This window comes from Magnolia sinica, chromosome 13 (genome assembly GCF_029962835.1).
Source record: "Magnolia sinica isolate HGM2019 chromosome 13, MsV1, whole genome shotgun sequence".
Classification (NCBI taxonomy): Eukaryota; Viridiplantae; Streptophyta; class Magnoliopsida; order Magnoliales; family Magnoliaceae; genus Magnolia; species Magnolia sinica.
The window spans coordinates 77,987,261-78,059,349 of NC_080585.1; positions in this window are offsets into that span (position 1 = coordinate 77,987,261).

Consider the following 72,089-nt stretch of genomic DNA (forward strand, 5'->3'; position numbering starts at 1 on the left):
ATGCTCTTATTTATAATTGAAGAGGGGCGGTAGCGTAGAGGACAATTTCCATGTTTAATAGGGGCATATTGTAGAAGGATTCGTATCCTGAGGATGTCGCAGGTATCTCCCAAGATCCTCGGCTGAGATCTCAGGTAGATTTGTATCGCAATTATCTTCTGGGATCTTTGGCTGAGATCCCGGACAAATCTTTCTGATAAGACCTGAATAGTTGGATTTATAGGAGATATGTAGTAGAACTTGAGAGTCCGACATGACCTATATGGTCGTTCCGAACAGTAGCCTGCTGACCTGGATTCTCTAATGAGCCGTGGTCGAGTTTCCCTTGACGTTGAGCAAATTACCGACCCGCTGACCTAGACCCACCAACCTGCCCTCGGGGGTCTTAAAGGATTGAGATTGAGCTCCTTCCATTAGTAGAATATAGGTGAGATAACGGGGATGACCATCCTCTTCCTTTTATCGCATGGTGCGGGGCTTCCTTGAGTATGGTAGCTCAGAGTTTAACCTCGCGCAGGGTCATACCTCAGAGGTCCTTAACAAGAAATGTTCCGAGCAGCAACTCAGAAATATATGGATCGTGGAGGAGCTCGGGGTCCTACAACGAAGTATAACATAAAGCTCTATCTTGCCATTAAGGATGTAATGTCCCAGATTTTTGCCAACCTTGGAGTTAGACGTCCTTGGGCAATGGGTCGATCATAACCCCTTATTAACTTCTCAGAACTCAATCCCAAAGCCTCAAATCCCCTTTTAACCCATTTCCTTTAAAAATCTCACTTTTCACCACCTTATTCTTAAATTTTTCTAAGTACTTTCATATTAGACATTAATCCTAAAGTTTAAATGATGAAGAACAATACTTAAACTAAAATTTACTATAAATAGTAAATATATAAATAAAATTAGTTTTTGACCTTTAACCTTATATAATATGACAAAATAAATAGGTTATTGGGCTAGAACAGCTTCTCCTACTCCAAAATCATATATTGCACATCGAATAACTCATTCCAGTTTGTAAAATACACCCATTTAAAATATCAGGTGGCAAAATACCACCAGTCACCACAGCGGGCGGGCGGCACCACGCCGGAGCACTAAGTTTTGGTGGACCCTCACTGCAGATTTTTTGTACTTTTCGATCGACTTCAAAAAGTCATATCTCCCTCAATATAACTCTGATTTAGGTGATTCAAAAGCCAGATTGAAACTTAATAAGTCTGGTTTCATATAAAAATAAGAGAAACATACAATAAAAATTTTAATATAATTGAATCTAGGTTAATGTGACAACTATCCAAAAATTATTAGTTTGGATAGCTGCCGCTTCTAGAATTTTTAGAATTTTTTTACAACACGAAATCTAATGAAATTTGGTAGAGATAAAGTGAACTTGATGAAAAATTATTAAAAAAATAATTAAAATAATATACTAACTAAAAGTGCCAAAAAGGGGCATAGAACTACCTTAGGACCTTATTCTGTTGTAATTAAGGAATAATTTAGTTAAGTACCAAACTAAACAATCGATGGCTTTGGCTTGAACCACTTTCTATATGAACTGCAAAACCCAAAACCATTAGGATCACCGACTCAACATTACCTTAAGACCTAGGATCAATCTCAGAACCCAGTTACTCTCGGGAGCATAGTGAAACTCCGTATCGGACCTGCACCGCTCGTCGAAAGTCCGATTACCGCAAAACTATGCAATTATGACTGCTTTACTGGGCTTGACAACCATCTCAGAAATCAAGTCCAAATAGTATCCCGAAACACACAACTTGAGCCCGGAGCGAAGTGTGTGAGAAACACGAATATCTTTAGGAAATGAACTTAAACTTAAGTGATTTGAGCCGTTCGCTTGCGGGCCAAATTTAAGGTTTCAGACTATCAGATTCTGACCTAATTACACCCTTAGATCAGGAAAAATTTCTCTATACATGTCAGTGTACTTGTGGCCCTGATCGAGTGACGATGACTGTTGAACCGAAACTGGTCCTCCACGATCGATTCATAAATCCGATCGGACCGAAATCTTAACCTGCCCTAGATCCAATGTCAGGAAACTTTCCCCTGACAGTATGTAGGAAATGGGCCTCCAGATGTGCTGCATTGGACCGAAACAACCTCTCTGTGGCTATAACTAAGTATACCATGGCCCTGGGGCCATTTTCATTAGTTATGGGCCTATATAAGGACCTAAACCCACCCCTCTCTCATTCCATACGAAATTCCAAACCCTAGGAGAGAGAAGAGAGAAAAAGAGAAAGAAATAGTGAGGAGAAGAGAGAGTGTGAGAGATCGTTGCTGGGGTTCGATCCCGTCACTCCACATGCTGAATCACCTCTTCCGTGTTGCTATACCGGCGATTTTGACTCCATTTTTTGCTAAGAAATCCTAACCTTAATATGTTTTAGGTATCCAAATAGGTAGATTGGCGAAATAACTAACCTATTTTGTGATTTGGGTAGTCATTGTACCGTAGACAAAGACGTAGTGTTCAAACTGAACTCGGTACAGGTTTGCCGGTGAAAAGTGCGGACTATAAAAGTTTAGATGATGGTTTTCAAGGCTTTCAATGCCACTTAATGATTTTTGATTGACTTGATTGCTATCACATACGCTTAGATACGATGTTTTATGTGTATTACACATATATATATATATATATATATATATATATATATATATATATATATATATATATATATATATATATATATATATATGAACTATGTTGAATATAGTGCATTCCAAGTGTTTGTTGAAATGTCTGAATGAATATGGAATTATGATTTGTACTTGCCATTATTATTGATTGTAAATACATGATTGTTGTATGCGTAACAAATCCTTTGTGAAAGGATTTGCTATAATATATGTTATAACTAATATATTACATGTATGTTGGTATGTGTAGTCTAAGTATTTGATAAAATGCCTGAATGAGAAAATGCTTGTTGAACTGTATTTAATGAGGGTGTTGAGATAGGATTTGCAATTCCCTTATCTATAGTTACAGTTTTCTTTATGTAACCTATCTTACTACTATGTGATTTACGGATGAAATGCCTATGTATGATAACATGTGCAGTATGTGTTGTTGAAATGCTCAAATAAGATTTATATTTAGATTTGGTTATCACATGCTGTCTTTGGCTATCACCTATGAATGCTATTGTTTGGAGTGTGATTGGGTCTACGATATAGTCCAGGCAATCAGTAATGGTTTACGATCGGTGGCCGAACTGTTTTAGCCACGGCGGATACGTTTGAGGAATCCGAGTTGTACGATGATTATCGACAGTAGTTAGGCCACGAGGAGTGCGTTTATGCTCCATGTCAATTAATTCAACGTACGCTCGTACTAGTCGAGCTTATCAAGTAACCCGATTGGCCCAATGTATGTTTACCATGTATGGACGCTACTACTTGAATCTAAGGTACTAACTTACCAGTGAAAAGCCCATTTAACCTTGGTATCACGATCCGCTAAGACTTGTGAGCCGGGCATGGTGGTATGGGACACCATGGTCGAGTTGTCGGCCTACGTTGGGGTGACAAACCTCTCCGTAGTAACCAGTGAACAACCTAAACTTGTGAGCCGAATATGGTGGTATGAGACACTGTATTCTAGCTATTAGCCTACACTAAGGTGAAGAGCCTTTCTCGTAGTGACCTCGAATACAAAATAGGCCTACCCTGGTGCAGCTTGGCTGTGGTCCCCAGTTGGGTTGGTGATGAGCATTCGAAAATAAACTACCAGTTGGTAGGGCGTTAGTGGTGTGACCTCAAATACAAAATAGGCCTACGCTGAAGGTGACGAGCCTCTTCGTAGTGACCTGAACTTACTTGTCCATTGCTTTTAAATTAGGGGTAACGTTGCCCTATAACTTGCCTATCGTATGTGATTAACTAGGATTGATGACCCTAGACGGATCATTGTTTGAGCAAATGATATAAAGGGAGGTACCTTAGCTTCCCAAAGCTGCTATATGAATAAGTCTAATTAAGAACTTGGCTAATTACGTACATGTACTGCATTTGCATGTGCCTTTGGCGTTGGAGTTGAGCACAGAGGAAGGGGTGCATGCCGCGATCGTGAGATGATGTCGCAGAGGGAGTGCAGGCGAGGGCATGCATCATTAACATATATCATTCTTGCATTAACCAGAGCACCTAGGAATGATTGTTGTACTGCTTTATCATTACTGCTTGACTGAATTGATAACATGTTAACCTTTGCTTTATAGTTCCACTGAATTAGCTACTCATTCCCACATAGGAAGTGTTTTAAAACATCACCTAGACTCTGGTTTAGATGCAGGTGATGGCGAGGTCTATACAGCAGAGTTGGACTTCGTAGGCGGGGAGGAAGGATTCTCCTATGTTCAACTATCGGGCAGATCTATGTAGATCTCATACCAATGTGCAGGGACTACTGGGATACTTGTTTAGTTGAACACATTTACTTCTTGTATTTTATATGATTAGAAATAACACAGGTATATATTTAGCTCGGTTTCATACTCATACTCTAAAATTTGTGAAACGTTTTCATAATTAAATACATATATTTCAGTCTTCCGCTTGCCAAATTACATTAACTCTAGAGTATGATATGTTGTTTTAGTATAATCTCACTCATGTTTAAGGGCACTAATATGGACAACATTTAATCATTATTATCTGTTTTGCATAAGTGATGCGTCGGAACTCGAGAGTTGAGCTTTGCTCGACCTCCGATTTTCGGGGCGTTACAAAGGAGCTCCTTAATCATGACGGGCGTTGGCTAATCACATGATGAGCACAATTGTCCAAGATGACCTCTTCTCCTAAGCCAATCTAGTTTTACCCATAACAGTAAGCCCCCTACTTTCGAGCTCGCATAGCTGGCTTGGTAAGTAAGTTGGTTTTGGTGAAGTCGGACAATCTTGCACATGGAATGTTGAGCTTGCTCATCATTAATGCAGAATATGATGGCAGTGCGGGAATCGGAGCATATCTGTAATCATGATACAATACGCTCAATGTAACATGCACCGACTCGAGGCTACGTGCACTGGTAGGACGTCTGTTCAGCTCTCAGCTTATGGGGCGCTTACACATGACATCTTCTAGGGAGTCGAGTTGTTCAGCGAATAGGAGAGCTCCACGTAGCCAAGCGCAGGCGTTGAGGAGCCATTTTGACTGTCACTTTAAAGGTGGGCATTTAATGTTGTATGGGCGGGTTTCCTATAAAAAGGGGAAACCCTAACCGTGTAAGGGTTGTTTGCCCTGCGCCTCCCAGCTTCTCTCTGCCCCAATCAGACTTAGTGATTCCCAACGAGCAAGAGCCCATCTTCTCCAGTGAGCTTCGTCTCTCTCCGCCTCCTCTCTTTTTTTACTTTTCTTTTGGGTCCTTGACTTTCAACCATTATTCCATCCCAAATATGTCAAGTCCATCGAAATGGTGGGAGGAATCAGTGGCGTTCTAGCATGATAGGGAGCTGAAGGACCGGGACCTGCTCGAGAATCCGCCATCTCCACTTGTGATGATGAGTGATCGGGATTTCCATGCATCTCACAGGTCGAGGATGGCTGCTCAGTCCTCGACTGAGCGGACCATGAATGTTGACGGTTCATGCCCAAGTTTGGGAAGAGGTCATCCACTCTCCCGCTAAGTCGGAAGAAACCAGCCCGATCGGGTCAACCCTAACGGAATCCGACCTGGTGCGGATCAAGTTGAAGTACCACATTCTAGAATCGGTGTTGCTCTGAGCTCCTGCACTTGGCGAAATTCTAAGTAACCCCCATAATGGTGAGGTAGCCATAATCCTGGTCGCCCTATAGTGTGGCTTGAGACTTCCTTTCCATCGCATAATCAGGGAGGTCCTCTTGCGACTGGAGTTGGCTCCTGGGTAGATAATTCTGAATGCCCTAAGAGCCTTGGTGGGGTCGTTCATTTTATGGTTCCAGCTCGGACAACCCAAGTTGACCATGAATGAATATCTCCACCTATACCAGGTGAAGTCCAACCCTTACCATGAGGTTTGGTTTTATTTTTTAACTTGTCCACACATGGACAGGGCCATTATTATGGACGTTAAACCTCGAATAAGAACTAGAAGAGTAAGTGGTTATGGGCATCAGGAGACTAGGAGGCTCCAACGGCTTCCGAGTTACGTCCTCGGGTTCCGACCCGTTTTCTCATCCAGGTTAAGTATATTCGAATTGGCATTTCCCTTAACTTATTTTTTGTTATCTCATTTCGATGTCATCGAACATTCTCTGAACGCATCGACTTCTTTCACCAAGATATCTAGTTAGGTGCATGACAGATTCTGTCTGATCTCATCAAACAACCTTCGATGTCATCAATGTGCACTTCGTGCCATTGAGGGATAGTTCGATGACATCGGGATTTCCTTGAAGAATACACTTTGGTTGTTGGACTAATTAAGGCTATTTTTGAAGCCATCGACCAGTGTTTTGATGCCATCAAAGATGTCATCGATTACGGTTTGATGCCATTAAGAGAAAACTGGTTTACATATAAAAACTCTCTGGATAGTTTCTCCCATATTTAGATGCCATCGATCAGAACTTGATGCCATCAAAATTTGAATTTTGATGCCATCGAACGGTCGTCAATTTAATCAAAGATATATAATTTTCCTTGAAAGCTTACTGGACAAACTGGTCCATATTTCGATGTTATCGAACTGTCTTCGATCCCTCGATAGCTTACTTCGATGGGATCGACAAAAGTTCAATTGCATCAAAGAACACTTAGAGTATTTCAAGTATAGAGGAGGGAAGAGGCCAAGGTCGATACTATCGAAGTGGATTCGATGTCATCAAAACTTATGTTTTGATGCCATTGAACATCACTCGATGCAATCATCAATTCCTAGTATATATTCAATTTGTTGCTGGACTATATGGCCTTGGTTTCGATACATTCGAACTAGATTCGATGCCATCAAAACTGTCCTCGATTGCATATCGATGCAATCGTCAGGACATGAAGTTTACCTGTATAGTTCACATTTCCTCCAGTACTTAAAATATTCTGAACTAAGCTTACTAAGGGTTTTTTAAAAGCATTTATAGGTAAGATTAGGTTTTTATGGATGGGGTCATATACCTAAAGGGTTTGGTTAGGAAAGTGAGGCTTTGTTTACCTATGCGGAGCATTTGAACTTCTTCAATTGATGAGTCCTTGATCTTGTAGTCTTCAATTTGGGGTTCACTTGACAGACTGACTCAACACTCACGTATACTGACAAATCGGGGCACTTTCAAAGACTTCAATTCCACTTGAGTTATTTAATTGAATAATGTGAATTAAATATTAAGAATGGCTATAAGTGGATCCTTGGTGCTTTGCTCTATTGATTTTCCTTTAAATTATCTTAATTTCAATCACACTTGTTCTTAAAATCCAACTTTATAGTTAGTTTTAGTTCTAATTCTATAGTATTCTAGAAAATGCACAAATATAAGTCCTCGTGGGTTCGACTTTGGTCTCACCGAGTAAAACTACATAACAATCCTGCACATGGGGTTTGCTCAATAAGTTTTGGTACCGTTGCCATGGACTTCAGCTGTATTCTTTTGAAATACCTTACGGTTAAAATTGGTGTAGGATTATGATTAGTTTTCTCTATGTTTCTAGGTTTTTTTTTAAAAAGATTTATAGATACTAACATTGTTCATTTGTTTTATAAAATCATCAATCGAGTACTATCTTTCCAACCTTCTTGCTTTAGTTTATTTCCGATTTCTTATTTCATTGTAGTTTTTAGTTCAATAGAAGTAGGTTTAGTTTTAGAATTAGGTTTTTGAGTGGTTCATGCCCAAGTGGGTTCATGATAGCACTCTTCATCTGTCAAGTGAAAGAGGATTACTTGAAGCGTTGCATATCTATCTCTAGATTAAACAACACCTAAAATCATCTGAATTGGCTGAAAATATGGCCAAGAACCAACCTCATTGTCATGTCGATGAGCAACAAGATGAGAACAATGTGCACAGTGGTCATCCAGCTAGGACGAGCACACCTTCCTGCATGATTTTTCCACATAATGTATAAATTATGCATTTAAAACAGGGAGTAATTCAATTGTTCCAAAATTCCATGGACTAGATTCTAAGAGAACATATCTACATCTCAAAGAGTTTGATGATATTGTAGCGACCTTATACTTTAAAAATGTGTCAGATGACACATAGAGACTAAAATTGTCCCCTTTTAATTGAAGGATAAGGCCAAGTAATGGCTTCACTCCTTAAGACCGAGATCAATTGGGACGTGGACTGAGATAACCAAGGAGTTCCTTAAAAATTTATTACTAGTTCATAAGACTAACAACCTGTTTGTTAAATTTAAAATCCGAAATCTAAATCTAAAGTCTGAATCTGAAATTTGAATATGAAGTTGGAAAACTAATAGTGAATCTAAAATAACTTGTTTGTTAACTAACATATGAAATGTTTGAAATATATTAATTTGACACATTTACCCATATGAAACAATTGTGATTGAATCCAACCTTTAAAAACTCCATGAATTTCACTGAAATGTTTATTTGTCATCTAACCTATTGAAAAGGTCACAAATAGCTAGATGAAGAGATGACACAAACATCAACATGATCCAAAGCTTTTGTGGCCCAAAAGAATTTTTAAATGGGCAATCACCACTATTTCCTATAAAAAGGTCCATCTAAGATTTGAAGCTAATTTATTTTTTGGATCATGCCTTAAAATAAGCTTTCAATATAGATGGATGGTATGGATGTAGTTACATATATCATAATAGGCCCCAGGTGTGAGCCAGATTTCATGGAAAAGCCTTTCCTAGGAAGTCCACCGTTGGAAATCTAGGTGGGGCCCACCGTGATGTTTGTGTGAAATCCACCCATCCATCCATTTTGTGAGATCATTTTAGGACATAGTGTTAAAAATGAGCCATATCCAATACTCAAATGGGCCGAAAATGTGAGGATTGGACGCCCATAATTAAAATATTTGTGGGGCCACAAGTTTTCAATCATGCTAATATTTGTGGTTTGAGTTCATCTCACTAGGAATGACATTATGAACTGTATTGATGGCATGTAAATATCACTGTCAACCCGGGGAGGTTTCAACTGTAGGAATTTTCCTACCCACATTTTCCTTTAGTGCGGCCCACTTAAGACTAGTATCCTCCTTATTTTTTGTCTTGAGTCCTAAAATGATCTCAAAACGTGGATGGACAGATTAGATTTATCACAAACATAATAGTGGGCTCCACCTATGATTCCAATGCAAGAACTTCCTGCAAAAGACATTTGCACATGATTCGCGCCCCAAATCTGAGAGGGGATTGCGTACTAGCCCACAAGATCTACCTAAATATGGACAATTAAGGGCTTTGTGGGGCCTATCATTATATATATATATATATATATATATATATATATATATATATATATATATATATATATATACACACCGTCCATTCATTTTTGCATATTGTTTTAGAAATTAAGACAAAAAACAAGGCAAATATAAGACTTAAGTGGGCCACACTACAAGAAACTATGGGAATTGGATGCCTATCATTGAAAACTTCTTAGGGCCACATAAGGCTCTGATCAAGTTGATTTTTGTGTTTTTCCTTCATCCAGGTATGTGTGACCTTATAAAGAGATTTGATGGCAAATAAGCTTCACGGTAGACATCAGGAAGGTTTTAACGTAGTCATTCCTGTCCCACTACTTTATGTGGTGTGGTTGACTTGAGCTTTGGATATGCATATTTTTTCAGATCATGCTTTAGAATGATATAAAAAAGTTGATAGACGGTGTGGATCTAATACATAAATCTTGGTGGGCTCAAAGAAGTGCCCCATGTTAAAAGTTGGGATATGTATAATGCAAGGGAGAAAATATTTGTTGCAGAGGACAATTTTGGATTAAAAAAAATAAAAATCATGGAGCGCCTTCTTGATTCTCCATTAAGCTAGACTCCTATTACGAAAAAATTTCAGCATAAAATGATGGAATGTTTTCCTTCTTTAGTGTTAACAGACACCACTAAACATGGAACATTTTCCAAATTCCGTGTTAAGTGCAAAAATTCAGCGTTAACAAATAGGCCCTAACACTTTTAGAAGGGTCATCATGAACTTCTCACAAAAAGAGGAAGAAACTTTCTTCCAGTGACGGGATAGGTTTAAGGATCTCTAAGTGCTTACCCACATTATGGCTATGAAATTTGGCAGGTGTTGGTGCATAAAAAAAATGTACGAAGTTTCCATCATGCGTTGATGAAAAGTACAAATGATAAAGAAAGGATTTTGAGAGAAGAGAAATATCAGAGACAAAGAAGAAAGAAGGAAAAAGAATAGAAGAGAAAGGAAACTATGGAAGAAAGGAACATAAGAAAGAGAAAGAAAATGAAAGGATTGTGTTACGCGGGACCGCATAAAGGATGTTGTTGTACGGGTGTGCGCAACATCAGTCTGGTTATGATGGTTTGAAAGAATGAAAAGCTATACAAGGTGGGACCAACAACATAGAGAACGAGGCCTCACACGTGTGAAGGCCTATAAATACCCCACTCCCCCTCTCATTTAAAGCAGTAGAAGTTTTTGAAGTAGAGGTCAGAGCTCTTAAGAAGAAGAAGTGGATTTGATCCACTGCGCCGGCCTGTGCAATGACATGTTGTTGCGCGGGGATCGATACAAGGGAGCAAAAATGTTGCCGGAATTCTTGAATTCCTTCAAATATACAAGTTTTCTTCAAGCATACATTCGTTTCGTGTTTCCTACGACTTTGACTCATATTCTAGATGAATTAAAGAAAAAGATGAAAGATGTTCTGGCCCACACAACACTTCTCTCGTTGAGATGAATTCTAAACATGCCGAAATGCTATCGAAATTGCCATTGAACTGCTTCTTTTTTCATTCATTGCTTTAATTCTCTATACCTTGTTTCAGAATCAAAGGAATCAAGAGGATGTAAATGAATTTAGAACAAATAAAATACTTTTTGATAATTGTTCCCTCATTTTTTTCTTTGTTATTATTGAATGATAATTCCCCAAACAAAATACATTCGTTTCTTGTCGAAACAAAATGGTGACTTTGCTGGGGACTATTATTATTCAATGATAAACTTATAAAATATTCAGAGAATTTTATCACTGTTTGGTGTCAAACAAGTGCCAAAATGGTGACTCTCAATCGGAACATCCTCTCCTTCATCTCTAAAATAAAGTACAATTTTATTTAATCAAAGTAATTAATGCTATGTTTTGATAGCAGGTATTCCATCTTTACACAATCACGATGACTTTTCTCTCAACTGACGTAGTTGTTTACTTCACACCTAATGGATTCGCTACGGATTACATTTACAACACGCAATCACCACTACAGAAAATACCAAAGAAAATTAAATCAGTTATGACCAATGATAGGCAATGTCAAGTGATGTCTGGAATGGTTTCCACTTCAACGATAACATAGCAGGACAATGAAGGATGGGTAGCGGTGATATCTAAAAGACGAAGGGTTCGATCTTCTTTTACAAGAAGTATTGTTCCACCAAGTATGGTTAGAGGGTCGATCATGCGAAATGTCGCGAGACGCAGTCTTATCTCAATCACGTAATCATTTCATTCAAGAAGAATTGAAGAACCCGTCACTCCGGAAGGTCTTTTAACACAGCCAACTACAACCGTAAGGACGTCTTCCATAGAATCATTACGAATTCAGAAGAACAAAGGGAAGCAATCGCGATAAGCAAATGTTCGCTTACAACATCTCTTACAAAGGACGTAAAGCAAACTCGTGCATTAAGAATACGACGATCTAAATCAGATAGCCTTCAAAAGCAACAATACGCTGGTTTTGAATCAAATAGTAGTTCATCTTCTTCAACAGCACCAGCAATGCAGCACTCGTTTCCTCCTTCAATATCAGGATGATCGAAAAATAAGGAAACAAAAGTCTTTTCTGCACACACATTAATCAACCTTCACCAGATGAGCAAGTTGCTAAAAAAATCTCTAGTCTTCCAAAAGTGATTGTCGTGGACAACATTGAACCATTAGAAGAAAGGCCACAACCATAGGTGGTAAGAGTTCTGGGGCTTGAGCCCAATATTGCTCAGAACATAACGCAGGAATAAATCCGATAGATGGTCATCCAATCCATTTATCTAGAAAAGGAGCAAAACCAAAATAAAAGATTCCGATATCAGATACCGTATCCCCCAGAAATAGAAGAAATGCCATTTCCCATTGATTTCAAACACCTAGAGTTTCGAAAATTTAATGGGAACGGATCACCTGAAAAACATATGATGCACTTCATAACAATGATGAGAAATTTTTCTAGTATTCCTCAAATATTGTCTGCGATTATTTGGGTCTTCTCTAATAAGAAAAGCATTTAAAGGGTATTCAGGTTTAATCCCAAGGTCCATTTATACTTGGGAATATATGCGGGATGCTTTTATGTCAAACTTTTTCTCTTCCGACAAAGAAGCCAGTCTGACCGAATTGGCATCTATTTGTCAAGAGGAAAACGAACCAGTTGACGAATTCATTAGTTGATGGAAAGACTAGGGGGCATCATGTTAATATCTTCCAAGAGAATTAGATCAGGTCAAGTTATGTTCAAGATTACAAAAGAAACAGTGATGAAGAATATAGAAATGTGTAATTATGATAACATATGAAAGAGAGCATAAAAAATGGGGGAACAACGACTCCATAGTATTAATGATTTTTCGAGAAAGCAAACAACATAATAAGACAAGCAGTATTTCAGCCATATGTCTTCATGAACCTTCGTTCTTTGGTGAAGCAAGAATGAAGAATGTTCAATGAATAAAGAAATCAGAGAAAAACACGATTTCTAAATATTCTTTTTAAATATATCATTTCGAATAGTCATGTGAAACTCTTGATTCTTTAATACCAGAAAAGGTCAACACTGGAGCCAGTATCATTACTACAGTTGAACTATTATATGATAATATTCAAGGCCAGGAGTATTATGGCGTTTGAATTATTACTACGGCCGAAAGGTTAAATAGTTTTGATTGTGAAGATTCTCAGAGAAAATCTCACCCAATCAAAAGGGGACAAATCAGCAATAAAGCTCCAATACAAAGTTCTATGCTCCACCCACAAAGCTACAATGCAAAGCTCTAATACAAAAGTTAAGCAAAGATTGAAGAGTAAAGTTAAACGACGATCGAAAGAACTACGATATAATACATACCTTCAAGTTGCAACCAATGGCAATGTTTACAAGCAAGACAATCTTTTACTTTACGCCAATTGGATTTGTGGTACAATATGCCGATGGAAAACTTTGGGAGCTTCATGCAGACAATTATCCGAAGAAAAGGAACAAGTGAATATGTGCCTAAACTCTATGGAAATGAAGATTGCGTTTGGACTCACAAGCAACATAAAGACATTCTAAGATCTCACTACAAAAGCACATGCATCGGAGTTAATAGCCAGGAAAATGTAAGCGTTTCAAAATAGAATAGGAAGAAGAGGATCAAATAGATCAATGGTAAATATTGTCGATTAGGAAACAAGGAAAAGAGTAGACTCAGATCGCTACAAGGGTCGTGTAAATGATAAACAAGCTCGATTATATGACTCTCATAAAGGATATATCTTTAAAAAGGATGTTTTGTTAATGATGGAGCAACTACTAATTGCTGGAACTATCATGTTACCTCAACCCAAATATCCAGAGGAAGTTGAGATGGTGAAAAAAATAAAAAATAAAAAACTATTGCCATTATCATTGTTTTTTGGCGTATCCCATAGAAAATTGCTTCACATCGAAAGATATATTGCAGAAAATGATACAGTAAGGGATCCTTCAAAGATATGGAAAGATAAAGGGAAAGCTGTTATAACAAGAAAACTACCATTTGCTATATCTCCTACAGCAAGTCCCATTAAAAATATTCATTATTATTATTCACAACTTCCTGGATCATCTACTGAAGAAATCAATCTAGGCGTCTTAGCTTCTATCTGCTACAGACAAGATGAACCAGTCAAAGAATTCATTGATTGATGGAGGATCCTGGGGACATCATGCCCACAATTTGCGAAAGAAAAAGAGAACAAATCAAGCCATGTATAGGATGCATAGGGCTAGATATTGCATTAAGTCTTGTCAATCTGAATATACAGACGTTTCAAGATCTGATCGAGAAGTCTTGTAGTTTAGAAAGGATCAGTGCAAAAGTGTCTGATTTTTATATAAGCCGACTGTCCCAAAGTTGTAAGAGAAATTTGGCTAATACAATAGAAAAAGAAAGATAAATGAAGAATTGTCGAGATGAGCGAAGAAACTCTGATGAAATAGAAACAAGTAAGTTAATAACTAAGAAAGTAAAGAAAGAATTCGGACAAGTCAAGAATTGCGGAAAGTATACATTCGAAGAAAATGATATACTTCCTATGATGAACCAATTGCTGGCTACAGATAGGATCAAATTACCATGACCAAAGCGTCCGAAAGAATGAAAAGGATAAGAGAAAATGATTATTGCTATTACATCGTTTCCTTGGACATCAGACTGAGAATTGCTTCGTCCTAAAGAATATATTACAAGAAATGATCGACAGTGGTCCTAGTTGAGTATAAAGTCATTAGAAAGAAGAGCCGTATTTGATATGTTTCTTCACATTTTACAGAACCGGGGGCAAATTGGATCTTGGATGAGACAATATATACCTGTCAATATTCGCTTTGTCAAGATATATATGAAGATCACTCTGGTTTTGATTCTGAAGTTTATCAGAATAACGCTTCCTAATCAAAAGCGGGCAAGACAGGAAGAATAATGAAATAATCTCAAAAGGGAATGCCATGTTTTCATCCCCGGATATGAATGAATAAAAGGGTAGATTCTCAAATATATCAAGTTCAAGCATATCAATCTTGTCACTAATTATCGTTAACATTGATGATGATTATCGCCAAACGCCGATGATGATTATCATCAACACCAAACGGATATTATCGCCATCGTTACTCGCTACTGACCATTATTGCAAAAAAAAAAAAAACAGAGAGGGAGAGGCCATTATAATCGAATTAATATTATCGCCGAGCTGATACACTATCCTAACTACAATTATCATTAATAAATATATTACCAGTGGTGGTGATGTATCATTTATCGATTTATTGGATATGTATCATTCATCGATTTATGGGTTATGGCAGTAGAATAAGCCTATACGGTTAAACCAAGCAAGCCCTATGATGGGGATGGCGATATATCCTTTATCGATTTATTGGTGACGACAGTAGTGAAGAGCCTATACGGTCAGTCATGCATAAGACCTGTCATATCCGATGATTTATATCTGGTGATTCATCAAATATTTTGTGGGCAGCAGTCCGACAATTTATATCTGGCAGCTCATCAAATATTATGCGGGCAGCAGTGAGAAGCCAATGGCCTTAAAAAGCCCGTGAAGGCTATCACATGCTTAGACCCATATGGGCAGCGGATAAAGCCAATCACTACTAAAAGCCATAAGCGGCAAAAAGTAAAAGGAGGCCAATCACGCATGAGACCTATGCCGTCTATATTGCTTCCGACAGTGTTATGAGGGATGGTGAGAGAAAATGCCCTCTCGTAAATAGGTCTGACCTTACAGACGAAGAAAAAGTGGGCTGCATGTGTGCTCTTTGGCTCGTCCATAGATAAGCCAACCATGCATAAGACCCCCCAGATTCCTGGTTTGATTCCAGTAGAAACTCATGAGGATGAGTTATTAGCCTCCTCATCAATGGACAGGTGGCCTTGAATTTGGTACCCTAAGGTAGCCTTGTGCACCCCGTAACCTCTAGAGAGTTACTGCGGCCAACCCTGCGTGTAAATCCTACTGAGTTCACTGCCCCGGTAGCTCCACTGGGCCCCTTTGATGGATCACGGTTTGTGAACTCCTTGGCTGTGATAAATCCTGCGAACTCATAAGAGTTACAGCGACCATTCGCGTAAGACCCTGACTCCAATTATTCAAGAGTCTAAACTATGATCGCTCCACTACTCATGAGCTTAAACTGTGTGTGAAAGTGTCCAGTCAAGTCTAGTCAAGTAAGTTCAGTCAAGTCCAGTTCAGTAAAGTCAAGTTATGTTTAGTCAAGCATGTTCAGACAAAGCTATATTGGCTCCACTACTCATGAGCTTAAACTGTGTGAAGCATTAAATGCTACAAATGCATACGATAGTTGATCTTATTTAATTTCAAATATGCAATTGTCTAATATGATAAAATAAATCATGAAAATCTCAAACACTAATTAAACAATATATAGAAATGTGTTTCTCTTGAATCGGGTTTAAAATACTTGCTACTTTCTATTCAAAAGTTAGATTCTTCAAGATCGACTACGAGTCTTTAATTATAATATACTTATCCTTTCGAAGAGAATAATGATACCTTCCTGTCTCTTGCTCTCCTGACAATGAAGGAAGGTTATCTCGTAAAATCTGCAGAGGTGGAGGATGAAAATATGAAGAATCATCATTCTCTTCTGGACGATCTATAAATTCAGATGTATTCTTTCGATTCTTCAAAGGAGCACCAAATGCTATCCATCCTTCAAGGGTATTAGTAGGATCATTTCATAAATATTATCTTATGAAAAAATCTTTATACAAAGTTGACTTGGAGAGGGGGCATGATCTATTTCTTCAAAGTAATCTATGCCTTGGTTTTTCTGATAATTTCTTATGCGCGGCGGAGGAATCGATATGACACAATCAACTAGGCAATAATCGTGTACTAAGTAATATATATGAGCCCACTAGCGCATCCAACTATAAGAAGCATGAACTGGATAATTATAGCTGGGAATTATGAAGCGTGATCCAGTATGAACGTTCAAAAGTTGCTTTCATATCAAGGCCCAGTTATATGGTCCGATGCCATAACTTCTCATTGTTCTAGTAATGATATTGCAAGTCTTCGGTATAGTCTGGTCAAATCCAAATTGACGAACAAATCTGCTTGGATAATATGGTTTGTGCCAAAATGAACAATCTTCCCTCAATGGAAGAGTACTGGAACTGATGAAGACAATAAACAAATGTTCACCAAAAGAGAGAACTATCATCAGTCACTTCTATGACTTCTGGAAAGCTAGTAAATGGAAATTGAAAGAAATCTTCTTTATTTTTCAGATTCAGCAAATGTCTGAGGAAAATACACTATGAAGAAATGTTAAGGAGCACAAACTAGAAAAGACTCAGCAATTGAACCTTTAAAGCTGGAAATGACATCTCCGAAAGCACGATATAATGAGCAAAGAATGCAACAAATGTAATGCAAAGCATGCTGACAAACACAAAGATGAAATGACTAAATCATTATCTTATTGCAAATATTACAATCATTCCAAAAGCTTTCAATACATTTCAAAATTATCAATACTTCGTGAAACTAAATTGGAAAATTATGATATCTTGAGATACTAACTTCGATTAATTTGGCAGAAAAGATTACCATTCGAAATCCTAGATTATGCAGACTACGAATAAAGGAGTTGATCAAAGATATTGTTGTAGCAGGAGCAGCATTAAAGAACAATTCCCTAGTCAAGGAGTTCAAAGAAAGAGTCGCCAGAGTTGATCGAAGAGATTGTTGCAGTAGGAGTATCATTAAAGGACAGTTCTCTGATCAAGTTACTCAAAGATGAAGTTGTCATAGCCATTACAACGACAAGTTTCGATGAAAAGAAAAGAATTGCACAAACAAGGGGGTCAAAACTGTGGTGGATGTAATTACGGCCCTATTCGTAGAAAGACGCTCTATCTGATTGACCGCTATGAAAATAGAGTGCTTTCATTGCCGCCATTTCCTCTCTATCGAGGCATTCACTCGGCACTTCTGACTGGGGGCATTAAATCTTCTGTTCAAGTGTGGGCATTCAATCTTCTATTTGACCGTGAACATTTAGTCTTTCGTCCGGGCCTAACCATCCAGTCATCCTTTGTCTGTAAATCATTTTGAGCTTGATTCCTTCGATCGTGATTCATTTGATAACAAGCTGTTTGAGCACGATCCTCCGTCTGAGCACGTTTGATCAGGCTCCCATTCGAACTCGACTGTTGAAGTTCTCCATTCAAGCGATCCTTCTCCGATATGTAATCAGCTCTACATTCATGAAGAATCCTTTATCGGGAAAGGATTTTTGTGCAGAAGAAGATCGATTCTCAATTTGATTTCATAAATCAATCAAAGAAGGATCGAGGGGGCATCTGTTGGTGCACAAAAAAAAAAGAACGAAGTTTCCATCATGCGTTGATAAAAACTACAAATGATAAAGAAGGGATTTTGAGAGATGAGAAGATATCAGAGACAAAGAAGAGAGAAGAAAAAGAAAACTATGAAAGAAAGGAACATAACAAAGAGAAAGAAAATAAAGGGATTGTGTTGCGCGAGACCGCGCAAAGGATGTTGGTTACACGGGTCCGCCCAACACTAATAATAGCTGTGTGGGTGTGCGCAACATCAGTCTGGTTATGATGGTTCAAAAGAATGAAAAGCTGTATAAGGTGGGCCCCACGGGACAAAGAACGAGGCCTCACACGTGTGGAGGCCTATAATATAACGCCCCGTGTTTTCAGGACCCGAGTATATGACCTGTTTCCCAAAAATCCGAGTGTTAACCTAAGAAGAGACAAATTCCATATAAAATATTTTTCTTTTATCAGAGTAAACAGGTACGCGTGGGATGGATAAGTCATCATAAAGAAATTTTTATTTACATTTAGAGTATACAAGAGTTTGCCCATAATGACTTATAAAACCAATGTCTCGATATAACAAATATAAGGATTCACATGATTTAGTACATGAAAAATAACATAAGAATGTAAACATAAGCCGCAAGACTGCGCAGCTTCTCGAGGCAGATACAAGCATGCAACCCTAGCACTTGTACCTAGCTCCTCGTCAGCTTGGACCTGGAAATCACTTAAGCCACCTACGCTGCCTGTACGGTTATATATTTAATGGATGAGTGGCCAACTCAGTGTGGATTCCCCTCAAGATTACACACCGTCGCCTTAGCTAAGCATAGGTAAAAACGACAAGACAATCAAAACAATACATGATGCAGTCTTTTTATATACATGGATGCATGAATACACATCGACCTGGGGATGCACATCTAGTCGGACTTGGGCTCGTCACCCATGCAATCATCGACCTGGGAATGATCATCCAGTCGGAACAATGGATCGATAGTTGGTGGTCTGGGAGCTAGCGAAACGATACCCCAACAACTCTAGGGCACGTGCTACAGCATCCAGAATTAGCCACCCATCATCTCCAATATGCCATGAATGCATGATTAGCCAACCGTTATTAATCCAATTACAACTAGCCAATTTAAGTAACTCAATGGTCACTACGGGAGGCTTGTCACCCAGCGTAGGCCAACAGCTCGAGCATAGTGTACCATGACTACCATCCTTTGCCCATGAGACTTTACTTATCTTAGGATGTTTAATGGATACCTGTCGACCAGTGGCCAATCAAATTAATTGAGTAGGGAATTCCATCACATGGTTATAGGCCATTGAAGGCACGCAAGGTAATCACCAAATCATAGGACAAACATTAAATCGCAGCAGAAAAAGGGTGCTCGGTACATTAAATCGAAACGAGAAAGGGGTCAGATAAGAGTAAATCAGAGCGGTTAAAGAGGTCATTTCAAGCCATTCAAGTCGTATAACCTATGGATGGTAAATCCCATATTAATATTCCATATCCCACATAACCTCTAATCGAGGGCCCATTCCATTCCACACTCCATCATGTTTCATCCTAAGTATGGGTTCACATACACAAGAGGGCTTACCCACTAATAAGTGTAGTGAATATAGGTCCATAGTGACTTACAACAATTCATGTGAAAATATACCGTTATAGCATGGCAGGCATATGTTAAGCATAATAGTCACAACAGGACATGATATGAACTATAAATTAAAATGAGGGCTATCATGTAAAAAACTATCGCATGCAATCATGTTTTACAATTATTAATCGTAAATCAGATATAAATCATGTAAGAGATCGCATGCTATGAATTAACAATTTTAACATTTGATAAAGACTATAACTTAAACTAATTTAGAGATGGAAAACTTAAGGGGAAGAATCATCACCTTATTTGTCGACTCGCCTTCTAATGTTATTAGGAAGTGTGCACGCCCTTAGACTTGGACCCTACCACAGATTATGAACTTGTATGGTTAAATCAAAGTTCTACAAAACTATCTATGGTCCAAGTTATAATCTAGGGTTTAGATTACTTAGGGTTTTGATGTAGAATTTGAGTTTTATCCTCCGGTTTAGCCTTGAACTTAAATTTTAGGATTTGAACTCTATTTGGCACATTATTTAGAATTTAATCTTAATAATTACGAGAATACTCTTAACGTTAGTGTTATAATTTATATTAGTTAATATGTTAATAAGGATAGTTCATAAGTTCATATTTAAATATACCAACGTTTTCTAATGTTCCTGTAATGACTTATAATCTCTTATAAATAATACAAGTAAAAATAATAATAATTTTATCAACCATGATATAATAAGGACTAACACTCAACAACACTCATATTAACAAAAATTGTATTAATTCCATGAGGAAGGTGATATATTATCTAATGATGATGATTGTAACTATCAATAGAAATGTGTAAAGGTGAAGAATAAAACACTTATAGTTAACAATTTTAATCTATCTATAATAGCTAATTATAAGTGATTCATCAATGCTTAATCATGCTTAATATTAATACCCTATCAATGATAATTATGGTAACATGAATAACTATAATCGAAATAAATCCAATATGGAAGGAGGAGGTGGACTCACCTAAGTCAACTCAGTTGTTCAACTTGGCTTCAATCCGAACAGACGACCCGCTTCACAACTCAACTCAACTCAACTGAGTTGACCCAACTCACTGATTCAGCGAGTCAACTCAGTCCAGTCAACTCAGCGCTTCCAAGCACCACCATTCCCCCTTCTCTTCCACTTCCTTCTTCTCTCTTCTTCCCTTCTCTCTTCCCTTCACTCTTTTTCTTCCTACTATGGTAAAATTCCCAGCAGTACCCGAACCAGGCCCAACCTGCTGGAATGGGCCCAACTCAACCCTGGCTCAGCCCAGCGAGTGCAAGGGCTGCACTCACTCCCTCTCTCTTCTTCTCTTTCCTTTCTCCCCTCCCTTCCTTCTCTCTCTCTCTCTCTCTCTCTCTCTCTCTCTCTCCTTCTCTTTTCTCTCCCTTCTTATTTTCTTTCTCTTCTACCTCACTCAAACCTGCACCAGCAGGCTTACTAGACCAAACCAGGCCCGGCCTTACCCAACGCAGCTCGACTCGGTTAAGTCAATAGCCGAGTCGGGTCGGCTCGGAGGGTGCAACCACCCGACTGCCTCTCTCTTCTCTCTCTATTTCTTCCAACCCCGCTTCTCTTCTTCCTACCTGCTGTTGGGAACTCTCAGCAAGGACCGAACCCGGTCGAGTCAGTGTGGTGTGGCACGGCCCAAACTCGAACTCTCATTCTCCCTCTTTCGTTCTCTAGTTTCCTTCCTCTCCTTTTTTTCTTTCTTTCTTCCTTTCTCCTACTCCTCCATCTTTTGTCCTCCCCTCTATCTCTCCCTTCTGCCATGTCTGACAAATTCAAGACTTGATTTAACTGAGTCCGAGCAAGCCAGTGGTTCGGTGAAGACGACCGGGTCGTCAATGCGGAATCTCGCCCGGACGATTTCCCTTTAATCTGCCTCTTGCAGAAGGTCTGTATGGGCCACATGGGGCTTAGAGGATAGCTAGATTGGAGCTCGTTCTCTTGGTGGGTTTGAAGGAATGAAGAAAACGGTTGTTTTTAAGCCGCTGTAAGAACAGAAAGGAGCTCTGCTTTTGCTGTTCGATCCCTAGCTCCTTTAGTCACTTACCCTGATGTCCTAGGATCGTCGGATGATGGATGAGCGACTTGGATTTCACTGTCTTGAAGCCGTTTCAAGGTACGGCTTGTAAGGCCGAAACCAGCCACGGTTTTAGCTTCCTATGGGTGGAAGCCCTCTCCCACGTGGACAGCCATTGGATTGCTAGGATTGGTTTGAAATGGACGGTCGAGATGAGCCCTTGCTGGCTCATGCGGATCGCCAAGCTGGCGCACAGACAGTTTCCATTTTCAGAAACTAGTGTTTGTAGGGTCGGTTTGCACTGGAGATTGTGTGCAATCACCTGCGATATCACGTGCGGGGCCTACATGGTTTTGGACGGGACGACTTGCCTGACACGATGGACAGCTCGGATCCTCCCTTTGGATGATGGAGGTGGGCCACATTTCAAGGAATCAGACGCTCGTCCATTGGTGGTAAAAATAGAGGGAGAGAGAGAAAAACTCTCCCTTTTTGGGAGAAACACGGGTCAGACCTGGGCTGACTGTTCTCACTTGTCTGGTGCACAGTGGGTGTAAGACCCGTGTCCTAGCTCGTACCGTTCCGTAGGCTTCCGCGGTCTTTCCGGTAGAATAACGGCGACCCGCGATCTTTTATCGGCAGTTGCGCTCGACCCCGATTCGTATTTTGTATTTCAAGGTCGGCTCGACCCGAGACTTGTACCAGTGCGACCGCGCCGTCGCCACGGTTCCGACGCCGCGACTCATGCACTGACCCGATACCCAGGCTAAAAGATGTCGGCCTGTGTTCAATTCGAGAAAACACCGCGCGTTGCGAACTTCGAGAGAATCTCTACCAAATGTCAAATCAATCCCATCAATCAATCAAAGTACACAACTCATCAAATCAAGTACCCTATCCCATCCCCAAGTACACAACACCATCCCCAAAGTCAACTTTTCCATCTCATCTCTTACACACCCCCATCACTCATCCCATCACTCTCTCTCTCTCTCTTCCATTCTCTCTCTCTCTCATTTTCCTCCCAAGCAACTCACGTCCACCTCCATGAGAGAATGCCATGTGTGGCCCACCTTCATACCTCTCATCTCTACCATCAAAGCCTCATCTCAACCGATGGATAACGTTCTTTGGAGCTATAGAACGCGTTGATGGAAGAAGGAAGAAGAAATCTCGAGGTGGGTGATTTTCTTTTGTGTAGATCTTGACCTTTGGATCATAGTGGGTGCTTCCTTCTCTCTCCCCTTTCTCTTTCAATATTTTGGTGTGATGATGTGGCTGTGTGGCCCACTCGAATGAACCCCATCTTGATGAATGTTTTATTCAAACCATCCAAGCCATGTGGGCCCTACCCCCTGGATGATGGGAAAATGTATTTATCAGATTGATTCAAATCAAGTGGACCACGTCCGCATGGGACCCACCAGCCATGGTCCCCACTCGTGGGACCCACCTTGATGATACATATACCCAGGCCGTCCGTCCAGCGTCCAGGGACGCTGGACGTTGTTTCACCGTGAAGACAGTGGCGTGCTAGTGGTATTTTTTATTTTTTATTTTTTTAAATATATATATATATATTAAGGTTTGGGATGTGCCACTCTTACAGGCCCCACCTTGGTGTATGATTTTAATCCAAGCCATCCATTCCTTTCCCTATCTCATTTTAGGCGTTGAGCCGAAAAATGAAGATAATCTGCTTATCAGACGGGCCATACCAGTGGAAACAGTAATTTTTACCATTTAAATTCACTTTAAATTTTTCTACATGCATAAATATATTGGATATTGGACTCTTTTGACTTGTGTTGAGCTATGAAATCTAATGGGTGGAGTGGATCCACCTAATGTGGGCCCCACTTGTGAAAAACCACGGGAATTTGGTTTTCAAAAAAAAAAAATAACAAAACAAATCCCTGTCAGAGCGCCACAGGCGCTGTCTGCACCCAACGACGGACGGACGGGCGGGCTGGGGCTCACGGCCCCAGCTGTGGGCCCCACCGTGATGTGTTTCAAAAATCTACCCCATGCATTTGATGGGTCCCCATGGAATAGCTGTCCACCCCAAAAATCAGCCACATATGGGACTCATGCGGGCCACACCATCTAAAATCGTATGGAAACATGCCTAAACATATAAAATCATTTGGTGGGGTCTACCTGAGAGTTGGATGTGATTAAAACTTGGTTTGGACCCCTAATTTTATGGGACACATATAATGGACGGAGTAGATCTTATTAATGAGGGTCCCACTTAGGATAAAAGAAAAAAAAAATAATGACAATAAGTATGCATGTATATGCATTGACGTCCAGAGGAGTCTGGACGTCCAACGTGAAATTGGGAGGGCCCCCCTTGGCCTCAATTGTGGACAATACTATGATGTATAATCTACATCTATGCCGTTCATTTAATAGGTCCCCTTTTTCGATGCGTTGATTCCAAAAATCAGTAATAAAAAGTTTTAGGATGGCCCACACCATCACCTTTCATGCAGTGGTATGCCAAACCACATGGAATCAAATGCTGGGGTCCACATGCAGTTTGGATCCACCCGAAACTCGGTTTGGACCCTTAAATTGGTGGGACACACACAATGAATGGGTTGGATTTGTAAACTACATCACGGTGGACCCCAGGACCACATGACCATACCAAAAGTTTGGTGGACAAATAAATATTACAGTGGGCCAAAGGCCCACGTGACCTTATAAACTGGTTATATGGTAAGTAAACATTGCAGTGGGCCCCTGGCCCATACGACTTTATCAATAGATTGGATGCAAGTAAACATTTCAGTGGGTCCCATGATCGTGTGACCCTATCATCAGGTTGGGAGAAAAATACATGTTGTAGTGGGCCCCATGTCTGTATGACCTTATCAACAGGTTTGAATGGAAATAAACATTATGGTGGGCCCCATGTATATATGACCTTATCAACAGGTTGGATGCAAATAAATATTGCAGTGGGCCCTAGGCCCATGTGACCCTATGACCAGTTTGGATAAAATAAAAATAAACATCATGTTGGCCCTAGTTTGGATGGACAGTATGTTGGGCCCTAGGTTGGTGGAAAGTAAACATTTTGGTGGGTCTTACCTAAGACCCATTTATGTATGTGTTGTGTCCACAATTGTGGACCTCCATCACGGAATATGTGACCTATCTATACCTTCCATCCCTATGGGACCCACCATAATGCACGTGTTTCATCCAATCGTCCAACCATTTTTGGAAAATGATTTTTTGGTTTGGGACGAAAATAAGACAGATGTATTTATCAAGTAGACCATAGTGCACGGTGAGGATTGAACGGCTATCTTTGAAATCTTTGAGATCTTATGATTAGATTGGATGAGAAATAAATGTTATGGCGGGCCTTGAAAATTTTAGTAGTGGAAATCATTATCACCATCTATATTTGAGTGTGGCTCATTTGATATACACGTGGCCATGTGGTGTGGCCCACTTACCATATTTAAGGCCCACCTTGTTATATATGAGGTCCCCGTGATGCGGCCCATTAGATGTATTTGGGGCTCATGGGTCGAGGCCCAATATGATGTATATAAGGCCCTTTTCAATGTGTGATTCCGCCATGATAAATGCATTGTATATCTGCACCATCTACCCGTCTTAATGGCGCAGGGCGGCTTGCTGCATGTGCTAGGCTTGCCTTCACTGTACAGGTCCACCATGCTATGTGTACTTCACCCACACCGTCCACTTGTGCGGCCCGCCTAGATGTTCGTATTTGGTATCCACCCCGTCCATAATGTTGGGATAGTGCTGGACAATGTTTGGTTGGTGCCAATTTACATGGATATGTTTGTACCAGTGCTGATCATCATACGTGGGCCATGGGTGTAGTGATACACATGTTATACCTACAACTATAGAAATGATTTTTGGTGCGGCCCATATAAAGAGGCCCACCTTGATGTATTAGTGCGGCCCATTGCGATGTATTTCTGGCCCGTATGTCGTGGCCTATTGTGATATGTTTTCGACCCATTTATTGAGGCCCGACTTGAATTGCATGAGGCCCATTGGTGCGGCCCAATGATGCGACCCACCGTGATGTGTAGGCCCACATGCTGTATGTGTAAGGCCCACCTGTGACGACTGTTTGAGGCCCACTTGTTGGGTATTTGGGCCCACCTTATGGTTGAATCTATATGGACCACTCCTTGGGAGCAATGTTGGTTAAATGTCCACATTGCTGGGCAGTGATGGTTAGATGTCCACATTGTGACCCTTCCTTAGGCCTTATTAGGCCCATTCTCATCATTCTCTTAGTGGGTTAACCCAAATAAGTGGGCCCCATTTACCATGGACGGATGGCTCAATGCTACCAGATTTGATATAATCACGGCCGAGGGCTGATCTTTATATTATGGTTGATCAGATGTTCATCTGTGAACCCAGTCGTGTCTATGTGACCGGTCGTCGGTATTGATTATCGATGCTGATTGTCGGTGCCAATTATCGATTATCGGTGTCGATTTGTCGAGGCCGATTCTGAGTATCGAATTCGATTGCCATGGCCGATTGTCGAGACCTATATGATGTATATGTGACCCGTAGTTGAAGCCCATTGTGATATGTATTAGGCCCATGAGCAGGGTCCACCTGTCGTGTATATGTGGCCTTGAGTAAGACCCATTGTGTTGTATATTAGGCCCTTGTGTGAGGCCGTGAGCCCATTATATGTTTGACTCTATGTAGGCCATTCCTTGGGGGCAATGTTGGTTAAATGTCCACATGGTCGAGGTCGATTATCGATGCTGGTTGTGGATACCGGTTATGAGTAGGTGACAACATAGCATCATGATACATGCCCATACGCATCATCTGCATGTTTGTTATGAGAGGTGGTTGATCATTGCATATGTCATTGAGCATGTTGTCATGAGACTCCCTGATAGGTGGAGGTTATCTCACATGAGCACGCGGTATGTGCAGGACTGATACATGACTGGATTGTATGACTCATGCATCTCGCATTATGATTACTATATGCCCTAGCGACATCAGGGCCATAGCCTCCACAGGCATATCGTGGATGGCCAAATAGGACACCGGAAATATTTGGTTCTAGCATACGGGCGCCATAGATGTCCCTGGGTGAAAATCCCTAAACCTCCGTGGCCAGGAGACGCCCCAACGTCGAGACCGAGTGGATACATGAGCGCCCGAGTGCCGAATACCAGGAGGCCGCGTCTCCCACTGTGTCGTGGTCGGTTGGGAGGGGGTGTGGCCTTACCCGCCCGAGGGTAGGGGGCAATACTAGGCTGAGTTTGACCCGCTCGTGAATGGGTCCGCTATCGACGTGCCGGATAGGTATTGGCAGACTATTGGCAAGGCGGATAGTGAGGTTTCTTATGCTCACTTGGACTGTGCGGCTGGGAGAGCGGCAGTGCCATTTGGAGTGTACTAAACCCCGGTGATGATCCCAGAGATGAACCGTACTGACATGTGGATTTAGTGAGCAGGAGTTGCATACTCATTCATGCATTCATTCATTCACTATCTACTCGGATTGGTGGTATGCAACTAATTGTTACGTGTGCCTTCGCAATGGCCAGGATTTCGGTTGGGGCGCGCGACTAACCTGAGATCAGGAGTTTACCACATTGAGTCTGACTATCCAAATTTAGGTATGGGACTGGTTTGGATAGAAGTCCCTTGTGATGGACCCCATAGCCTGCGATATTGTATATTACCATCCCGACTTCATACTCCAGTATGGTCATTCCATTCGCACCGCATATTGCATTACATCCGCGGCATACGACATCTTGGGTTACTGTGCTTCTGCATTTATATGATCTAGATATGGCTGACGTATTTGTGAACACATAAGGAATTATATACCCAATTGCATTTATATGGTTATATGGTCTATGTACGACTGATGTTATTTGTGTTACTCATCAGAAATGTATATTGTATTGCATCCTCTACATTTGACATTTGACTCTTTATGACTCCTCGTTTGCGTAGCTGTTATATATTGTGTATATATTGATTTGGCTCATGGACTTGCTCGTATTTCCGCTTACTCTATTATCGTATGATCTATGATCTTGTTAGTATCTTTGCTTATTCCGATATTGTACGATTTATGGATTACCAATACTTCCAGTTTGTATGATAATGGCATTGTATTGAATACTTGGCACTTACCTTGTGCACACACTTACACAACCCCCTAAGCTTTCTATAAGCTTATGCACGATAGATGCGTGCAGGTGTTATTAGGTTGCAGCAGCGTTGAGCTTGGAGCGTGCAGTTGTATTCTGGAGCTTTGATTTCGATATATGTATTTTCCCTTTCAGCATTGTACTCAAATGATTATATTAGTGGATATGTGATGATGTTGTTGCCTTTGTCAATTGGGTAATCTTGTGGTTATGCTTAATATAAGTTAAATGTATATAAAAAAAAAATCCTCCTTGTAGGATCCCAGGATCGGAATCTGGCGTATGGACGCTAGGACCCGAGAATGGGGTACTACGGAGGCTGTCGGCACCGGATTCGGTGATCGGGATTCCTGTGAATCCGATTTCTGGGTTTGGGGTGTGACAGAAGTTGGTATCAGAGCATAACTTGGGAATACCTGATGATAACATCACATATCTGCTGATAGACACCTACATTCTATAATTGCTGATGACTTAGAATGATTAGATCCCCGAGTTCTAATAACTTAGAGATTTTCTTATATAGTTCCCTACCTTTGAGATTATGAGGCTGCTTAGTACTCCCGTTTTAATCATTTCTGATCCGAGACCTGAGGTTCATTAAGGGTCACCATTCTATTGAGGAGATTTCTTGGGTGCACAAGACAGAGATTAGAGAACGCTATCTCCATCTGATATATTGATTATGCCTTGTATATGTTTATATCGATGCTTCCTCCTCCCTTACCTTGTCCTGTGTGATAGTAAATTTCGAGGACGAAATTTTTATAAGGTGGGTAGAGTTGTAAGACCCGTGTCCTAGCTCGTACCGTTCCGTAGGCTTCCGCGGTCTTTCCGGTAGAATAACGGCGACCCGCGATCTTTTATCGGCAGTTGCGCTCGACCCCGATTCGTATTTTGTATTTCAAGGTCGGCTCGACCCGAGACTTGTACCAGTGCGACCGCGCCGTCGCCACGGTTCCGACGCCGCGACTCATGCACTGACCCGATACCCAGGCTAAAAGATGTCGGCCTGTGTTCAATTCGAGAAAACACCGCGCGTTGCGAACTTCGAGAGAATCTCTACCAAATGTCAAATCAATCCCATCAATCAATCAAAGTACACAACTCATCAAATCAAGTACCCTATCCCATCCCCAAGTACACAACACCATCCCCAAAGTCAACTTTTCCATCTCATCTCTTACACACCCCCATCACTCATCCCATCACTCTCTCTCTCTCTCTTCCATTCTCTCTCTCTCTCATTTTCCTCCCAAGCAACTCACGTCCACCTCCATGAGAGAATGCCATGTGTGGCCCACCTTCATACCTCTCATCTCTACCATCAAAGCCTCATCTCAACCGATGGATAATGTTCTTTGGAGCTATAGAACGCGTTGATGGAAGAAGGAAGAAGAAATCTCGAGGTGGGTGATTTTCTTTTGTGTAGATCTTGACCTTTGGATCATAGTGGGTGCTTCCTTCTCTCTCCCCCTTTCTCTTTCAATATTTTGGTGTGATGATGTGGCTGTGTGGCCCACTCGAATGAACCCCATCTTGATGAATGTTTTATTCAAACCATCCAAGCCATGTGGGCCCTACCCCCTGGATGATGGGAAAATGTATTTATCAGATTGATTCAAATCAAGTGGACCACGTCCGCATGGGACCCACCAGCCATGGTCCCCACTCGTGGGACCCACCTTGATGATACATATACCCAGGCCGTCCGTCCAGCGTCCAGGGACGCTGGACGTTGTTTCACCGTGAAGACAGTGGCGTGCTAGTGGTATTTTTTATTTTTTATTTTTTTAAATATATATATATATATATATATATATTAAGGTTTGGGATGTGCCACTCTTACAGGCCCCACCTTGGTGTATGATTTTAATCCAAGCCATCCATTCCTTTCCCTATCTCATTTTAGGCGTTGAGCCGAAAAATGAAGATAATCTGCTTATCAGACGGGCCATACCAGTGGAAACAGTAATTTTTACCATTTAAATTCACTTTAAATTTTTCTACATGCATAAATATATTGGATATTGGACTCTTTTGACTTGTGTTGAGCTATGAAATCTAATGGGTGGAGTGGATCCACCTAATGTGGGCCCCACTTGTGAAAAACCACGGGAATTTGGTTTTCAAAAAAAAAAAATAACAAAACAAATCCCTGTCAGAGCGCCACAGGCGCTGTCTGCACCCAACGACGGACGGACGGGCGGGCTGGGGCTCACGGCCCCAGCTGTGGGCCCCACCGTGATGTGTTTCAAAAATCTACCCCATGCATTTGATGGGTCCCCATGGAATAGCTGTCCACCCCAAAAATCAGCCACATATGGGACTCATGCGGGCCACACCATCTAAAATCGTGTGGAAACATGCCTAAACATATAAAATCATTTGGTGGGGTCTACCTGAGAGTTGGATGTGATTAAAACTTGGTTTGGACCCCTAATTTTATGGGACACATATAATGGACGGAGTAGATCTTATTAATGAGGGTCCCACTTAGGATAAAAGAAAAAAAAAATAATGACAATAAGTATGCATGTATATGCATTGACGTCCAGAGGAGTCTGGACGTCCAACGTGAAATTGGGAGGGCCCCCCTTGGCCTCAATTGTGGACAATACTATGATGTATAATCTACATCTATGCCGTTCATTTAATAGGTCCCCTTTTTCGATGCGTTGATTCCAAAAATCAGTAATAAAAAGTTTTAGGATGGCCCACACCATCACCTTTCATGCAGTGGTGTGCCAATCCACATGGAATCAAATGCTGGGGTCCACATGCAGTTTGGATCCACCCGAAACTCGGTTTGGACCCTTAAATTGGTGGGACACACACAATGAATGGGTTGGATTTGTAAACTACATCACGGTGGACCCCAGGACCACATGACCATACCAAAAGTTTGGTGGACAAATAAATATTACAGTGGGCCAAAGGCCCACGTGACCTTATAAACTGGTTATATGGTAAGTAAACATTGCAGTGGGCCCCTGGCCCATACGACTTTATCAATAGATTGGATGCAAGTAAACATTTCAGTGGGTCCCATGATCGTGTGACCCTATCATCAGGTTGGGAGAAAAATACATGTTGTAGTGGGCCCCATGTCTGTATGACCTTATCAACAGGTTTGAATGGAAATAAACATTATGGTGGGCCCCATGTATATATGACCTTATCAACAGGTTGGATGCAAATAAATATTGCAGTGGGCCCTAGGCCCATGTGACCCTATGACCAGTTTGGATAAAATAAAAATAAACATCATGTTGGCCCTAGTTTGGATGGACAGTATGTTGGGCCCTAGGTTGGTGGAAAGTAAACATTTTGGTGGGTCTTACCTAAGACCCATTTATGTATGTGTTGTGTCCACAATTGTGGACCTCCATCACGGAATATGTGACCTATCTATACCTTCCATCCCTATGGGACCCACCATAATGCACGTGTTTCATCCAATCGTCCAACCATTTTTGGAAAATGATTTTTTGGTTTGGGACGAAAATAAGACAGATGTATTTATCAAGTAGACCATAGTGCACGGTGAGGATTGAACGGCTATCTTTGAAATCTTTGAGATCTTATGATTAGATTGGATGAGAAATAAATGTTATGGCGGGCCTTGAAAATTTTAGTAGTGGAAATCATTATCACCATCTATATTTGAGTGTGGCTCATTTGATATACACGTGGCCATGTGGTGTGGCCCACTTACCATATTTAAGGCCCACCTTGTTATATATGAGGTCCCCGTGATGCGGCCCATTAGATGTATTTGGGGCTCATGGGTCGAGGCCCAATATGATGTATATAAGGCCCTTTTCAATGTGTGATTCCGCCATGATAAATGCATTGTATATCTTCACCTTCGACCCGTCTTTATGGCGCAGGGCGGCTTGCTGCATGTGCTAGGCTTGCCTTCACTGTACAGGTCCACCATGCTATGTGTACTTCACCCACACCGTCCACTTGTGCGGCCCGCCTAGATGTTCGTATTTGGTATCCACCCCGTCCATAATGTTGGGATAGTGCTGGACAATGTTTGGTTGGTGCCAATTTACATGGATATGTTTGTACCAGTGCTGATCATCATACGTGGGCCATGGGTGTAGTGATACACATGTTATACCTACAACTATAGAAATGATTTTTGGTGCGGCCCATATAAAGAGGCCCACCTTGATGTATTAGTGCGGCCCATTGCGATGTATTTCTGGCCCGTATGTCGTGGCCTATTGTGATATGTTTTCGACCCATTTATTGAGGCCCGACTTGAATTGCATGAGGCCCATTGGTGCGGCCCAATGATGCGACCCACCGTGATGTGTAGGCCCACATGCTGTATGTGTAAGGCCCACCTGTGACGATTGTTTGAGGCCCACTTGTTGGGTATTTGGGCCCACCTTATGGTTGAATCTATATGGACCACTCCTTGGGAGCAATGTTGGTTAAATGTCCACATTGCTGGGCAGTGATGGTTAGATGTCCACATTGTGACCCTTCCTTAGGCCTTATTAGGCCCATTCTCATCATTCTCTTAGTGGGTTAACCCAAATAAGTGGGCCCCATTTACCATGGACGGATGGCTCAATGCTACCAGATTTGATATAATCACGGCCGAGGGCTGATCTTTATATTATGGTTGATCAGATGTTCATCTATGGACCCAGTCTTGTCTATGTGACCGGTCGTCGGTATTGATTATCGATGCTGATTGTCGGTGCCAATTATCGATTATCGGTGTCGATTTGTCGAGGCCGATTCTGAGTATCGAATTCGATTGCCATGGCCGATTGTCGAGACCTATATGATGTATATGTGACCCGTAGTTGAAGCCCATTGTGATATGTATTAGGCCCATGAGCAGGGTCCACCTGTTGTGTATATGTGTCCCTTGAGTAAGGCCCACTGTGTTGTATATCAGGCCTTGTGTGAGGCCGTGAGCCCATTATATGTTTGACTCTATGTAGGCCATTCCTTGGGGGCAATGTTGGTTATATGTCCACATTGTTGAGGTCGATTGTCGATGCCGGTTGTTAATATTGATTATGAGTATGTGACAGCATAGCATCATGATACATGCCCATACGCATCATCTGCATGTTTGTTATGAGACGTAGTTGATCATTGCATATATCATTGAGCGTGTTGTTTTGAGACTCCCTGATAGGCGGAGGTTATCTCACATGAGCACACGATTTACGCAGGGTTGATGTATGACTGGATTGTATGACTCATGCATCTTGCATTATGATTACTATATGCCCTAGCGACATCAGGGCCATAGCCAGGCATATCGTGGATGGCCAAATGGGATACTGGAAATATTTGGTTCTAGCATACGGGCGCCATAGATGTCCCTGGGTGAAAATTCCTAAACCTCCGAGGCCAGGAGATGCCCCAATGTCGAGACCGAGTGGATACATGAGCGCCTGAGTGCCGAATACCAGGAGGCCGCGTCTCCCACTGTGTCGTGGTCGGTTGGGAGGGGGTGTGGCCTTACCCGCCCGAGAGTAGGGGGCAATACTTGGCTGAGTTTGACCAGCTCGTGAATGGGTCCGCTATCAACGTGCCAAATAGGTATTGGCAGACTATTGGCCAGGCGGATAGTAAGGTTTCTTATGCTCACTTGGACGGTGTGGCTGGGAGACCGGCAGTGCCATTTGGAGTGTACTAAACCCCGGTGATGATCACAGAGATGAACTGTACTATTACGTGGACTTATTGAGCAGGAGTTGTATACTCATTCATTCATTCATTCACTATCCACTCAGCTGGTGGTATGCAACTAATTGTTACGTGTACATTCACAATGGCCAGGATTTCGGTTGGGGCGCGCGACTAACCTGAGATCAGGAGTTTACCACATTGAGTCTGACTATCCAAATTTAGGTATGGGACTGGTTTGGATAGAAGTCCCTTGTGATGGACCCCATAGCCTGCGATACTACATATTACCATCCCGACTTCATACTCCAGTATGGTCATTCCATTCGCACCGCATATTGCATTACATCCGCGGCATACGACATCTTGGGTTACTGTGCTTCTGCATTTATATGATCTAGATATGGCTGACGTATTTGTGAACACATAAGGAATTATATACCCAATTGCATTTATATGGTTATATGGTCTAGGTACGACTGATGCTATTTGTGTTACTCATCAGAAATGTATATTGTATTGCATCCTCTACATTTGACATTTGACTCTTTATGACTCCTCGTTTGCGTAGCTGTTATATATTGTGTATATATTGATTTGGCTCATGGACTTGCTCGTATTTCCGCTTACTCTATTATCGTATGATCTATGATCTTGTTAGTATCTTTGCTTATTCCGATATTGTACGATTTATGGATTACCAATACTTCCAGTTTGTATGATAATGGCATTGTATTGAATACTTGGCACTTACCTTGTGCACACACTTACACAACCCCCTAAGCTTTCTATAAGCTTATGCACGATAGATGCGTGCAGGTGTTATTAGGTTGCAGCAGCGTTGAGCTTGGAGCGTGCAGTTGTATTCTGGAGCTTTGATTTCGATATATGTATTTTCCCTTTCAGCATTGTACTCAAATGATTATATTAGTGGATATGTGATGATGTTGTTGCCTTTGTCAATTGGGTAATCTTGTGGTTATGCTTAATATAAGTTAAATGTACAAAAAAAAATCCTCCTTGTAGGATCCCAGGATCGGAATCTGGCGTATGGACGCTAGGACCCGAGAATGGGGTACTACGGAGGCTGTCGGCACCGGATTCGGTGATCGGGATTCCTGTGAATCCGATTTCTGGGTTTGGGGCGTGACAGTGGGTGTGCACCAGCTGTGTACATGCACCCCACCACGTGGGGTCCCCCGTGATGTCTGTGATAAATCCACACCGTCCCTTTGTTCTCAGGGGTCCCAAGCAGGGCCTGGGATTAAAGATCAGGCCGATGAAAAGTCTTGGGGGGGGGGGGCACAACTTGGTTTGTAGTCCTAATGGTGGTGGTTTTCCTATCAATCTAATGGTCGGATTATTCCGAGACTGAACGTCAATGGTTATAGACCTAAATGGGCCATTTGTGAGGCTTCTATCATATACTACTGGCCAATTAATGTAAGATTTATTACTATTGTACATTACTTGTAGTTACATTGATTAAACCATTTAAACCTATATAAATAAAATTTTAATATTTACCTATGACTATTTACATGTTATTGGCCACACATTTACTAGTGTATAATTCATAGGTATCCTTTACCATACTATACATAAATATGAATTGGAAATTGTACAACACCATATTTAAAATTGCATTGTTAAATAATATACAACTTTATTAAGGCATCTAATAAATTCTTGTATATGTATTTGTAAAAGATATTTAATATTACACTAATATTTATAATTCAATCATATGTTGTAAAATTATTTTTCGTTATGTTTATTTATTATAATATTATTTTCATAATATTTTACATACATTAAGCACGTACATATCACTCTATTTCAATACACTTTCATACATTATTAATTGGTAGTTAAATTATCAAAATACATCCATAATCCTTTTGATTTGTGTTTGTGTAAAATTTATAATATAATAAATAATAAAATTTAATATATTTATTAAATATATTACTGGATGGTTCGATTGACTTACTTTGTGAACGAAGACAACTCCCAGTGCAGTGGATTCGTTGGCTCTTGTCCAGAAGGTGGCTACGTATGGTTTGATTGTTTACGTAACTCATCATGCGATCCTATGATTAGGTCATTAGCAGATAATTTTATACCTACTTGTGTTTGATAAAGGTCTACCATATCTCGAGTCTAATATGAAATCAGGTGTCATGATTTAATTGTATTAAATGGGCGTATTCTGAAAGATCGTCATGATCAGGATTCTGAGAATAGAGTTTTCATCTATTTGAGCTCAGGGTTAACTTAATCATGTGGCGATAGTTAAGTGGGCAGATTGACCTCAAATCTTATGATGATGTTGTGAGTTGTCGTAGGCCAATATGCAAGGATTAAGATGGATAGATTTAGAGTCATTGGACTGTGACGGGTAAGGTAAGTGACGTGTTACCACCTATGTATAAGCCAATTTAGATCTTGTATGGTAACACTCGAGTACTAAAAAGTACGGGGTGTTACATATAAACACCCCACTCCCCCTCTCATTTGAAGCAGTAGAAGTTTTCAAAGAAGAGGTCAGAGCTCCTGAGAAGAAGAAGAATAAGTGGATTTGATCCACTGCGCTGGATCGTGCAACAACATGTTGCACGGGGATCGATACAAGGGAGCAGAAATGTCACCGGAATTCTTGAATTCCTTCAAATATACAAGTTTTCTTCAAGCATGCATTCGTTTCGTGTTTCCTATGACTCTGATTCATATTCTAGATGAATTGAAGAAAAAGATGAAAGACGATCTGGCTCGCACAACACTTCTCACATTGAGATGAATGCAAAACATGCCGAAATGCTGTCGAAATTGCCATTGAACTGCTTCTTCTTTCATTCATTGCTTTAATTCTCTATACTTTGTTTCAGAATCAAGGGAACCAAGAGGATGTAAATGAATTCAGAACAAATAAAATACTTTTTGATAATTGTTCTCTCATTTTTACTTTGTTATTATTGAATGATAGTTCCCCAAACGAAATACATTCATTTTTTGTCAAAATAGCAGGTTACAAGCTTTTTTTATGATGGATTGACTTCGACCATGCACCAATTCATAGAGATGATGTGCAATGGCCAATTCATGAACAAAGATCCCGATGACACGTCGGACTATTTTGATATGCTAGCTGAAAATGTGCAATCATGTGATACTTCATACAAATCGACCGATCCCAAGTCGACTTAGTCCAAAGAAAAAGGGAGGAATGTACGTCTTAAGGGAAGAAGACGATGTTAATACTAGATTGGCCAACCTCACAAGAAAAGCTTGAAGCCATTAAATTGAAGAGAGCATAAGCAGTCAAACCCGAGGACACCATTGAAACTATTTGTGATCTTTGCGCAAGTAATATACACTTGACACAGGAGTGTCCTACAATTCCCGTGTTCTAAGAGTTGTTACATGAGCAATCTAATGCCATAAACAACTATCAAAGGCCTTTCAGTGCTCCCATCCCAAACACATACAATTTTAATTACCGTAACCACTCGAACCTCAGTTAAAGGAATGGACCAATGACTAGTGCAGACAAAAATCCTCAAGGGTCCTTACCTTTGATCCTCATTCCATTATTAACACAGAAAAGGACTCAAGGGTTCCAATTCAAAAACCCATACATGATCTAGAGTAGTTCAGTCAGAATACTATACAAACATTTCAGGATATTAAAACATCCTTGGGGCTGTTTGCATCGTCCATTTAAAGAATGACGTTATTTATACTCGTTATAGCTGAGTCCTGTTTCGACCAACCCGGGTCATTTACATGTGATCTGTACAGATATGCATGGTGCAGTCAGAGGATTACCTGCAGATATGTACGGTTTGTCCTTGAAAAGCGGAGCCATAACATATCAATTACGACCGAACGTTACTAAAGTGATCAAGAAGGGAGGCGACCGAGCTTAAACTATTAAATGACAGGTGCCAAGCGATCGAGTTCACATGGTTGCTTGACAGGTGGCTAAAAGATAAATAAGAAAAGTAGAACATGGGAAGCATCCAGAAGCCTAGTGGGGAATGGTTATGATAATCGTCAGAATATGGGAAGAATCCATAATGGCTGGATTAAATCTATAAATATAAATGGATTACAGCAAGAAAAATCATCTCATACCAAAACAATTAAACCAAATCAATTATCTTTCAATTACCAGTTTCTTTATATTCCGTAGTGTAATCCTTTACTTTTCCTGTCAAGTAAATTACATTCCTTAGTATAACCATTTACTTTTCGAACTTGCTATTTACATTTCATAGTGTAATCAGTAGCGTTCATCAAGTAGTTGATAACTTAGTTGTAATATTGGGTCTACGCTCATGCGTTAGATTCAGCTCTACATTAGAGAGGCATTCTTCAATAGTTTTGCAGTGGCCGACTATAAGGATTTCTTTCCCATTTCATTTAAATTTGTATCAAAAAGTCTTTTCGTACGGATGACAAAGGAGTAACCCATCTTCAGAGGACGAACCCCACCCTCTGACCATCACCTGATCCATTTACACATTGAGCAAGTGGCTGAATAGGTGGCTGTTATCTCCATATATCGGTTATACTCTATGTCTGCCTATCTTGGTGCTCGAGGCCATTGTTGTTTGGTTCAAATTGGAGCTACAAATCCAATTCTGGCATGCCTGCACACTATGTGAGAAAACACCGGTTGAATAATTTTCTGGCACGCCAGCACATTATGTGAGAAAACAACAATTGAATAATTTTCTAGCACGCTCGGTGGGACTCTATCTCTTAACTATAGGTTTGATTGTTGCCAAGAATAGAAAAAAGAAGTGCTTGAATTATCGGGGCCGAACCCTTGACGCTGACCGCACCACCTCCAGGTGAGGATGTGCAGGTCCAGCCACCCTCAGAGGTGCTTAATTTGAATGCTATCCTGACTGAAAATCAAGCTGGACCATCCACGTCTCGAGCCGTACTCCCAGACCAGGTATCTGTCATGCTTCAAATGAAAATTTATATGGTGTAGGAATATGGGAGGGCCCAAGCCAAGCAATACCGTATCCTGGCCGAGAGCATCAATCATTACATGGCTACCCAGATTGAAGTTATACAATGATTATTGGCTGTAATAACGGTACGGACACCATTGGTGTCGTAACATAACGGAAGCTCAGTCGGTAATGCAGTCCCATTGCCACCTATGTCATCATTATAATGTAACCCACCATCGATTCCTCCTTCGGAAGTCAATAATGCACCACCTCCTATGGAAGTCAGGTGACTTGAACGAGAGGCCAGGGATTTTATGCCTAAAAACAGAAATCATGGACCTCCATCTGGATTCAATCCACTGTAGGGCCCTAGATTTCAAGATAATCTTAATCGATTTGGGCTAGATCAACCTTCGATCGTAGAACCTCAGCGAATCGATCAGAACCAGATAATGTAGCTCGTTCAAAAGGTTGCTTGCCAAGTGTTACACCACAACACTATCCCCATTTATCACAAATCATACCCCGAGTGGGAAGATCGGCAACATCCATTGCCGATGACTTATCGACCAGATTTCTCTCTATTTTTTGGTGAATCGGATTAGTCGGCCGATTCACCATGCAATGTGGTGAGTTAGCTAACAATTATTATTCTAAGTTATCGTTATTCGATCACTTATTGACTGTTGTTGAGACTCAAATATTGCATATTTAACCCTGTAATTACATTAGTTTTCCTGGCATTCAAAGGATAATTAGACTTAATTATATGTGTTTTTGTCATGCGAGGTGATTCAGAAGCTTATGATGAATATGCAATTAAAAGGTTGGATTTAAAGCTCAAAAGAAGGAAATGAAGATTTAGATATTTGGAAGTCATTAATGAAGAATTCACATGCCAAATATCTAAGAAAACCAAGTGCAAAGGAGTAAGAAATGACTGAAAATATTACAAAGTCCACAACAGAAAAACAATCCAGTTCGGTGCAACCGAAGACTTGTTCGGTGTGATCGAAGGAAAGATTCGATGCGACCGAAAGTGCATAAAAAGCTCCAGCGATGAAAGGAGTTAATTTAGTCCGACCGAACCCAAGTTCGGTGTGACCAAAATTGGGCAACCGCTGAAGACAAAATCTGTTCACAATGCGAAATCGACTTCGGTCCGAGTGAAGCAAAATAGAAGTGCGTAAATCCAAGGTCGGTTTGCGAAAATTCCAAGTGGATGCGAAATTTGGTCTTATACAATTATAAATAGGAGTCCCTAGAATATTTCAAAGTATCTTCTAAGGCTTGGAAAGGGAGAGAAGGCCAAGGTGGAGTGCCGACAACGTTCTTCCACTTCGATTTCTTCACGGGTTATAGTTGATCTTTTTATTTTTCTTCTAAGATGTTAGTCTTCTTAAGCTAATCTCTTAGCTAAGGCTAAGGGATGAAACCTATAGTTTATTTTGATGTTTAGTTTGCTTTGATTCAAGTATATGTTGAACTTCCATTAAGTTTTGGTTTAAATTATGATATATTTTCACTTTTCTATGATTTATTGTGACTGAAATTATAGTAGATGCTGTGAAAGCTTTTAATATGAACTTATTAGCTTTGGAATTGTGTGATGTGTATAACTCGTCATTCACCATCGCTTCATGGGCATGGTAGATGATTGAATTCCCTACCATCATTGCAATTAGACGAATATTTGGGAACTAAACTAAGGAAAAGTTCATATTTTGTTATAACCGCTCCATCATCCGATTGGATATGATAGGACTTCGATTCCAATCGAGTTATGATTGGATCAAGTAGATTAATGTTGAGATTACTATATGTAGATTCTTGGATCCTTAGTCTTTTATCTTTATTATTTCAAAAGATTTTTCTAAATTGCTGGATTAATAACCCAGACCAACCAAGTTAGATTTAGATTAGTTATTGACCGTGTTCCCCATTCCCTATGGATTCGACCTCGTTCTCACCGAGTTATTACTACATCGCAACCCTGAACCTAGGGTTGTGAACAAGTTTTTGGCACTATTGTCGGTGAGTGGCATTGAACACTATTAGGTTTAGGTTTTTCTAGGTTTGATCTTTGTCTTAGGTTAGATTTTTTGTTCTTTTCTAAATTTTTTTAACTTAGGGTTTTTAGAACATTTCAATCTCAGAATTTTGTTTTTAGGATTCATCTTCTTTTTTTTTCTTCTCTTTTTTCTTCTAACATTGCTAACATAGTTTGATTGTTTTGATTTTGTAGGATATTCAATTCTAGTTCTTCTCTTTTGGTAACTTCTTCCCTCTACTTACTTTCCATATTGCTGTAGGAATTTTTTTATAGGAATTTATTTTATGATTAAATTAAGAATTAGGGTTTCACCATGTATATGCAAGAGTAGACGCGTAAGTATGCTAATCTACTTCTAGAAGATGAGAGATACCGGGAAGGGCTGTCAGATGATTATGTTAAGAAACAACCTATGTCTCAAAAATTTTCTGAAACCATTATCGGGAATCGGTCGGAATATAATGCTCCACCGGTTAAGAAATCCCTACGTGAACATAGGTGGGAGAATATTTACATTCCACTTATTAAAAAAACATTACGTGATTATTGGAGTGAGGACAATTATCACCCATCCGGCAAGAAGAAAATAATGGGTGATAAAGCGTACCAACAACCATCAAACTCTCTCACATATGACCTGTATAACTATGATCAGTGGAAACATCAACATTGGAGAGATGAACCAACAATCGATTCTAGTGACTATCCTCTTGGATCCCCTATCTTTGAGATCCAACTAGGAACAATCTAAGAGGATTCATTTCAGAAATTCATGGATACTTACGAGCAAATTAACCAACACATCGTGCAATCATTCACATAAATTAGAACATCACTGGGATTGCTTGAATCCTCCATTCAAAGAATTCAGTTGCACCTTATTGATGAGGAAGAGGCTAGTTTATCCCAGCCTCAACCTAATATAGAAACACAACTCGAGGAGAGTGCTTCCAACTCACTTGTGGAGTATACTGAATTTGAGAGTGATGAGGAGTTTGATTGTGTTAATGAGTATATAGTTCAATTTCCCGAAGAGTCGATCTTGATAACTGTCTAAGTTAATGACCAAGAGACACGGGTATTTTTCAAACATAGTGATGTTGACCCACTTCACTTACATGACACGCTTGATTCCAATGTGGAGGATGAGCCCCCTTCAAGTGAACCACACGACTCTTGTTAGGCATGCACGACCCACTCCCCTGATTTAGATTATGATATGATTAGGGAGATGGATGACTTGCTTGATACGACTATGGTATTTGAAATTACCTAGTGGAGACCACCATATGAGCAACTACCCCTTGACGATACAAAGCCTCTACTGATTAGTTTCAAGTGAACCACATGACTCTTGTTAGGCATGCACGACCCACTCCCCTGATTTAGATTATGATATGATTAGGGAGATGGACGACCTGCTTGATATGACTATGGCATTTGAAACTACCCAGTGGAGACCACCATATGAGCAACTACCCCTTGACGATACAAAGCCTCTACTGCTTAGTATCAAGGAATCGAGTCTTCACATTAAATCTTCACTTATTGATCCTCTATCTTTTTATGCAGGGCAAGGCGAGATGTATCCGGTGATGATTTACTCTCACCGAGATGAAGAGCAAGAGAGTATGCCTCCCTCTATTCTCAAATAAGATGGAGTCCTTGGGCATATCATCACAGACCTCAATGTGGAGGATGAGTCCCTTTCAGCTAAACGTCTCGATTCTTTATAAGTTTGACTGGCACACTTTGAGAATTCTAATGACTGTATGATTAAAGACATAGTGAATGCCTGGTGAGACAATACCTCAGTAGTTGATATTGACCATGGGAATCATTATTCTGAAACCCCTCCTTCCACATATCCTATATGTTTACCATTAAAGGAGGAGAATATGAAAGTTGAACCGAAGTCTGAAACTTTGGAATGTGTTGAGACTACATTGCCTAATGAGATTTTTTCTGAAATTCACCTACTTTGTCTCTGAGTCACTATGGTGTACTAACATTGAATTTTTTTTTTTTGTCACGGGTGGATATTATCCACTTTGGATACCTCAGGGGATTAAAAGAAATTTTTTCGTTGATGTTCATAAATTTCTCTGGACATTCATGCTCCATGACATCCAGGCCTACTTTAAAAATGATTTTTGGATGATCTTGTTAAGAAAGCTACTAAGAAATTTATCAAGATATTGGCCGGAAGAGGAACCTTATTATATGATTGGGTAGTTTTCCCTTGCTTTCCTAGTTTAGGATTGGGAATTTATTTCTTTTTTAGGATTAGTTTGTTTTATTCGGTTTAGTTTAGTTTCTGGAACATCTTTTGAAAAGAAAATCGCACCAGCCCATCTGTCTGTCACCTTCCAGGTACTTTTTCATTTGCTTCCTTTTATTTTTATTCCTCTCAATTTTACTCTTATTGCATATGTTTATACATTGAGGACAATATAAATTTTAGGTTGGGGGTAGGTTTCCTCTGGAAATTCTTCGAATTTGAGCAAAATTGTGCTAATTTTTTGAGCTAAAATTCTACAAAAATCTTGAGATTTTCTATGAATTCAAGTGATTTTAAAGAGAATTCATAAATTAGAATGATAAGATACTTAATTGTTGAGAATTGTTGAAATCTGAATTTTAGTTACTTGCTAGATTTCAAAGTTAAGTTGAGTTATTAATTCACAATTAGAAGTTTTAAACATTGATTGAGTCATAATTTCATATATCACCTCTAGTTTACACATTAAAGTTTAAGTTTAATATTGACTTGTTAACTTGATGATTATTAAGAATTATAAGAACAAAACTTGGAGAATTTGTCTATCATGTTCAATGAAAAGAATTGAAGAAAGAAAGAAAAAAAGAAAATACCAGTTAAAAACAGTTGTCGTCGAAAATGACTACATATCAAAGTTCCTTGAAAGGATTGTTGAAAAGAAGAAATAGATGAAAATAGTGTGAAAGTCATCGATGGAAAAATCAAAAGCTGGAAGAATACAATGATGAACTGTAAGGCAAGTTTTGGTTATCTTGAACTCTTTTGACTATCAGCGCTATCATAAAAATAGAGAACTGAACTTTTTGTTGTGATAAGTCTAGACTTCACTATACACTCATGGAACTCAATGTTTAGAATTTTTCTAATTATAGGATTAATGATCTGAACTTAAATAGGAAATTTACCAAGTGTTAAAGCTTAGGAGAAAGTAGTACTCAACATTAATGTATTTTAGATTTATATAATATGGGTTGTTTTTAGAACCACTTGAGCTTATGGAAATTATTCATTTGTTCTCAAAATATCTTTCACATGTTTTGCTCGGGACTAGTAAAACGCTGGTTGGGGGGAGGGGGTGTTGAGACTCAAATATTACATATTTAATCCATCAATTACATTAGTTTTCCGGGCATTTAATGGATAATTTGATTTAATTATGTGTTTTTGTCATGCGAGGTGATTCGAAAGCTTATGATGAATATGCCCTTAAAAGGTTGGATTTAGAGCTCAAAAGAAGGAAACGAAGATTTGGAGATTCGGAAGTCATTAATGAAGAATTCACATGACAAAGATCCAAGAAAACCAATTGCAAAGGAGGAAGAAAGGACTGGAAAGATTACAAAGCCCACAACAGAAAACTAGTCCAGTTTGGTCAGACTGAAGACTTGTTCGGTGCGATCGAAAGAAAGATTCGGTGCGATCGAAAGTGCATAAAAAACTCTAGCGATGAACGGAGTTAATTCGGTGTGACCGAATCTAAGTTCGGTGTGACCAAAATCAGGTAACCACTGAAGACAAAATCCAGTCACAATGCAAACTCGACTTCGATCCGACCGAAGGCAACTTTGGTCTGACCGAAGCATAATAGAAGTGCGTAAATCCAAGGTCGGTTTGCGAAAATTCTAAGTCAGTGCGAAAGTTAGTGTTTCATAACTATAAATAGAAGTCCCTAGTACATTCCAAAGTATCTTCTAAGGCTTGGAAAGGGAGAGAATGTAACGCCCCGATTTTCAGGACTTGAGTATACAACTCGTTTCCTGAAAACCCGGATGTTAACAGATAATCAAATGATACTCAACAAGATCAAAGTACGATTAATGGAACTCAAGCGCAGTATAAATGTAATCAAAATGAGAATAATATCCTAGGCCACTCAGTTGGGGCCAAATACAAAACTTAAGTTCCAAAGTATACTGAAATAAATACAAATGACTATTCTACTGTTTCAGCCCAAAGTAAGCAGCCACCTCCTGGTGCAGCTCCTCTTCGAATGACTCCTCATCTGCTCTAGCTTCAGCAGTCCTAAAGTCCGCTGCATAGTCTTCCATCCCTGCATCTGTTTCCTCTGTACGGTTGAACATTGATGAATGAATGGCCAGCTCAGTGTGATCTCCCCTCAAGATTACACATTGTTGTCCTAGATAAGGGATATCATGAAGCAACAAGGCATACAAAACAATAATGATGTAGTCTTATTTAATGCATAGATGCATGGATGCACATCGACCCGAAGATGCTCATCTAGTCGGCCTTTGAGCAAAACCCATGCAATGTGGCCGGTCACCAGTGAGAGTATGTAGTACATGCGTAGTGCCAAACTTACCGAGGGTAGGTCGATAGTCAATAGTCTGGTAGCTAGCGAAATGATACCGTAGCTAAATCCTATTCGGCATGTGCTACAACATTCAGAATTAACCACCCGTCATTGCCCGAATGCTATGTATGCATGATTAGCCCAACCATTATTAATCTGTTTATAACCAGTAGGTTTAATTGAGCTCAAGGTCACTAAAGGGAGCTCATAGCCCAACATAGGCCAACGGCTTAAAGCGTAGTGTCCCATGGCCACCATCCCTGGCCCATGAGTCTACCTCCTTAGGGTGTGGGTAGAACCCATCAACACGTGGGCAATCAACTCTCAATGTATGGGGAACTACCATCATACGCTAACTAGGAATGAAGGGTTAAAGATATTAAATAAAACAACTAAATGAAGATGGCATGTATGATTTAAACGCGATTAATCGTCAGCAATGAAAATATGGAAGGCTTCATTCCATAGTCAGGTAGCTGGAATCACTCCATAGATGGTAAACCCCATGAATCAAACTACCACTACATAACCTCCATATTGAGGGTCTAGTTTTATGAAAATCAATTTCGTTACACCCTAAGTACATACTCTCTTCAATGGAAGTTTCCCTAGAGAGATTTTGAGTCACATGTGTCTTAAAATCAATACAGTACTCAGAGAAGATGATATGGAGATTTAATAGCATGGGTTAGCAAAACTCATATATACTTCAAAAGACCCGTAAGTAGTCTAGTCCTAACATTCATATGATCATAACTTATCAATTCTAAGGCATGTGTCTAAGCAAGTTAATCAAATGATTTAATCCATTCTAAAACATGTGTTCAAGTAATCTAGTAATTGGTTTAATAAATTCTAAGACATGCGATTAGGTAAACTAACCGAGTGATTTAACAAGTTCTAGGACATGTAATTAAATAGGCTACTCTAGTGATTTAGTAAATCTTTAAGACATATGTTTAAGTAAACTAATCAAACGAACTTAATGGATTCTAAGGCATCTGTATATATGTAAACTACTCTAGTATTCTACCCGATCCTAAGGCGTTGCTTAAGTAGACTAGCAAGCATTCAAATCAATTCTTAAGGCATTTATCTAAGTAAATAATTCAAATATTCTTAGTCGATCTACTTAAGTAAACTACTCGGATACTAACATCATTTATAAGGCATGTATTCAAGTAACTACCCAAATGATTTTGCCACCTCTGGGTCATCATTCATAATAATAGTAAGGCTACCCTTAGCCTAGTTTAGAGATGGAAAGCTTAAGGGGAAGAAAATCATCACCTGAAGAGTTGTAGTCCTGACCTTAATCCGAATTCCCATGTGAATCTTGCGGCCCAAAGTCACGCAAGTAATTTTTCTAAAATTATTTCTAATCATATAATTTGCATTAGAAGGCGTCTAAACCCTTGAAATGAATAGGGTTCGTAAGGGCCTGATAATCTAGGGAACTCGAGCCTGATACATTACCTAAAGGCCTAGAATTTAGGCTGGGTTTCTTTCTGGCCCAACAGTGGACGTGGTGTGGCCTACTAAGAATCATGGTGAGGCCCACTTAGTGCGGCTCACTGTACTTCAAGGTGAGGCCCACTTAGTGCGACCCATTGTAGTTTAAGGTGAGGCCCACTTAGTGTAGCTGGACTGGTCGTTCGGCCCACCTTTGGGACTGGACTGCCTGGTTCAGCCCACTAGTGTGGTTGGAAAAATCGTCCGACCCACCCGCACCATACAAGGTGTGGCCCACCTGTTGGTAGCATGCGGCCCACCTGTTTGCAGCGTGTGAAAGTGCTATGTTGATAAACCCTAAGTATTGTCAAATTTTGGTGTGACAAACCAATTCAAGTTTGTATCTTGATTTGTATCAAGCTTGTGCATCTGTTCACATTAAATCTTTGACGTTCGTTCTGTTCGTGCTAAATCTATTTTGCCGATATCTACGACGAACTTACCGAGATCTTCAAATTGGAAGAAAGTGAAGACTTTCATATATTGAGTGAAGACAGAGTTTTCAAGAACATTACAGTTCAAGATCTGGAACCAGAAAAGTCAAGAACTCAAGACCTAGTTGAAGATTATGTTTGATATGTCTAGTTCAAGCTTTGAAGATCACAAGAATTAAAGCTACTGAAGTGATCGATAGATTAAGTGTTCATATGTTATATCTCACAAGTAAGGTATGATTGACCTAGATTGACCTTAGATCATGATTAGATCATGATTAGATCATTTCATACTTTCAGTCGGTTATTTTGTTCATTTTATAAGTGTAAAAATTTGTTCTTTTGACTAGCCCTAGCACTGGCTCTACCAATCCTAGTATTTCCTCGACTAGTCCAGGATTTTGTTATGAATTTTCAGAATTTTTCTGTTGGTCTATGACCAGTCCTGGAAATTACTCGACCAGTCGTGTGAATAGTGCTCGACCAGTCGTGCAGTGCTCAACTCGTTTTCCAGCGAGTAATTTGAACTCACACGACCAGTCGTGTGGTGTCCACGACCAGTTGAGCAGGCCACTCGACCAGTCGTGGGACCCACAAGGCCAGTCGTATAGCTGAAAAATCTTATCGCGCCAAAATTTTTGAAAATCTGTTTGAATAAGGCCAGTCATAGCTAACTAAAGGCTAGTCGTGCGAACCGATTTTTCACTTATAAATAGTGCTCGAATTTTAGAGTTTTTTATTCAATTCTTATCATTCTTAAGCAATCACTCTAAGATAATTTTAAGTACATTCTAAGCTATTTTGTGCATATTTAAGATTCGTTAGAGTAGCTCTTTTTTTTTTTTATTCTCTAATCCATTCTCATTTTGAAAAGGGATATTTGATTTACCCTTCTTTGAGATCAAAATCAATACAAAGCTCTTGCTGATTTAATTGAAAATCATCTAGACTTAGAACCCTATACACTTGTGAGACTGAACGTTGAACATCTATGTCGTCGTCAAGTTGGTTCTACCGGGCTGCTTCAGAATCGTTATACAGATAAGTTTTTGCTTTTTTTGTAATTCAATTCATTTCTGGTTTGTGAGATTATTCAAGAAAATCTTTATTTTGGTTTTGTCTAAGGTGATCTAGAAAATCTCAGAGCGAGGGGTTTTTGAATTGTGTAAGCCCATCTAAAGACACAATTATGAAGGTTTTAGGTGAACCTTCAAAAACCTATTTTGATTAGTGAACACTAATATTCCGAGGGAGTAGATATTAGGAGTGGAGTAGTTGTGTGCTATTTATTAACAGTTGGTGCACACACAAGAGAACCACTATAATTCTCTGTGTTTGGTGGATGTGTGATTTATTTCTTATCTTTTATGGTTTAAGATTGTGGGATGTATTTGTGGATGTGAATGTTGTAATCTTTATATTTCAACATTGTGTGGTGAATGTTGTAATAGATTAGTTTCTATTTCTTTCATATCCTCTTATGTAACGCCTTGAATTTCGAGGGTTGAGCAAAGCTCTACTCCTGAGATTCAGAACATCACTTATGCATTACAGATGATGATATTCAGATTTCTTTCATGTTAATGAGTTAAACATGTATGAGATTATACTAAACAACACATCATACTCTAGATTTAATTAAGTTAAGCAAGTGCGGAATTCTAAACATATTTGTGTAAGTATACAGATGTTTCACAAGGTTTCTTCCAGAGTATGAGTGCTGTAAGACCCGTATCCTAGATCGTATTTTTTCGTAGGTTTTCGTGGTCCTCCCGGTCGAATTTCGGCAACCCTCGACCTGTATCCGACGATTGCGTGCAATCCTAAACCAAGTTATGTATACCAAAGTCGGCTCGACTCGAAACTTGTACCCTAGCGACCGCACCGTCGCCACGGTCCCAACGCCGCGACTCGCGCATCGATTCGCCAGGAGATGTGGGCCCGCGTTCATTCCGAAGAAACGCTGCGTGTTATGAATTCCGAGAGAATCTCTACGATTCGTCACATCAATTAATTAAGTACACATCATTTCACAAGTCAAGTACACCACCCATGCTCCCATGCCACCTCACCCCTCACAAGTCAACTCTCTCTCTCCCCACCCATTCCTCTTTTACCCAAAATTCAAATAAACCCATACCTCACCATCCCTCTCTCCTTACATCACCCCTCTCTCTCATTTCTCTCTCATTTTCAAGCAACTCCCATGGGAACAATCATCCAATCTTCCATGGAGAAGCTAGTGTGGCCCACCTTCCTACCTTTCATCTCCACCATCCAAATCCAATCTCAACCGTTGAAGTCTATCCATTGGAGCTCTAGATCGCATCGGTGAAAGGAAGAATCTGAAATCTAATGGTAGGTGTTCATCATTTTGGTTTTTTTGATTTAGAGCCCACTTGTAATGGGACCCACTTGATGTATGCATTGTATTTAGAGGGACCCATAATGGCGGGGTCCCTCCCATCTCCACCGTTCTCTCTTTCTCCTTCTCGCCTTTTTCTCTCTTATGTATGATGGTGTGTGTGTGTGTGTGTGGCCCATCATTAAGTAAGTATTTCAACCATGCCGTCCACCGAGTGGGCCCACCTAACAGTCCATTTGGACGGTTTGATTGAAGAAAGAATACAAATATAAGCTTGATCAGTGGAGTGGCCCACTGGTGCGGACCCCACCATGTATGCGTTGCAAGTAGGCAAAGCACTAATATCATAAAAAAAATAATAATAATAAAAAAATAGAGAAGAATCTCTGGTGGGCCACACCACGTAGACATACTAGGGGTATGGCACATGCAATGCATATGGAGCAAGGAGATAGAGATTTATATATATATATATATATATATATATATATATATATATATATATATATATATATATATATATATATATATATATATTATATTATACATATGATATAATATATTATATAATATAATATATTATATTTCAATAATGTACTATGATGGGCTACTCCCACGTGGGGCCCACCTTTAACCCATATACACCATCACCGTCCAGATGGGTCTGGAGGGTGGTTTGGGCAGCCTCCTGCCATTACACACACACAGATAGATAGATAGATATATATATATATATATATATATATTATGGTATAGTATATATATTATATTAATGTATTATATGGTGGGCCACTCCCGCGTGGGACCCACCTTTGTTAACGGCCAAGTGGCCAGCGCACCTACAGCACGCAATATAGCTGCTGTGCTACCTTGAACGGTGGATGATCATGGCCTCATCCACACCGTCCGTGTTTGGACGGTGGTAGGTGCAGCCCACCGTGATTTTTTTTAAAAAAAAATTATTTTATGCCGTCCATCTGTCAGGTGTGGGACCCACCCACACGTGTGGGATGGGACCCACCTTGATGTATATATTCTGTATTCACACCGTCCGTCCGGACGGTGTGATGTGTGGGCCATACCATGATATATGTGTTTTTATTTCCACCGTCCAGATCACTGGACGGTGGGGTGCACCGAGATGCATGTGCCTTATCAGCACCCTCTATCTGTGGAGCCCACATATGATGTATGTGCTGCATGTCCACGCCGTTCAGACCAGCTGGACCTGGGCCCCACGTTGATGATCCACATCATCCACTGTCCATTTGGATGGTGGGGACCACCATTGTATGCGTCAACAAGTTCTGTGGGTCCCATCCGTACCATGGACCCCACGGTGTTATATGTATTTTATCCAACCGTTCATCTGGACGGTGGGGACCCCACCTAGCTGCTGTGTGAATGATAGCAAGATATGTGGGTCTGATCAAAGGTATGTGTTATATCCAAACCGTCCGTCATTTTGACAAGCTTGTCTTAAGGCTTAAGACTAAAAGTGAGGTAGATCTATCAGGTGGACCACCCTATAGAGAACCGTGGAGATTGAATGTCCACCATTGAAAACCTTTTGGGGTCACAGAAGCTTTGGATTAATATGAAATTTGTTTTCCCTCTTAATCCAGGTCTTTGTGACCTTATGACCAGATTGGATGGAGAATATGGTGGGCCCTACTTGATGTATTTATGGCCCATCCATGGGGCCCACCCGGATGTATTTGTGGCCCATTGATGCGGTCTATTGATGCGGCCCACTTGATGTATAAGAGGCCCATTAGTGTAATCCATATGATGCAGCCCACTTGATGTATATTGGCCCATTGGTGTGGACCATGTGATGTGGCCCATTTGATGTATATGAGATCCATGTATTGCGGCCCATTGTGATGTATGTGAGGCCTATATGATGAGGCCTGATGTGATGTAATCATGGTCCATGTGCCGAGGCTCACTGTGATGAGCGTTTGGCCCATGAGTGAGACCCATAGTAATGTGTATTAGGTCCTTGTATGAGGTCATGGGTCTGCGATACATTTGGCTCTATGAGGGCCACTCCTTGGGAGCAATATTGGTTAAATGTCCACATTGATGGACGATGATGGTTAAATATCCACATTATGACCTCCCCTTAGGCCCTTTGTTAGGCCGATTCCAATTACTGAGACTGATTGTTGAGGCCAATTCTGATTATTGAGGCCAATTCTGATTATCAAGGTTGACTCCGATTATCGAGGCTGATTCCGATTATTAAGGCCGATTATCAATCGATTCTGATTGTCGTGGTCGATTGCCGATTAGCGATCGAGGTCGATTATCGTGACTGATTGCCGATTCCGAGTGACGTGGTCCATTCTTACCGATTCCGATTATCAAGGCCGATTATCGATCGATTCCGATTGTCATGGCAGATTGCCGATTAGTAATCGAGGCTGATTATCGTGACCAATTGCCAATTCTGATTGATGTGGTCGATTTTGCCGATTCTGATTATTGATTCTGATTATCGATCGACCGATTGTCATAGTCGATTGCTGATTAGCGATCGAGGCCGATTATTGTGACCGATTGCCGATTCCGAGTGACGTGGTCGATTTTACCGATTCTGATTATCGAGGCCGATTATCGATCAATTTCGATTGTCGTGGCCGATTGCCGATTAGCGATCATGGCTGATTATCGTGACCGATTCCGATTCCGATTGACGTGGCCGATTTGTTGATTTCGATTATCAATCAAGGTCGATTATCGTGGCTAATTGTCGATTCCGCTTGTCGTGGACGATTGCTGATTCCGATTGTCAAGGCCGGATATCGAGGCCGATTGTTGAAGCCCAATGTGATGTATATACGGCCCGTATTTGAGGCCTATTGTGATGTGCATTCGGCCTGTGTTTGAGGCCCAATGTGATGTATATGCAGCCTGTATTTGAGGCCCATTGTGATGTGCATTCAGCCCGTGTTTAAGGCCCAATGTGATGTATATGAGACCTATGTGATGAGGCCCACTGTGATGCATTTGAGGGCTAGGCGATAGAGCCCATTGTGATGTATGTTAGGCCATGTGAAAAGCCTATCGTGATGTGTATTAAGCCCTTGAGTGAGGTCATGGGTCCACTATATGTTAGGCTCTATGTGGGCCATTCTTTGGGAGCAATGTTGGTTAAATGTCCATATTGTCGAGGTCGATTATTGATGTCGATTATTGATACAGATTATGAGTATGTGACAGCATAGTATCATGATACATGCCCATATACATCATTTGCATGTTTGTTATGAGATGTGGTTGACCATTGCATATGTCATTGGGCATGTTGTTATGAGACTCCTTGATAGGCGGTGGTTATCTCACATGAGCGCACGGTATGCGCAGGATTGATGCATGACTAGATTGTATGACTCATGCACCTTGCATTGTGTGTTGTGATTACTGTACGCCCTAACAACATTAGGGTCGTAGCCTCCACAAGCATATCGTGGATGGCCAAATGGGATACCGAAAATCTGTTATTAGCATCGGGCTGCCATAAATGGCCCTGAGTGCAAATTCTTAAACCCTCTTGGTACCAGAGGATGCCCCAACGTCGAGACCGAGTGAATATATATGAGCGCATGGGGTCGTATACCAGTAGGCCGCGTCTCCCACTGTGTCGTGGTCAGTTGGGAGGGGGTGTGGCCTTACCTGCCTGAGGGAGTAGGCATAGCTAGGCTGAGTTTGACCAGCTCATGAATGGGTCTACTATCGACGTGCCGGGTAGATATTAGTTGACTACTGGCCAGACAGATAGTGAGGTCTCTTCCACTTACCCAGTTGTGCACTTGATGGGGCGGCAAGTTGGTGTAGAATGTACTAGACCCTGGTGATGATCCCAAAGATGTACAGTACTGATTTGTGGAGCAGGAGTTGCATACTCAGCATTATATTCATTCACTCATTCATTCACTATCCACTCGGGCTGGTGGTGCGTAACTATTTGTTACGTGTACCTTCACAATAGCTAGGATTTCGGTTGGGGCACGTGACTAACCTGAGATCAGGAGTTTACCACATTGAGTCTGACTATCCAAATTAGGAATGTGACTGGTTTGGATAGAAGTCCCTTGTGATGGACCCCATAGCCTGCGATATTATATACTATCATCCCGACTTTACACTCCAGCATGGTCATTCCATTCGCATCGCATATTGCATTACATCCGTGACATATGACATTTTGGGTTACTGTGTTTCTGCATTTATATGGTCTAGATACGGCCAACGGTATTCGTGAACTCATCAGGAATTGTATATTATATTGCATCCTCGGCATCTGATATTTGGATCTTTATGACTCCTCATCTACATAATTGATCTGTATTGCATACTCTGATATTGTTGACTCGTAGACCTGTCAGTATTTCCCCTTACTTTGATTACTCTAATATTGCTTGCTTGGCAATTACCTTGTGCACACACTTTCACCACCAACTAAGCTTTTTATAAGCTTATGCACGATAGATGCGTGCAGGTGGCATTAGGTTGCAGTAGCATTGAGCTTGGAGCACAGCGGACTTATGCAGCTTTGATTTTTGACATATGTATTTCCCTTTCAACACTGTATTCAACTGTTTATATTAGTAGATATGTGATGACGATGTTTCCTTTATAATTTGGGTATACTTGTGGTTATGCTTATTATGAGATAAATGTATACTGAAAAAAAAAATCCTCCTAGTAGGATCTCAGGATCGAAATCTGGCGTATAGGCGCTGAGAGCAGAGAATGGGGTACTAAAGAGGCTGTCGGCACCGGATTCGGCGATCGGAGTTCTTGTGAGTCCGATTTCCGGGTTTGAGGCATGATAGTAACCAGGTTCAATATATATGTCTTGTTTCAAAATGAACAAAATGAGGATATGTAAAAGTGTCCAACTAAGCCCAGCTGTCCCAGTGGTCCCTACATAATGGTATGTAGTCTAGATTGGCCTGCCCGAGAGTTGGAAGTAGGAGGATTCCTCCTCCTCATCCAAGAAGTCCTGCTCCATTGCATAAATGTCATCTGTACCTGCATCTACATCAGAGTCTGGTTAGTGTTTTAAAACACCGTCCGGGAGTGGGAGTGAGTGATCAACTCAGTGATTCTATAAGGTAAAAGTTACACATATTATCAAGTCAATCAAAGTAGTAATGATAAGGCAATCATAACAATCACTTCCTAACTACTCTTTTTAATGCAGAAATGGAGTGCAAGTAATGATGCATGCCCTCACCCATCAATGCTTCTTCACACTCCGACAGCCTATTTCGCATATGATAACACTTCCTCAAATGGTGCAACTCCAATGCCTTTTTGGTACATCCTAACTAATGCAGTGCGATGCATGGTCGTGTTAGCCAAGTAATTAATTAAGTTCATTCGTACAGTAAGTATGAGAAGCTAGGGTACCTCCCTTTTTACATTAACCCAAATCGAACATTAGGCATCGGACTACCGCAGTGGCCCTACTCCTATATTCTGAATCCCGCTAGGTTCATCACTCCTAGTTAAATACATACGATAGGCAAGTTGTAGGTTCATCACTCCTAGTCAAACGCATACGATAGACAAGTTGCAAGAAATTGTGCTCGCGATCACTACGGGGAGGCTCGTCACCCCAGCGTAGGCCGACAACATGAACACGGTGTCCCATACCACCTGCAAGGCTCACGAGTCTTAGTTGCTCACTGGTCACTACGGGGAGGCCCGTCACCTCAGCATAGGCCGATAGCACGGACACGATGTCCCATACCACCATGCCCAGCTCATGAGTCTTAGTGGATCATGGTACCGTGGTTAAAGTGGATCTTTATTTTGGTGAGGGTTACCTTAGATTCAAGCAGTCACGTCCATACATGATAAACACACAATAGGTCAAGCGGTTCATTAGGCAAGATCGATTGGTACGGATGCACACTGACTTAATCGACATGGAGCAAGTAAGCACCCCTCGTGACCAAGCCACTGTCGACAATTGTCGTGCGACTCGGATTCATTGAGTTTACTCAAGGTGGTGAGACTAATTCGGCCACCCAAACAATGACTTTTACTGATTGCCTGGGCTACGTTTGTAGCTTCAATCCTACTCAAATGTGGCTAACAACCACGTGTAATAATTATCCCAACATTTAACAAACAATCCATGTGGATTTCTCATGTGGGCATTTCATCAAACACATAGACCATGCTAATACAACATGCATTTATCAATTGATTTCATAGAGGAAATTCTACATATGCATACGAAAATCAAAATCCTATCTTAATACTCGTAGTAAATACAAATCATCAACAATTTCTGATTTAGACAATTTATCAAACACATAGACTACGTTAGTTACAACATATGTTTTATCAATTCTTCATACAGAGAGATTTACATGCATATAACAATGATGAATCATAGATTAGAAATCATGGCAAGCACTAATCACTTTCTTTTGCTCATTTAAACATTTCAACAAATACATAGGGTGCATCATTTATTTCTCTCAGTTCATAGGTGTATCTCATACAGAAATAACACATTTAAGATAATATGGTAGCAATCAAGACAGACATAAATCATTAGCTATTATGAAAGCATTGATAAACCATAACCTAAGCGTTTATAGTCCGCACCTTTTGTTAGTATGCTCGACTCGGACTCGGTCCAAATTCTACGTTTCCAAAAATGGAACATTGGGCAACTAAATGATGAAACTGGTTAGTTCGGTTAACAAAAACCTATCCTAGAGCTCTACCTCGATATTAGGGTTAGTATTTCTTACCCGTAATCGTAGCCGGAAGAGGTTTGGTAGCGTAATGGGGCGGTGATTTGGCGTGTGAATTTGTGGAAGAAGGTTTCTGCAGTAATCTCCCAACGTTTCTCTTCTCTCTTTCCTCTTTTCTCTCTTTTCTCCTCTCTCTCTCTCTATCTAGGGTTTGCAATTCGTATTTGTGAGAGAGGGGGCGTGTGGGAAGCTACTTATAGCCCCAGATGGGGTGTAAATGACCCCAGGGCCTTCTTATACTATGTTTATATCCTATGGGCGGCCGTTTCTGATGAACAGGGCTCTTAGGGAGGCTCACTGCTCATCTACGTCATGGGGTACACTCCCTGACAATGGATCCATTCCAGGGCATGATTTTGGTGTGATCGGATGAGTCGATCGATCATGGAGAGCCTGTCTCAAATCAACGGTCGTACGTGTTCAATCGGGGCCACGGTTATACGAGTATGTGCAGGAAAATTTTCTTTTCCCATGGGTGAAGTTTGGTCACAAATTAACGGTCCGAATTCTTCAACTTTGCGTGTCACGCCCCAAACTCGGAAACCGGGCTCACAAAATTTTCGATCGCTGAATCCGGCGCCGACAGCCTCCGTAGAACCCCATTCTCGGCTCCCAGCGCCCATTCGCCAGGTTCCGATCCTGGGATGCTACAAGGAGGATTTTCAACATCAGTTTGATTCGTAATAAGCATAACCAAAGGCATAACCCACAACAACAACCAAAAACTCCATCACATTTCCACTATGATCAAAAACTTTACAAGTACAATGAGTATAAAAGGGAAATACAAAGATGATGAACAAAAACTCCAAAATGAATAGCCACGCGTCCAAGCCTCAGCGCTGCTGCGATCCAACGTCACCTGCACGCAACGGTCGTGCATAAGCTTATAGAAAGCTTAGAGGGTGGTGAAAGTGTATGCTCAAGGTGGTAATGTAGTTATGCAGTATCAGAGTAATGCGGAACATGCTGATGAATGCCAAGAATCCCATTAGCCGTACCAAGGCCATGCGGTGCAAAGAATAATGTCGGCTATACCAAGGCTATGCAATGCGAAATGCAAGTCAAGCATACAAATCCTCATCTAAGTCCACATGTCAATACGGCTCAAATCTGGAATATCACCGGGGTCTAGTACACTCCAAGCCAGATTGCCGCCCCATCGCGAGCAATAAGGTGAGTGGAAAAGACCTCACAATCCGCCTGCCAATATCGGGCTCAGCTCGTCAATAGCGGAACCATTCCTCGAGCTGGTCAGACTCAGCCTAGCATTGTCCCCTACTCTCGGGCGGGTAAGGCCGCACCCCCTTCCAACCGACCACGACACAGTGGAAAGCGCAACCGTCTGGTAATCGGCACTCAGCGCTCATGCATCCACTCGGTCTAGACGTTGGAGCAACCTCCTGGTACCATAAGGGTTTAGGGACTTTCACCCAGGGATATCTATCGCACCCCATGTAGAACAATATTTCCGGTATCCAATCCTGCCAACCACGATACGTCTGTGGAGGCTACGGCCCTGATGTCGCTAGGGCGTACAGTAACCATATCACAGAATGCGAATGCATGAATCACACTATCCAGTCATACAGCAATCCTGCGCGTATCATACGCTCATGTAGGGCAACACCCCCTGTACGGGAGCCCCTAAACAATCTGCCCAAAGGCACATGCTATGATCAGTCATTTCTCATATCAAGCATACATATGATGCATATGATCATGAATCATGGAATTAAACAAGTTATATAGGATGGATGATGTGCATAACGAAGATGGGCCTAGATGGCCTACACATAACACGTACAAGCCTAATAATGGGCCCTAGGGAAAGTCATAATGCGGACATTTAACCAACACTATACTTGCAATGGGGACGTCAAACCGCCATTGCTCCCAAGGTATAGCCCGACGTAAACATCACTACGTAACCCATGTTGGGATCGTACATTGCAATGGACCTTAGGTACATCCCATTGGGCCTTAAATACGTCAAATGGGCCATATCATATGGGCCTTATATTCATCAAGTGGGCCACATCATTGGGCCGCACCAATGGGCCCTATGTGCATTACAATGGACCATGACCCGTGGGCCTTAGAATGCATCAAATGGGCCTTATATGTATCAAATGGGCCTCGCCAATTGGGCCCCCATATGTACATCAATTGGGCCTCAACCCATAGGCCCCAATACGTCTTAATGGGCCTCGACCCATGGGCCTTACATATATATCAAGGTGGGCCTCAATCACAGGCTACAAGCAAACTGAGGTGGGCCTCCCACCAATATTATATTAAATATGATATAATATATAACATATATATATAATACATATGATATTACATATAATATAATATTATATATATATATATATATAAATAAACACACACGCACACACCACACACGCACGCACGCACACACACACGCACGCAACAAGCCCACCGTCCCTGGACGGTGGGGCATAACACAAACATCACAGTGGCTCCACACAGTCATCACAGTGGGCTCCACCGTCCAGGCGGATGGTGGACATGAAACACATACATCATTGTGGGCTCCATGTGGGGCCCACCATAACATTTATTTTCCATCCAGACCGTTGATAAGGTCACTTGGACCTAGGTGAAGGGCAGAAACAAATTTCATGCTGATCCTAAACTTCTGTGGGCCTAAAATGGGATTTCAATGATAGAGGTTCAATCCCACTGTTCCCTACGGTGTGGGCCACCTGAGTCTTGGATCAGGCTGATTTTTGGGGTGGGCCCACTTCAGGTAGTGGCCCACCCTATGAACGGATTAGATGGTAAATAGACATCAAGGTGGGGCCCACGGCTACAGCCGTGGGTGGCTGTTGGTACGTCCGTCCGCCCGGACGCCGTGCGCAGGCGCTGCCTGCTGCGTCTGACACAGCAGCAGCAGCTGCTGTGTTATCTTTATATATTTTTTTTTATTTCAATGGTTTTCATGGTTTTTCACAGGTGGGACCCACGTCTGAAAATCCACTCCGTCCAATGGTCCTCCATAGCTCAAGACAAGCGAAACAAGCCCAATATTGGGCATATTTCGACGTATAAAAGGGTTAGGGAAGGTTTCAATGGTGCAAACCACCATTTGCCACGGTATGGCCCACCAGGACCTCGGGTTGACACCATATTTTGGTTCAACGCCTAACCTAAGGTTTAGGACGGAATGGACGGCGTGGATTGAAGACATATACCAAGGTGGGGTCTACATGAGTGGGCCATCCTCATTGACTTGGAACCAAGCAAATTTGGTTTCTTTCCAGCAAACGTCCAGCGTCCCTGGACGCTGGACTTAACACATTCGTTGGAGGTGGGCCCTGCTCAGGTGGGCCACCACATGCTTGAGTGGTGTGGGTACCAAACATAAAAGGTGGGCTCCACTTGAACATGGTTTGAATAAAATACCTACCTCATGGTAGGGTCCATTCAAGTGGGCCACATAGCCTCATTATCATCACAAAAAAATAAAATAAAATAAAATAAAAGAGAGAGGGATAGAGAGTGAGACCCGCGTGATGGAGGGACCCCGGCACTATGGGCCCTCCCTTGCACTAAATCATACATCAAGTGGGTCCCATTACATATGGGTCCATGAAATCGAAATCCAACGGTGGAGATCCCTTCTCCACTAAAATAGACGGTCTAGATGACCCTAAGCATGCAAGGAAATAAACATCATGATGGGGTCCATGGAGAATGGCCCCATCATGAAATGATCATGATGATCCAAGTGGGCCATTGGCCACATCTTAGGGTCCAAAGTGAGATTCAAACCATTGATCGGTTGGCCTCCCTTGGCCCATCTTAAAAACATCAAAATCTACCCTATCAAAACACCTACCACTTGATCTTCTTGCTCCCTTGGCTTCCTTAGCTCCTTGTGCTTCTCTTAGATGGAGGAAGATGAGAAATGGATGGTTGAGATGAGAGATCTAAGGATGGAAAGGTGGGCCACACATGTAGCTTGGGAGGAATGGGAGAAGCTCATACGTATGGCATTTTTGTTGCTTTGAAAAGTTGAAAATGAGAGAGAGACTTGTAAGGGAGAGAGAGAGAGGGAGTGATGGATGGGAGAGAGGGATGGGGGTGTAAGAGACTTTATGACTTTTTTGGCAAAAGGTGTAAGAAAAGCATGGGTTGTGTAAGAGCTTTTTGACTTTGGGGGTTGCTTGGGGAAATGGTGAAAGTTGATGTGTACTTGACATGATGGGATTGATGGGATTGATTGATTGACACCTTGTAGAGATTCCCTCAGAATTCACACGAGCGGCGTTTTCCTCGCACCGAACGCTGGCCCACAACTCCCAACCAGAGCATCGCATCAGCGCGCGAGTCGCGGCATCGGAACCGCGGCGACGACGCGGTCACTAAGGTATAAGTCCTGGGTTGAGTCGACTCGGGTTGACGGCATGAGAATTCAGGTCGCGCGCAAATACCGGTTAAGGGTCGAAGGTTGCCGGAATTCGACCGAGAAGACCACGGAAGCCTATGGAACGGTACGGTCTAGGATACGGGGCTTACATTACGTAAGAGCGAATGGCCCAATTCACTTAAGTATCAGTTTATTTCCTAAAGATATTCGTGTTTCTCACGCCCTTAACTCACGACTCATATTGGGTGTTTATGGACACTATCTGGGCTTGATTCCCGCAATGGTTATCAAGCCCAACAGAACGGACAACTTCCTATAATTTCGCGGTCATCGGACTCTCGACGTGTGGTCTAGGTCCGTTACCGAGTTTCAATGTACTTCCAAGAGCGACAGGCCCTTGGGATTTCTCCTAGGTCTTAAGATAACATTGAGTCAGTGATACTCATCGTTTTAGGCCTTCCCATTTGTGAAAATGGTGGCCCAAGCTTAATCCACCTATTATTTAGTACTTAACTGAATCTCGTCTAAATTATACGACAGGATGCGGTCCTTGGGTTGTTCTGCCTGAGGTGGTACTCGAGTCTTTGTATGGATTTTTCCAGGATGTTACATCTTGAGTTTGAGTTTTTGATACTCACCCACATTCTAATGAGGTTGTTCTACCATAAACCATTGATTTTTGGTGTTAGGTTGTCCTTAGAACCAAGTTTGCATCAATATCTCAATACTTGATTTTTGAGGTTGTTATTTCCTTTTGTTATTTGCATTCTTTTTGGCTACTATTGTCTATATTCTACTTATTAATTTTTATTTGGCATATTCCTATTCACCCCCCCCCCCCCCCCCCCAAGGACATATACCTCGGCCTTTTCCAGCCCACCCGGTTTTACAGCACTTGGTAAGGCCCACGATGATGTGTGGTGCGGCCCAAAGGATTTGGATTGGGCCTGATCTTAGGCCTAGAATGGTGGGATGCTCACAGCCCGAATCAAGGCCCTGTTAGAGGGACGTTTTCAGCACCATTCCATGGCCAGATGAGGGTTTGATTCCGGACCTTAACATGGCCTGATGGAGGTCGGTTTCAGCTGCTTTGCACGGACTAACGAAGGTCGGGTTTCGGTCTGCTATCCGCTACTCAGCCTGAAGAAGGCCTGATCTCAATCCAATCTGGAAGCCGTTTTCAGCCCATTACAGAGCCCAGTTAAGAGACCATTTCAACTTGGATTTAAGGTCTATCTAAAGGCTTGTTACAACCCTATTTACGCCCGACTAAAGGCCTGGCTCCTACTCAGATTAACGTCCCATCTTCGACCCAGATTGTGAGCCAGTTGAAGGATGTTCTTCAGCTAAGTGTAATGGCTTGTTGAAGGCCTGGTTTCGGCCCACTATTCATACCAGCAGGAGGCTGGTTTTCATGGCCCAGCCAGAGCTTGGTTTCATCTATGCCGGAAATTAAAACGGAGCGATGGGACTGAGTGTTACCTGAACTCCAATGCCCGATAGGTCGTGCCAGCAGCGGCGTTAGCCAATCGAGCTTGGGCTCGACTTGAACGGTCATTCAGAGATGCCACTGACCTGCACTGGTTTGACTCAGTATGAATAGGCTGGGTCAACTCAGTGCAGAACCGAGTTTGCACCTTCACTCGTTCTCTCTTCTCTCTCCCTCTCTCTTTCCTTTCTTCCTCTCTCTTTCCTTTTTCTCTCTCTTTTCTTCTCTCTCTCCCTGGTGCGAATCCCGAGGGCAACAGTAGCCCCATTTATAGATGGGAGAGAGAGACGTCCAACGATTGAGGTTTAAACTCCTCTTGCAAAGGCCATCTTTGAAAATCTGCTATGTCTGGGGTTCATCCGACCTTGGGGATAGATTTCCACGGCCTTGGCCCACCAGGAAAGCAAGTTTTTAGCCCTGGTGGGGCTCATCTTGTGATCGTGGGTCGGGTGGTTTAACGGGGAAGATGAGAGAGCCATCAATGGCAACTTCCCATCTATGATATTTTCTTAAGATATGGTCTGTTTGGACGGACCAGATGAGACCTCTAATCAATGTGGGGCCCACTTTTCAGGCCTTTTACGTGAGTTTCAGAATATCTCATGAGATATCCCATTTCTCTGCACTTTCTCATGAAATGAGATGTTTCTCTGCTCCATCTCGTACAACCCTGTGGTGAAGAGCTAGGATGGCTCCACGTGGCCCAGGGGACGGCCAGAGATGCACCAGCAACCATTTCTCGAAATGGGAAAGTCCCTTTTTGCTTTTCTTGGGGCAGGCTCTTGTTCGGCCATTTTTGGCAGTGGGAGAAAACGGTCTCAAATGGTGGACGGGTGGTTGGGATGGCACGATCAGGCTGATCGTGGGTCGCCCATGCAGCCTCAAATTGGCCCACTATCTCGGATTCGAGCCATACATGAGTTCCTAATTGGCTCCGACCTAGTTTTCTCGTTCCTTTGCATGGGCCTAAAAGCCTATACAGTTTTGGTCCGCCGGTCCCTGTGGACAAGATGGACGGTTTGGATCATCCAGAAAGTGGCCAGGGTGGCCCATTTTGGAGATCGAAGTTCGTCAGTACAAATCTATAAAAGGCAGGAGAATTTCCACTTTTTGTGAAAGAGTGCGGTCAAAGCTGGTTTGACCAGCTTGGTGCGTCCAGTGCGGTGGTGCACGGGTACACTGGGTGCACTTGCACCCTGTGTGAGGTCCACTGTGATGTTTATGATAAATCCACTCCGTCCATTTGCCTTGAAAGCCCTATAAGGGGGTCTTGGCCCAGTTTTGGGCGAATGTGAGGCCCAGGTGGGCCGTATCACACGTCTCAGGCCTCCGTTGGTCAATACACCTTGATCCAAGGGCTAGATCAGTTTGAAATCGGGTTTCAATGGTTAATTGGGGGTTTAGGTCACTAACTCACCCTCAAGAGTCGATTGTAGGTGCGTTGTCTCAATATGATTCGATCAAGTGATATATAAGCTGCTTTAAGTTGGGGTTTTTTTAGTTGAGTTTACCTTTCTGACCGATATAGGGTTCATCTCAGCTCCTAGGGCCTCGGATGGACGGCTTCAATGATGACTGGGAGTCTCATCCTGCATTCGTTTGACTTTAAGCTATCTGTTAGTCTAATTTTGAGATTCCATCATTATGGGTTTAAATGGTAACACCCATGTATCAGAAGTGCGGAGTGTTACAGAGAAGGCCAAGGTGGAATGCCGACAATGTTCTTCCACTTCGATTTCTTCATGGGTTCTAGTTGATCTTCTTATTTTTCTTTTAGGATGTTAGTTTCCTTAAACTAATCTCTTAGCTAAGGCTAAGGGATGAAACCTATAATTTATTTTGATGTTTAGTTTGCTTTGATTCAAGTATATCTTGAACTTCCATTAAGTTTTGGTTTAAATTAAGATATATTGTCACGCCCCAAACTCGAAAACCGGGCTCACAAAATTCCCGATCACCGAATCCAGTGCCGATAGCCTCCGTAGTACCCCATTTCTGATAAGGATCGATGATTCCAGCGATGCAGAACTACAAGCTATCAAGGAAAGTTACTCATATTTTCCAATATGTTAGATACTATTTTGGTCAGAGTTAACTCAAAGATGACCTTACTTGGGTAGTGGGAAAAAGCCCCGTACCATGGAAATGTGCTCCAACAGTGAATGAAATTAAAGCTGAAGTGGCCCCCAAACAACTCGTTTTCAAACATGCTCTGGGGGAGGGATGTGCATTCATTGGCTGATTCTCTTGCTAAGAAAGGTGTGTCTAGAAGAATCCTTTGTATTGGAACTACTTCTCAATTGCCTTGGACCCATTTGGATGTAGAAAAGTTTTACTGGAAATGTAAAGCATTGCATTAAGGAAACATGAATAAAATGAAATATGCAAAAATGGAAGGATAAAAAAAAAAGCTATAGGGGAGCATTTCTGCTTCCAATGGAAATCGGATGCAACTATGATATGTAATGGCGTAATTTCCATTTTCTGCATTTGGATCATTTTCATGGAAAAGCTAAAATGGAAATTAAAATGTTCTTTTCAAAAACTAGTAGATTGTTAAGGAAACTTTGTTAATGCCTTGGTTTGCTTCCTGAGATGGAAAATAATGTGTTGACTTTAAGAATGGTAATGATAAAGGTGAAACAACAATGAAATGGAAATGAGGATGAAATTCATTTCCGTGGAAAGGGGGCAATTTTGGAACTCCCAAACATCTGAAATATGACGCTTCCACATCCAAATGGACCCTTAATGGATGAGAGTTTCTCTCTCTTTTTAATTTTAAGCATGGATTTCTTAAAAAACAGATCCTAAGAGCAAGCTCGCATGTGATTGTTTTCATAGATATTAAGCTTGAATGCTGTAATTTTGTGGACCCCATTTGCATTGCTTGCAATGACCTACTTCTCTTAAATTTCAAGTCAACCCCCCCACCACACCACCCCCCCCCCCCCCCCCAACAAAAAAAAAAAAATCCCCTCCACTCCCCAAATGGATCTACATTTCGAACTGTACTGGTGAGAACTTCAATAAAATTCACGTGATTGTTTTCATAGAAATTAAAATTCAATATTATCCTGTGGAGAGAGGAAGAAACAGTGAATCATTTGTTTATACATTGCCCCTTCTCAAGGGAGTTCTGGTAGCATTTTGGTGTTGGCTGGGTAGTCCCAAAGTTGATAGCTGACCTGTTTGTTCAATGACATGAAGGAGGCCTAGTGGCAGCCTCAAAGAAGAGGTGGAGACTCCCCTCTTATGTTCCTGATCTAGGTCATGCACGATGCAAGAGGCAGTTGATCATTTGTTCTTGAATTATGCCTTAGCCGAAGGAGTCCGGAGTGGGTTTTCAGCCTAATTCACTGTAGTTGGGTGGTCCCATAGTCAATCGAGGTTTTTCTCCTTGCATGGTATGGGGGTAGATTCAACAGAAAGGAATGAAGCTGTGAAGGCTCACTTTGCTCATCGGATTATGGGTATTTTGGGCAGTGCGCAATGACAGATGCTTCAGGAAATGAAGTATTGTTCAGCAAAGGTATTTAGAAAGGTGAAACTATTTCAAGTTGTGCTTTAGCTTCTGTCTTTTTGTAAGTTTGGTGCAGATCTCCCATCTGGTTCTTTAATAAAATTTCAGTTATCTTTCAGGAAAAAAAAAATTTTGATGTTTCAGAGCATGAAAACAATGTTTGGAATTGGGAGAACCCACAATGTATAATTTTCTTGACATCACAAGATTTTAAACATGATTCAAAAAAAGAGCGGAAATCTAGCACCAAGTCCAAAAAAGAGACATCACAATAATTTCCTACAACTACGCATGGTGGTTGGACAATAGATGGAAGGATTACATGGTTGCTGACTTTAGATAGATGGACACAAGTAAGAAAGAGGGCATTTTCTCTTAACATTTGCTTTCTCCAAGGTTGGTTCATCATGTCATGGAGTGCATGACAAAACATGATTGTCATTCATTAGAGAGGGAAAATGCAGAGAAACAGCTTGAATTACATAGACGGGACATGATAAAGCTAAAATACATCAAGGGAACAACGTAAGAACATGTCAAGTATAATGGAACTAAAAGATAAACATAGCTAGGAAAGAGGGGATGCCTCAGTGGATTATGGTTACCTGAAGTTGTGGGTGCATGTCCATCATAGGTATCTTCTGTCCTTTTGGTAAATACTAGAAACATTGGCTTAACAAGAATCGCACACTTACATTTTCCTCGTATGAAATTACACACTTTATTATCAGCATGCTTTTTAAAAGTTTCCTTTATTTATTTATATAGGTAAGCTTGACTTAAACAAAGACCTCAATGTTGAAACACACCCTGCATGTCATTGAGGGCAGAGGTAGTAAGAAAGATTTGATGACCTATGATTTAACTGAGGATATGGTCTTTGATCGAGTGGAATGGAGGAACAGGATTCATATGGCCGACCCCAATTAGTTGGGATAAGGCTTAGATGATGACAATGCGATGGTACTTTTTTTTTTATACAGTTGTGCATATAATTCAGGGTTTCAAAATTTTTCCTTGCTCCCTCATATTCACAAACAAGCCAACTCGACAGATGTGAGCATTCAGAAGTCCCCCACCTAGGAGTCAGGATAGAAAACTTGCCAGAAAATCTGTGACGCTTCCCTCTTTTTCTTGAATCCGGCTTCTTTTCAGAAATAGCACGTTTCCTCATTTCATCACCATTGGCAATGCCACGCCTAGACCCGATTTTACCAGTACTAACACTTTCAGGTAACAGAGAGGAATCTTTCTCAAATTTCTTACTGAAGGCTTCATCAGAAACATTAGACTCCCTGATCGAGCTCGACCGCCTAAATTGATTGTCAAGGTCATCTGAGGACTCCACACCATCATCACCCAGGCTTTTACCTATGTCCAAATAGTCCACACCACCATGTCTTGTAACATCAGAATCTTCCCTGCGAGCATCATGAGAATCGATACCATCATCGTCATATTCATCCTCCAAATTAGCCTCTCCATTCTGTGACCCACCATCCGCACCATCGGACAGGCCATGTTTGTCACCATCGGACAGGCCATGTTTGTCATTATTTTCTTCTCTTGATTGGTTGGAATTCTTCAGAGATGCCTCATATTCTGCCTCATAAAGTTTCAGCTCATCACGCCCAGCTTCATTGTACAATCCTGAGCTTCTTCGATTCCCACCTTGCTTCCCATAGGACCTTCCATGAGTATCCCTTGAAGGAAATTGCTTATTTCCACTCAACTCATTTGCCAAAACTTGACTCTTTCCTTTCATTCCATCAAGATCACCAACATTCCTGAGCTTCGGCGCGTTTTGATTGTATTCCCCATCTCTTCTCCTGTCATCCCCATCCCAGTATCTTGAATCCCGACCAAACGCAACAGAACCTTTCCTGAACTCAAGAACTTTAAAACCCTTCCTCTGACCTGCACTTGACAGAAAATCCACTACATTCTTTCCATCAGCATCTTGCCCATTAGAACTGTTGTATTCTGCACAACCCATCACTAGCAGTCATTCACCGATGCTTCAAATCTACCAATACGCTTCACATTGCAAGCTAGACTAGAAAATGAATTTGATAACAAAAGAAATAAACTTCAAGTCCTTGCTCTAAAGTCTAAGCACAGTACAAATGCCGAGGATACTTGCACAAAGAATATCCAAAATCCTCTTACATGTACATGTGCGAGTGCTGCACACATAAGAAGGACCAGGGACAGTCATCAGGCAAGCCCAGCTGTGAACATGCTGTTATCTAACAATGAGGCAGGTCCACTCATCAGACGAACCACACATTACATCAAATGTGGAACATTGGTCAAATTGTTTTCACCTTCAGTTCAGTAAGCATATGTATAGCCAATGAGCAGAGCAACCTCATTTCAGATCCGGGCATGTTTAAGGTCGGCCCCATCCAATGAAAAGCCCAGAGGTCATCAAAATATCCCACACCATGTGTGCCTCGAAGAGTATTCTTGATCCTCTTTGTACAAATAACCTTGCAGGGTTCCACATGCAATTAAAGATCAATTGCAGGATGAATTACACAATTCACAACTTCAGAGTCAGTCAAGAAATACAGCCAACCGAGGAAAAGAAATTGTACCAAATTACAGATGAAACGGTACAATGAATCAGTGTAATGCTTATGGCAATCAAAACAGTTGATCTGGTGTGCTCCCTAGTAGGTTGGCCACAGCAACTGGACAATCCTAACCATCCAATCTAGTGAGTTTTATCTGTTGAATCCAGACCTTTGTTCATTGTCTGCCCAAGAATGCCCGACCAAATCAACAGTCCCGATCACGTCATAAAAACATTCCCCACTACAGCTAAATGTGAGTGGTCCAAACAATCAGAAAACCACATTCCTTTCGTGAACACTCTTCCGACTTTTTACTCAACATGAGAAAGAAATTCCAACAAAATGCATGTAAAAAAAATCAAACCGAATTGCATCTACATTATATTGGATCTAAATAAAAAAACCAGTCAAAAAAACATAATTTACCAAATAACCAGTCAAACCGGTAGAGGCGGACGAACCTTTATCAGCAGCAAGGAAGTAAAGAGCGAAGACAGTAACGAGGAGCATCAGAGATATAATCACGACAACAGCACTGTGACCGAGACCTTCTGATACTTATCAGAACGTCCGGACCGTCTGATCCTACCCTGCTTGTGAGTGTTCCGAGCGGAGATCTTGTCAACGCTGTTGCTTCCGTTGACACGGATTGAGAATCTATCCGGGCCTGATTGCCTTAACTGGGCCATTCCAACATTGTCCTTTTTCGAAAAAGGGAAGAATCGGAAGTTCAAAATCCGGAGAAGTAGAAGGAAATAGAAGATGGAGTCTGGAAATTCGGTCTGACGATTACGGAAGCTCTAGGGCATTTTCTAGGGTTTCGAATCTCCATTGAAGGGGATCGGATTTCTTTTCTGTCTTTCTTCCTTCCTGAGATGTTTTTCTGATATGAGAGAGAGAGAGAGAGAGAGAGAGAGAGAGAGAGGTGTTGGGGATTTGTTACGCATAATCACACCGATCTAGATATAGGATAGCAATTCAATAGTAACAAGCAATCACAGAAGAACACAAAGTTTTAACGTAGAAAACCCTTACGGGAAAAAACCACAGCACAAAGCGATAGAAATCTACTATGAAAAGAAAGTTACAAGAGAGACGACTTACCCGATTCAAACAACCTTGAATCTCACCCTTGTTACACCCTTTGATAACCCTAGAATCCCTTTAGAAAGCTTTAAAATAATTTTCCATCCCTTAGAAAAGCTCTAAGGACACCTATTTATAGTTTAGGCAACTGCCCTTTTGCACTCTTGTCAAAGGCGACACAAAAATCCGCAGTCCGCATCAAATTCGGAAACGAATCTGCGTAACCATGACTGGTCGAAGGATGGCCACGACTGGTCGAGGGACCCCCTCGACCAGTCGTGACATCCCCTCGACCAATCAAGCATCCCGGACATCAAAAAACTGAGCTCGCTGGACTTTGAGTCGAGCAATGCTCGACTTGTCGAGTCGCTCCCACGACCGGTCGTGCAAGGGCCACAACCGGTCGAGCAACCCAAAATTCAGAAAATTGAAGGCTTTTCTGACAACAATCTCCACCAAGTCTTCAATCTTCAGTCGTGTAGCTCCTTAATCTCTTCTCTTATCTCTTCATCGCATCATAGCTTCAATCAACGCTTCTCGTGCACACTCCGTCCTTCTTTTACGCCATCGCCAAGCCCAGAGAAGTTGCACGGAACTTAAACTTCTATGTATGAACGACCTTGGGGAGCATGTCTGTTAGATTCATGCTGGTGTGAATCTTTTCTAATGTGACGCCTCCTTCCTCGAACACCTATCGGATAAAGTGGTGATGAACATCAATGTGTTTAGTACGAGAGTGATAAACAAAATTTTTAGCCAAATTGATAGTGCCCTTGCTATCACAGTTAAGCAGCACGGCCTCCTACTGAAGTCCCAATTGATTTATCATACCTCTGAGCCAAACTCCTTCTTTAAACACTTCCGTCACTTTCATATATTCTGCTTCGGTCGTGGAAAGAGCCACCACGGACTGAAGTTTCGACATCCAACTGATTGCTCCACCCGATAGTGCAAACGAGTATCCTGAAGTAGACTTCTTAGAATCTATACTGCCTACGTAGTCAGAATCCACATACCCTACCAACTTTGTCCCTGTTTTCTCAAAAGTTAAGACGTAGTCTTTTGTACCTGGTATGTATCGAAGTAACCATTTCACCGCTTCCCAATGTTGCTTACTGGGGTTTGACATGTATCTGCTCACAACACTGACAGCTTGTGAAATATCCGGTCTCATACAGACCATGACATACATTAAACTACCTGCTGCATTCGAATAAGGCACATGAAACATAACCTGCTCTTCCTCATTGGATTTAAGACATTGTTCTGAGGAAAGCTTGAAGTGAGCCGCGTGGGGAACGCTCACCGGCTTTGCCTGATCCATCCCATGCTTGATCAATACCGTTTCAAGGTATTCTGTCTATGAAAACCAAAGCCTGCTCCTCTTCCTGTCTCTATGAATATCTATGCCGAAAACTCTCTTTGTAGCCCCCATATCGTTTATCTCGAATGTCCCTGATAACTGAGTCTTCAGTACGTTGATTTCAGATATATTATGATAGACGATCAACATATCATCAACATACAATACTAGGATGATGAATTTTCCTTCACTCAGTGTCTTGTAATAGACATAGTGATCATATTCACTTCGAGTAAATTTCTGACTCACCATGAAAGAATCAAATTTTTTATACCACTGCCTAGGAGACTGTTTCAAGCCGTACAACGACCTCATTAACCTGCAAACCTTTTTCTTTACCCCTTTAACTTTATAGCCCTCTGTTTGCTTCATATAGATCTACTTTCCAATTCCCTGTGTAGGAAGGTAGTCTTCACATCCATCTGTTCTAGCTCGAGATCGTATTGGGCAACCAGCGCCAACACGAATCTGATAGATACCTGCTTAACCACCAGTGCGAATATCCCTGTGAAGTCGATTCCTTCTCTCTGAGCATAACCCTTCACTACCAACCTTGCTTTGTATCTATTCTGTTTCCTTTTGAATAACCACTTGCATCCGATCGCTTTTCGGCCCACAGGAAGCTCCACCAGCTCCTATGTGTGATTTTTGTGCAACGAGTCCATCTCATCGTTCATAGCCGCCTTCCACTTTTCTGCATCAGGCTCATCAAGACCCACCTGAATAGTAGATGGGTCCCCCTCATCTGTAATGAGGGCATATGCAATATTAGAGTTGTCCCTGTATCTTGCTGGTAACTTGCGATCACGCGGTGGATTCCTTCTCACAGGTGGCTGCTCCACCTGATCCTGTACCTGTCTTCGCATCTGTCTCTGCCTGAGTATCATCTATATCAATGTGGACGTCTACGGTCACTCTTTCTAGTTCCTCTTGCTCATTCTGATCATTGTTGCGAAATAGGGAGCTTTCATCGAATCTGACGTTACGGCTAATGATGACTTTGCATGTGACCTTGTCGAATAACCTATAACCTTTCACACCAATGCCATAGCCAACAAAGATATAC